This window comes from Dermacentor silvarum, chromosome 1, assembly GCF_013339745.2.
Source record: "Dermacentor silvarum isolate Dsil-2018 chromosome 1, BIME_Dsil_1.4, whole genome shotgun sequence".
Taxonomy (NCBI): domain Eukaryota; kingdom Metazoa; phylum Arthropoda; class Arachnida; order Ixodida; family Ixodidae; genus Dermacentor; species Dermacentor silvarum.
The window spans coordinates 232,827,704-232,899,792 of NC_051154.1; the positions used below are offsets into that span (position 1 = coordinate 232,827,704).

General features: G+C 46.8%; 3 protein-coding genes across 4 annotated transcripts in view; 1 reads left to right on the top strand and 2 right to left on the bottom strand.

Annotated features, from left to right (window-relative positions):
- Positions 1 to 7,941: 7,941 nt before the first annotated feature.
- On the top strand, positions 7,942 to 10,327 carry LOC119436908 (acanthoscurrin-1). Its single transcript, XM_049660098.1, has 3 exons — positions 7,942 to 8,087; positions 9,039 to 9,626; positions 10,107 to 10,327. Exons 1-2 carry the CDS (start codon positions 8,082 to 8,084, stop codon positions 9,621 to 9,623), a joined length of 591 nt encoding a protein of 196 aa, XP_049516055.1. The 5' UTR covers positions 7,942 to 8,081; the 3' UTR covers positions 9,624 to 9,626; positions 10,107 to 10,327.
- Positions 10,328 to 26,116: 15,789 nt separating this feature from the next.
- LOC119437748 (keratin, type I cytoskeletal 9-like) lies at positions 26,117 to 49,305 on the bottom strand. The gene is made up of 2 exons (XM_049660398.1): positions 49,215 to 49,305; positions 26,117 to 26,473 (listed from the first exon to the last, which is right to left on the bottom strand). Exons 1-2 carry the CDS (start codon positions 49,218 to 49,220, stop codon positions 26,117 to 26,119), a joined length of 363 nt encoding a protein of 120 aa, XP_049516355.1. The 5' UTR covers positions 49,221 to 49,305.
- Positions 49,306 to 60,685: 11,380 nt separating this feature from the next.
- Positions 60,686 to 72,089, bottom strand: part of LOC119436916 (keratin, type I cytoskeletal 9-like) — a 16,690-nt gene continuing 5,286 nt past the window's right edge. Inside the window, exons 1-2 of one of the 2 annotated variants that reach the window (XM_049660101.1) lie at positions 61,980 to 62,000; positions 60,686 to 61,042 (exon numbers count right to left, since the gene is read on the bottom strand). In XM_049660101.1, coding sequence (XP_049516058.1) covers positions 60,686 to 61,042; positions 61,980 to 61,985 — 363 coding nt within the window. In that variant the 5' untranslated portion in view covers positions 61,986 to 62,000. Of the gene's footprint in view, positions 61,043 to 61,979; positions 62,001 to 72,089 lie in introns of those variants that run through there. The other variant, XM_049660100.1, reaches the window with a different exon arrangement.

Below are 72,089 nucleotides of genomic sequence, written 5' to 3' on the forward strand. Positions count from 1 at the left end.
AGCGTTACATTCCGCTTTGGCTTGCTTCTGCTGCTGTTGCGGCTCTTTTGTACGCGTGTTATGGGTTTTGGACTTTTGCAACGTCCTCCTTGAACCACAGTCTATCACAGACGTAGCAGGACGTACCGAAGGCGACCTCGATAAAGTACTTCTTGAAGTACTTGTCACGTTCGGCCTCTGCTTGCTTCTGCTGATGGTACTGCTTGATGCGTGCTCGTTCTGCCCGTTTGTACCGCATCTTGAATGCGCAGAACTTCGGTTTCTTCCTCGGCAAGGCGTGCTCGTTCTTCCCGTTTGCGTGGCGCAACTTGATTGCGCAGAGCTTCCGCTTGATCTTCCGCAAGGCGTATTCGATGTTGACGTTCCTGTGCCGTCTTCCGCCGTCGCCTTTCGTCGTTCATCCGGTGCTGTTCCTCTTCATTGAGCGATGCTTTCTTAGGCTGACCCATACTTACTTCATATCCCTTTTCCTATACTTGATTGTGTCAAGGTTTAATTTCTGATTTTCAGACCCCTTCTACCTTCACTAATCGCCTCTTGCATATAGGGCTTCTTATACTGCCTGCTATTCCTATACCGACTGCGCATTGTCCCCCTGTATTGGGAAACGGTTCAATACAGGGCCACGGTCGGCCCATTATTGCACTATCTCGGGATCGGCCCACATTTTTTGCTTGAGGATGGAAGGACAATTTTCGTACCTACTCCCCCTGTAATGCTAAGCCTGAAAACCCTACCAAAATTACGGTCATGCGTCCGTCCACGGACTCTCACTTCATTTTACGAAAATAGCCAATATTTTAATGTTGTTCTTTCTACTGACCGAAAAGTTAAAAAGGCTCGTGTTACGATGTAGAGGAAAGCACATAGGCAGACTCGAAACCCTTTTGTTTCTTGTCGCGCGTTTAACAGATCCCACTCTCTAGTGGGAAAGCCTACATTAAGGCAGACTGTCAACTGCATAAATAAGCGTGTATACATGAGCACAACAATAGATTAAAAGGATGTACATTGCACCTCTCAGCACATTGTAACGAGTGTGGTTGCACACTTTTTTTTCCTCGAACTAAAATCATAATCAAGTTAAAAAAGCACCTGAGCTTGAAGAAGCTAGGCAAAGGCAGCATGATAATTGTCCATTTAAAACTTCTACTCATTGCTTGATTGTGAAACACAGCAGCATGCTGATATATTTCATGATGTCACATGCGCGTGGGTGATGTTTTCCATTCGTGTGTTGCTCTTAAGAGGAAGCTTTAGCTTGGGAGCTCCTATCTAAATACATTGAAACGGATAAATAGTTTCTCTTTCAGCAACCACTGCACCGATTTTGATTAGGTTTGTTGAATTGAAAATAAGAAGTAAGGAACCAGTGACTACGGAAGCAGATTTTTCATTTGGGCTGTGAATTTTAGACGTATTCTGGAAAACGTAATATTAAAATAAACTGAACTATATCAAGTTTACAACTTTCTAACTTATCAATGAAAAACGATATCACAATTCTGTAAACTGCACCTAAAATTTCATCTAAAGCGGCGACATTAATGCATTATACACAACTCTGAAATATACCACTTATTCTGACAATTTTACGTAAACTCCGAATTGATAACTTAAAAATTTTCCGGTTCAGATGTTCTAACGGATGCATTTTACAGAACTGCGATTTTTTTTGTACTACATTACATATTTGTCAACTTAATGCTTCAATTTTTTAGGCTTACTATTGTTGGGCGAATTTTTGTATAATATTCCAAGCCCTGAATCAAAACGACCCACCGCGGTGGCTTACCGGCTATGGTGTTACGCTGCTAAGCACGAGGTCGCGGGATCAAATCCCAGCCGCTGCGGCCGCATTTCGATGGGGGCGAAATGCAAAAACGCCCGTGTCCCGTGCATCGCGGGCACGTCAACGATCCCCTGGTGGTCAAAATTAATCCGGAATCCCCCACTACGGCTCACCTCATTATTAAATCGTGGTTTTGGTTAGTGAAACCCCAGAATTCAACTCCTGAATCAAAACCTTGCTTCTTGAGCCATTAAATTTAATTTTGTTCTTTCAAATGCAACAAGTTTCAATAGATGCAGCGGTTGTCTCATAAAATAATTTCTGCGTTTACTTGTATTTGAATATGGAAATTGGAGTGCACCTTGAGCTAAAGCTTCCTCTTAACTGTGAGACTGCGCTCGTCCTGTGTCCTTCTTTTGGTCTTGCCGTCGTTTACCGCGCTGATTTTAAGTGTGAAAAGAGAGAGTTGAATATCTATAAATCCAGGAATGCTATCGGCTTCAGTTTATCAACATACACAACATGCGATAAACGACACGGCTGAAGGAACAGCCTGCGTACGCGGAAACGATAACTGCTTCAGGGCATCTGGTCGATCACCGCCACAAATGTTGTCAAATCCAGCTTTTTGACGTCGCACCTGTTCTTGGAATTTGTATAGATGCTACACATATAGGCTCCGAATGCAGGGGTGCTCGGGGGCTCCGAGCTCCCCCCCCCCCCCTCCCCACTCCCCCATCCCAACCCGCGCTCCCCAATTTGTCATTGTCAGGCTTCTGTCACCCACATTTGAGGTTTCTTTTCAGTAAACCTTAACTTTTCACTTGTGAAATATTTCAATTGACTAAAAGCTTGTTTTCGTATAGCGGGGAAGACGTGCTTCGCTTTTTATGAAGTGATATTTTCGCTTAATTTCGGCGAATGCTGATAATAGAGGGAAAAGCGCAACATTGAAGAGAAATTTAGCAAAACAAACCGTCATTTCTAATGGTATGGACAGTTTCTGTCAATGAACAAAATGTTCACAGTGCTAAATGTTGCTAAATGTTCACATAGCTTACGCCTCTGAAAGCTTTTACAGCGAAGCTGTTACTCTAACTATAAGCGCGCGAAAATGTTGTACGCCTGCATTAACGGAGTCCCGGGATCTTAAATGGACAGTAAAAAGAAAAAAAAAACCTATTCGAATGGCGTTACTTTCTACAACTCCAAAAGAGCTACCCTTACCACGAGACGACGCTTGGTAAGCCAGAAAAGTCACAAAAACCAAACACAAGTGGCGACGCGGCCTTGGAGTTCCCGCACCAACTGGCCCGTTACGTCATGGATCTTAGCAGCCTCAGCTTGGCCCTAGTTTTCATAAAAGCTGAACAAGAAATGAACGGGCAGGCCTTTCGCACGCAAACTTTCAATGAATGATGTTCATAGAAGGCTGCGTAATGATACGAAGTCATTTTCCACGCCTTCTGCTCGTATACCACTGGGGCACCGTATTGCTGGGCGTATAAGCGAATCCATGCAGTGTGGGCTTTAGCTACGCTCAAACAAACGCATATTAAAAGCCGGGCTTGCTTACCAGGTTAAGCTCTCTTTCCCTTGAAGTAAGTCTACCGCGGTGGTCGTGAATCTATGAGCATCATGGATTTTTTTTATTTTAGTTTTGACCCTTGCCACTCACTCTTGACCACTGGCTTCCGCACCTAAATTTCACATGATTATTGTTGCTAACATGGCACAAGAAAGAGAGAGAATAATTAAAATTGGCAGGAAGGTTAACTGGAAAAGATGTTCGGTTGACTGCCATGCACATGGGACAGAAGAGAGGAGAATAAAAACATGTGAAAGTGAATAATAGAAGATTTTCCAACCAAATGCGAACACAAGAAAGTGTCATTTGAGCAAAAGCCGATCAAAAGGCCCGTTGATATTAAAAAAAAAAAAAAAAACTCTATAGTGTTCCACCAGCCTTGTGCGTCCTTGAACGGTGCGTTATGTGTTGCTTCAAAAATAACTTTTGCTGTTTAGCGGTCCGAAACTGCACGGTGTGTTTTAAGGGAGGTTGTAGGGAAGGGTTTCAGATTAAATATGACCATCTAGGGAACGTACATCTGAAGCGCGCTACACGAACGTTTTTGCATCCCGCCCCCATGGGAATGTGGCCGCCGTGGCCGGGAATCGAACTCACGACTTCACGCTCAGCAGCGAAACGCAATAGCCAATGAGCCACCACGGCAGTTTACCATATTTTACGTTCTTTTTTGTAGATGTAAGGCCGGTGGTTAAATTGTGCTAATTCGTAGACGAGCAATTGTCTCTCTGCGTCAAACTGACCACAGACAAGCAGCTGGTAGTCGATATAGTCTCAGAGCAACAACAAACAGAGCAGGCATCAGAGAAAGCTATTACTATGAGGCCGAAGTAGGCTTTCGTAAACGCAACCCCGAGGCACAGCTTACGCAGGAATGTTGCCACGCGAAGAGGGAGTCGACTGGAGGTCAGGGCTTTAGCGATGAGCAAAGATTGCAGTTTGGTGTGTGTGTGAAACCTGGGCGGTTCCACTTCTCTTATGTTAATAAATAAACGAGTTGGCAAAGTTGTTCAGCATGCAGCGTCAATCCTTGAAAGAGGGTTTGGAATACACGGACTCTGCATGCTTGCGTGATCTTCTGGCGGATTCACCAAGAGATACAAAATATTAAATACGGAGCAAATACAGTGAAAAAAAAAAACACTAACGCTCGTTTTTGCTACCTAACACGTGGGGTAAGGGGGAAGGATACTGAAAAGGAAAAAAAAAAAAGAGGAGAAAGCGAACATCGCGAGCCCACACAAAACGATGCGCATGAGGATTACAGGCCTGGTATTCAGGCTGGAACACTTAAAGAAAGTGCAGTAGAGCACCACTCGCTTTTTGCGAGACCGCCCACGGTCCTAAGCAAATCTCCTGAGCTCCCATTATATACCCTATACTAAAAAAAATGTAACCATTATTTGTCTAGAACTAAAAGAATCTTGTTATGTTGTTTCTTTTTTTCGTTGCCTACTAAAATAACTATAGGCGGAGGTATGAATCTCGGTGTTAAGGATGCCAACTGATGCCACAGTAACAGAATGCATACTGAACGATACTCTTCCGAGTAGGATGAATGAAGGGTACTGAGTTTCCAAATGCTGTAAAGAAAAAAAATACACTGGTCTATAACGTTTAGTTGCGGAACTTGGTGCAGCCCTGCAGGTGCAGCTTCATTGAGCAGCAATTTGAAGTTCATGCCCTTAATTTACCAAAAACCGTGATAAGGTGAATGAGTGAACAATTCCAGACGACCTCCATTATTTCTTTGCCAGTTAATAAAAGTTGATATTAAATTGAGGTTTGCATCTTCGTTTAGATATTTAAAATACAGTTTCGCATTTTTAGCGTTCGCACACCAAAATATTATGACGAGGATGCAGGACGTCAAAACGCTAGAAACACGCGACTCTTGGTTACGCCTTAGCGTTGTGTCATCAGGCTGTTTCATTCCTTTAGGTTAGTGAAATTTACGGGCTATAAAAATAAATATTTATTCGCTCTTGAACGCACTTATTAGAATGTCGGTCTCTTTTCTTTCTGAAGCCACCTTGTATCACTGTTTAGGTCTAAGCGTTGCCGTTGCATGTGTTCTGAGAGACAGCCCATTGAACCTTTGAACAAAACTGCTTTGAAATAGTCATTTCCTTTCTTTGCATACAATATTTGTTCGATGAGCATAGCGAGCGTGAAATACGAAGCTGTGAGTCGAGAGAGGTTCTTTATTTTTTTCGTTCAATTTCTTCAGGAAACTCGTTTGCTTCATAAAGCCACGAGAGCTATGACTGATTTGTTTTTTTTGCCCCAACCCCGCAGGCAGTCCTTCGAAAACACGTGGCGGAACTGCTTGGCAGATCCCGATTAATGTTTCGTAGATATATTTGGCTTACGTTCGTGTTCTTGGATTTGAACGTATTTCGCAGCCGGCATCATTCATTGCAGATTATGCAAGACTGTCTGTGCTTAGGTCGCGCGACCATCTTCCTTATTCGCTTGTTGACTTGCCGTAAAGGAAAGGTATTGGCGACGAACGTATATACCAGTACAACGTCCAAATGCTAAACAGTTCGGCTCCACAAAGCTTTATACAGGCTAACTCACTAAACACCGGTAAATTCGGCCCCAGTTCATTTCTCGAATAGATGCTTTAATGTTGCCGCTGGAAAATGGCTCACTTCCATATACATGCATTACCGGAACAGGCAGACATTGGTAGAACTAAAAAAAAAAACGCAATGCTTAGTTAGATAATGAACCGTTAAAAACCTTACAGATTATCCCGTTCACGGCACATTTTGCGGTTGCAGAAACGAAACTTCCTAATTATTATGCCCGAAGAACAGGAATCTTGAGAATAACTGCTTCCAGATATCCATTCCCAAAATTTACTAACCAATGCGTTGGCGTCCTAGTTAGTTTGCACTCACAGTGCGCGATGGCTGCTTTTATAAAATAATTACCTTGGTCATCGTTTACTTTCGAATATTTTTGGGACGGATATCTCGAAACTGCTGCTTGTATAATGATTTCCGATAAGCACATATATGACTTCAACACTGCCAGCTTTCATCACTTTCATCTATTCATGGATTGCGATGGATGCACTAAGGTAAATAATTAAAAGTGTCATTAGTGGAAATCTTTAAATGAACAATTTCAGCATTGACATCTAGGACAAATAATGCAATGATTCTGTTTCAATGCTATTCATTTTGGTACTTCGTCATTGGTTCGATCGGCGCTTCGTTCATGCTATTAATGGGATGGGTTGGCCGCGAACGGCAGGTGATCAAAAAAGGAATATATTCAAACAAAAGGAATTCTGGCACTGTGACTGGGCCGTAGCGCAAGTCGGGAAGGCGTGTTCAATAATCCACCTAAAAAAGACGAATTTTGTTTTGTTCATGTAAAACATTTTACAGATACATCTTCCAATTAAAGGAACGAAACATTATAGCTATTCTTCCGCAGGGTCAGTGGTAACGAAGAGTTCACCAAACGCGACGCATCAGAGCAAGACGAGGTTTACTACCTTGAATTTCTTCACCGTATTATCTGCGAAAGCACACGTTAGCGATGTCAGAGATAGCTAAATTTTGGGTCCAACATTGTGAGAAAACAGTTTTCCGTAATTTTCTTAGACATTTAGTAAAATATAGCAGTCAACTCCATTTTATTTCTGGATATCCCTCGTCTGATGTGCGCTTCAGAAACTGCATTCGTTCCGCTTCCTTGTCTCACATTCGTTCGACGTACTCTCGTAATGTGCACTGGTCCTGCATTGAATAATCGGGAAAAAGAAGGAAAGAAGAAAAAAAAGGCAGGAAGCTACGTCCTCAAGTGTTTCTTTTCTTGTTCACCGTCTGTACTCGTGCCCCAACAGCGTAACTGAGGTTTCCCGTTCTTAAAGCCGTTTCTTTCCGCCTTAGATTCCGGGATTCTAGGTTTTTTTTGCCCTTTATGTCTAGGTTCACGCGAATATCGGTTCCTTCCCTGGAAATGGAAACGATCCAGTCCTTATTGCCGTGAACTCTGCAACGGCTTGTGCGGACCGCACACAGTCGTCACAGGACAACGCTTCGTAACGTAGCATACATTATGCATGAGAGGCCATCACCTAATAGCTTATCTAGCCTTCCATCGTACTGTCTGGTTTGGATATCGCTGGGAAATGACCACTCGAGATTACCACATCGAGAACGAGTGAATAGAAGTGGGGAGGGGGAGGGGAGAGAGAAAAAAAGAAGATATAAGCAGGAAACAAGCGGCAAAGAAAGAAAAGTGAACGAATAATCACTCGGACGTCATGAGCCAGCCACGAAGTACGGGGGAAGGGCAACATGGGGGGAGTACCCACCGTTTCCGCGCCAATGCTCGTGCCCGTGCCACCGCGTGCTGCTGACAGCCCTTGCAAGGCCAAACGAGCCCTCCCCCCCCTTACAGCGGTGTCCGCTTGCCACTCCGATGAGTGAGTGGCAAAGAAAGGTGGTGGATGGTTGTTGCGTCCATCTTTGTGTGTTGCGCGCCTTTTTCTCGTGTCGCGACGTCATCCTGTGGCTCGGTTCCCAGATTTTCTTTCTTTTTCCTTTGGTACCTCTCTCCCCGCAATGTCCGCCTGTCTATAAAAGCTAGTGCGCTCTGCAAAAACTTTAGATCAGCTCCGAAAGACCGAGTCAATATTATTTCGCTGATCGCAGACGGCTGGCGCACTGTTTAAACATGAAGGTGAGATTTGTGGTTTATCTTCTTGTAGCTTTCGTCACAAATTTCTCTTTGAACGAAAGTGCTGGTGAAATCGGGTTATATCAGTAAACAGCAACGTGCTAGTATGACAACTGTGGTGACAACGTTGTGGTGCTCTTATCATTGATGATGATAGTTTCTAATGGCATCACCTTTGCACTTTCCAAACGAGGAGGCGACAAATAGTAGGCTGTGTGAGCTAACCAGGTTTTGCTGCATACAGTGCACTTGAGCGCTTTGCCTATTTCTACTTTATATTCCTTCTCTTCATGACAACTGTTATCTTTATCTGTCTTCCGCAACTGTCGCCATATTTTGTTCATTTTGCTATAGAGCTCTCTTGAATAACACTGCAGCCAGTTAGTCGTACACGCAAAAAGCTTAAAGTTGAGGACCGACATCACTGACTGCAATGTTTACAATTTTTTTTTCGTTTAGAGATTCGCGTGCACACACACAAATGTTGAAGTTGGGTCCTGGTTGTAAATGTGCATTGTAGATCTTGTTTTCACCCTCATGCAAAATCTATTGCAATTTAGAGCACCAATCGACCTCCTGGTACTCTCAGTTGCATTATCCGCAAACGATATTTTTTTTCTAGTGAAGTGAGCTCTGTGTTATCTGAAGCTTATTCATCTGAACTGAATTTATGTTCGTGTTGCCTTTCGCAAAGCTTCACACGAGCATCAGGATCTATTTTTACCATGCTGGGGCCTCTACTTTCGTAAACGTGCACGATCGAGAAAAAAATGCATTAGCACATGCACAAACACGCACAAAACGTCAACAACGTCCATCAAGCGAGTAAAAAAAATCTTTCCATGCTATGGACAACTAGAATGGACGAAGCAAAGATTGAGTTTACAGGGCAGCTTTGATTCATGAGTCAAATGAGGCACAGATATGAACTGTTCTCCCACTGTCCACCCGCAGCTCCTGTGTCTTGCTGTGTTCGCCGGCGTAGCGTGCCTTGCCCTTGCCGCTGAAGACAAAAAAGACGAGAAGGCTGCCGGCAAGGACGAGAAGGTCGAAGGCCGAGGAGGTCTCTACGGAGGCTTTGGTGGCCCTGGGGCTTACGGTGGAGGCATCGGACACGGAGTCGGAGGAATCGGAGGCGTCCCCATCGGAGGCGGTGGCTACGGTGGTGGCGTCGGCGGCTACGGCGGGGGCGTCGGCGGCTATGGCGGTGGCGTCGGCGGCTACGGGGGTGGTCTTGGTGGCGGCTATGGAGCCGGCTACGGGCAAAGTGCCGGAGGCTTCCAGGGTGGCTTCAAGCAAGGAGGCGCAGGATACAACCAGGGCTCGGCAGGCTTCGCTGGAGGTGACTCGTTTAGGAACGTCCAGGGCTACAACAACCAGCAGGGGTACAGCTCCAACACAGGCTTCTCTAAGACCGACTCGAACCGCTACGGAACCGGTTTTGGCCAGCATTCGGGTGGCTTTGCCGGCGGCTCCGCGGGTCACAAGGCTGGCTTCGGAAGCCAGCATCACGGCCACGTTGGCGGAGTTGGCTATTAGAAGGCAAGTAAACTATCCTTATCGTCATCGATTACTTTCTTTTGCCTTCTATGGGCGACAAAGTAAATTGGTGCCAGGCATGCGAAAGATTAGCACGCGCTTATTGATTGTTATTGGTATTAGGTTTTATACAGCGTTTTTATGTGTTTGTTCATCTTGAGCTTAGTTCTAAGTTGTGCGCTGGCTCAACCCAACAGATTGACTACGGAAAATTTCTTTTCGGATGGGTATAACGGGTAAAAACAGAGCCATTGGTGGACCTATTCATATCGTGGTTTACGTTCAGTTAAGCAAAAAGTAAACGATGCGGGTATCAGGAAGTAATTGAATTTGATAACAGTCCATGGAGCCTGCTACGGTATTGGAAAACCAGATATCTTAGATGTGGTGTAAGCAATCTTCTCCTCTTTGTACTCATGTAATTGACAAAAATTCCAAGGTCTTTCCCTTGCTGATTTGTATTTTTTTTGCCACTGTTTTCAGATCTGAAACATCACATCTAGTCCGCTTTTAAACATCACCTACTATCATGCTCTACTCGTGCTCTTCCATACTCCACCCCAAGACAAAAGAAAACCATGATGGCTGAGGAAGAAACTTCAGCTGAAGTTACCAAAAATGAAAATGCTACGCCACAGAACGTAAAATGGTTATTTTTAAAAAGGGAACGCATTTTCGTAATAAAAGTATGCATTTGTATTATACGTCGGCGTGATACGTTTTTCTTGCATAAATGCCAGCTTTGGCTTGACGCGCTGCTCAATATATGGCCCAACGTGTCATTGTGGGAGGACCGGAAGCGCACATGGGCGGAAGGGCGTAACTGGGGGCTTGTGGAAATACAACGCCCATATTTGCAACCTCCTGACGTACGACGGCCTGAATGAGAGATATTGTCGCCAAATGGTCGTGAGCAGGTGCCTGATAAGCGGCTGGCGCCATGGCTTCGAGCTCCTGGCGAACAATCCTGGCCAAGTTGTTAGGCGGCGAGAACGGAGGGGGCGTCACGGGATCATCGCACGAGGAGGTCGCAGCTGTATTTGGGAGTCTGTTAAAGCGCTGAGTAATCCGCCTGCTTTTTGCTTGTTCAAACCGCCGGCATTCTGTGATAATGGAGTCAACCGTGGCACAGTTCTTACACATGAGGATGTTGAAGGCATCGTCAGCTATGCCTTTCAACACGTGGCCAACCTTGTCCGTCTCTGGCATGTCTTTGTCAATGCTACGGCACAAGGCTAGTACGTCTTGAATGTATGCGACGTACGACTCCATGAACGTCTGAGCTCTGGCCGCCAGCTCGTGCCGGGCTGTCATTTGGCGCGCGGCCGATCGGCCAAACAGTGCACGCATCTTCTCCTTGCATAGGTCCCAACTTGTAAGTTCTTCTTCGTGCGTGTTAAACCACACCCGAGCCGTGCCCCGTAGGTAGAAAATGACGTTGGCAAGCATTAGAGCCTCATCCCACCTCTGGTGCTTGCTGACGCGCTCGTACAATAGGAGCCAATCGTCGACGTCTTTGTTGTCCATTGCCGCAAAACGTGCCGGGGTCGAGGGGCTGCGAAAGGACCACGGTTGCCGGCGCCGCGGGCGCGGGCTGCGATGACTGCGTACTGTCTTCGGCCATGGAGGCGGGAGAAACGTGGCGTCCGCTCCGAAGATCCAGGGCCGGGTGGAAGAGAGCCCGCAACCTCCACCAAAACTATGTTACGGGGAGTATTTAATTAACCGTGAACGGCTAGCGCTTGCCTAGTCAAGACTGCACAGAGCGCACAGGTTCCAGCAGGTTTTCAGTCCGACAAGACAGCATCTGACTCAGCTCCACTACAATGTATTTGTCTTTGCCATTGCTCGTGACAATATATTCGTTCCACTGCCACTCCATCGAATGAGTAGGCGCTCGTAAAGGAAACTGGTAGTAGTAGCTGCTAGTAAGTTCATATTTGTGTCTATGGCATATAGACGCCTGTTGGTGAGCGCTATTGTATTGTACTTTCTCAGTGCGCTGGTATTGGTAAGAACACTGAGTTACCATGCTGCAAGCGTTCTCGACAACACAATCGAGGTAATTTCACTTTCTCCATGTGCTTTATCCATGTTTTCCACGGGCAGCTTTGTCACAAGTGCATTGCCAATAATGTTGCAGTGACCCGGTAGCCGTTGAAATTTTATGCCGTGGCCTCTGTCAACTGTTTGGTGGTAGCGTAATCGGATCTCTCACACCAATCGTTCATGTAGACCCGCTGCGGTGGCTCAGTCAGCTAAGGCGTTGCGCTGCTGAGCACGAGATGGCGAATCCCGGCCACGGCCGCATTTCGATGGATGCGAAATGCAAAAACGCCCGTGTGCTTGCGTTGTAGTCCACGTTAAAGAACCCCAAGTGGTCAATATTAATCCGGAGCCCTCCACTACGGCATGCCTCATAATCGGAACAGGTTTGGCTCGTAAAACCACAGAAAGAAGAAGAAGAATCGTTCATGTAGGCCGTGACGCAGAGTTGATAGGAGACATTGCAGAGCTGCCTTTGAATTGCAGAATCCAGAGATTCGGTGAATATTGATGGCACATAAATGACGGTGCTATGGAGGGCGACAAGATCGGACCGTGTCAAAGTTGTGACATGGCTGACCTTGAACTTTTACTGTGACATCAGTTAAGTGTCCGAAGTTGGGCTTGCCTTGTCAGTCAGTTCCGTCCGTTCGTGCTGTCTGTTACTCTGACGATGACCTTTGTCGTCATCAATGACAAACAATGACGATTTCTACCGTCGGCAAGCCAGCTCGTCATCCTCAGCGTCGCTATTACCACAGCGTGAAGAAAAAGAAAAGTTCCTCCACAACCGCTTCCACTGGGATTTGAACACATGCCAGTGAAGCTATGCGTTTTTGGTAGCCTAGTGCGATAACCACTGAGCTACCGCGGCGCTAGTTTCTTTTTCTTTCTTTTTTTTTGCAGGGAAATATCAAGTAATGTCGAACGAACGTTATTTACATTGCATCTTGACACACACACGAAGTATAAACACACCCATTTATTTTTATTCATTTATTAAAATAGCTTGTAGCCCCGAAGGCATTACAGAAGGGAGTCCATCCATGAACAACACAGACATATCTGTGTTGGTTACGGCTGTTTAGAAACTTGCATGGTACGGAATAGTGGCGATGGAAGCACGCAAGCGGTTAAAATCCAGACTTGTTCTTGAAATAAAGCCGTCCTAACACAACTTTGTTGGATAAGACGGTACACCAAATTTGGTACAAACGTACTGAGTCGTTAGAGTAGGTCCTTCTGATCATTCATTGCCACATCTAAGCGTTGCACGTAAAGCGTGTAATTTATTATAAGATTTTAAAAAGGTACATCGTTACCGATCGCAGCACGCCAATTGGCTCAGTTTTCAGCCGCCCCTGACCAAGTGACGCGATTTGACCATATGACGTCAGTAGGGCGAGTTAGCCGATTGGCGGCCCAGGGCGCGTCGTCGATAATTTTTCCAACATTATGGTGAACAAATGTTGCTCCTAATAGTTTAGATGTTAGTTCATTTGTTTCTATAAAAAGAAAGTAACAGAAAGAGAATGCACGAGGACACGTATCACTACACTAAAAGCACTTCCGGCCCACAGCCGGAAGTGGTCTCGTTCTTTCTTTTCGCGAGCACCATGGTTCGCCCTTGCGTTGTAGGCAGCAAATGTAGCGATCGGCTACATGTTAAGCGGCGACATCGTGCCCCTCTGAAAGGCAGCAGACGAGCGGAGTGGCTGCAGCGCATCGGACTGTCGGTATCCAAACGGCACCAGCATCTACGCGTCTGCGGTCGTCACTTCACGCCGAAGGATTACTACCACAATAGAATTTAGCGTGTCGGGTATTTGGGTGAAGTCAGGCGCAACGGAGCCGCAAACGTGAACTGCTTGCACGGCGCAGTCACCTGGCGACACAAAGCTCAACAAAACACAGCGCTAACCTAGCAGTAACCAAGCGTATTCTACTTTGCTGCTGGCGCAAATTTTCGGCAGGAGCGTAATCTTGAACACGTTGTCTTTTTATATGTTTAAAATGTTTTACACTTGGCTACAGCAATAATAGCTCTGTATTTGGCTGGTTAAGCTCTGCGCCACCAGATGGCTGGACCGTGCATGCCGATCAGGCCGCTGACGTACGTCTACGAAGCTCCTTCATCGCAGCCGTATGGAGGGGCTTTAGTTTACGTAAAATCCGTCAAAATGCCCAGCTCGCCTGCCGCAATACCGGACACACTCGGCGCTGCGACATAACGCTCGCAACGCACGCTGCTTGACCGCTCTCGCTGGGGATCGACGGCCAGGCGGCTAGCGGAGAGGTTGGAGAGCCTTCGTGCGCTGGCTCTAAGACAACCGGAAGTAGACGACACACGTCACATCGTGACGTAGAGCCAGTGAAGGCGGAGCTTAGCCCCGATCACTCGGCGAACGATATGGGGAGAAAATGTATCGCTAGGGAGGAGAGGAACTTGTAATCGTCCATATCTCTCTTAATATGAGACGCTTCACCTTAAATGTGACGCGAATGTTTTACTGCAGCTGTATCCTACGCGTCTACAAAATTTGGCTGAACCGTTTCAGGGACCCTTTAAGCTTGTGATTACAACAGGATGATATGTATGACGGACGCGCTATGAGTTGTTCATTTAGAGTGGCGTTGAAATTATAGGTCCTATGAAAAAGACACGTGCTACACAGTCCAATGAAAGTTGAAAAATCGGGCAAACAAAGACAAGCCAATCAGGAACAGCATCGAAGGTTTCGAACAAGCTACGCACTTGAGTAGCCTGCTCCCGAAGGACAATCCTCGTTGAGCGAGGTGCCTTGGCGTGTCAACAACAGAGCTCGACAATTAGTGTAAGGCATTACGCTCCACACTGATTCTGAGAGCTGTGGCAGCTGTGCATGTATTTCGGAGGCCAGAACGAGAAGTACTGTAGTGTATGAGGATTGTGTGGGCATCGCATAGGAATTGTTCCTCGCATGACGGCGGTGTGTTTGCGTGCAGTTCTCCGTTGTCATGTTCATCGGCGGCAAAAGGGAGATGTACATGACCATGATGATGATAACCCTCAAAAATGGTCATCATCATCATCATCAGCCTATATTTTATGTCCACTGCAGGACGAAGGCCTCTCCCTGCGATCTCCAATTACCCCTGTCTTGCGCTAGCGTATTCCAACTTGCGCCTGCAAATTTCCGAACTTCATCATCCCATCTGGTTTTCTGCCGACCTCGACTGCGCTTCCCTTCTCTTGGTATCCATTCTGTAACTCTAATGGCCCACCGGTTATCTATCCTACGCATTAGATGGCCTGCCCAGCTCCATTTCTTCCGCCTAATGTCAACGAGAATATCGGCTATCCCCGTTTGTTCTCTGATCCACACCGCTCTCTTCCTGTCCCTTAATGTTAGGCCACTGTCGTTGAAAAGAAAAGTGTACAATCATTGCATTCTACCGTTTCTAACATATGGGGCAGAACCATGGAGGTTTACGCAGAAGCTCGAGAACAAGCTAAGGACTTTATAATCGATTACTGTCAAGACGGCCGTGCATGACGCAAGCCACAGAACTTTTTAAACGATCATGGGGAATGTCTAGCCACGGGAATAGACGAAAGGGAGGAGGCAATTCGCCTTTTCGTGCAGGGTTAATGGGAGCACTGCAGCGCCCTGCACGCGTACAATTGTATAAAGAGTCGGACCACATGAGTTAGAAGGACGAGTTAGACAAGAAGGCTGCGCATACGGGCGCTGAACTTTCAGCTACATTTATTATTGTTAAAGTAAGTTTACAGGTTCAATCCAGACGAATTTCTACCGTCGTCATCGCCGTCACTGCCGTTGTGATGCTTCGTATGAAGTCGAAGTGCAATAACATCCTATCGCATCCCGCAGCGGCGTATGTTGTAGACGCGAGGGAAATCGTGCGAGGGTGAGCCGAGAGGAATGGTGGCGGAATGGGCGCAGTCTTCCCGATCGCCCAGTGTTGTGCACGAAGGGGTTGGCTGAGCTAGTGAGCGCGCTTTAAGGGTTTGGGCTGTAAAGGGAGGCCGATGAGCGAGCTAGACCGCCCGTTGCTGTACGGGGCGTTACTGAGCGCTGAAGCACGCGCCCAGTCTTGGAAGTAATGTGCGGCAGGTACAAAGTCTACAAGAGCCGGGATCATCGTGTGTGCTGTGTTCTGGCGTGCCTAGCGTTGGAGGTCACGTAATCTCAAGTTTCGAAGAGGCATCGAAGCTAAAGGCCGCACGAAGCGTTCACTCATCGCGGCTGCAGCTCTTCGTTCTCACAGCGAGTGTCATTCTGACACCGTTCTGACATCGAGTGTCCGCGGTCATAGAGTGCGATGTGTTCATGTTTGCCTGTGCACGTGCGACACCATCCTTGTTTATTAATTAGTAAGCGAATGTTTACTGTAATTTATACAGCCGGTAAAACTACTAACCTTACTTCGTACAGCTGTGAAATAATTTCCTATTGAAATGGATGCTTGGTCTTTCGGAGGAAACTATGACTTTTTTTTCGGAAGTGCAGAACATGTAAAGCGTGAATTGAAAAAGAGAGAGAGAGAATCTGGACACAGAGCAGTTTTCTAATTGTTGACACATTGTCACCGCATGATCATAACTGTGCATCATGGCAAAAACAGATAGTTTAAGAAATTGCAACTGTTTTTCAAGTAACAACACTTCAGCCATACTCGCGCATGTGTACTTCCTTTTCCCAATTTCCCATGCCTCCATGATTTCGCGCCTCCATTAATCGAAATACCTGAGGAAAACAGCGGTACTTTCATAGTGGCCGTCACTATAGAGCAAAATTAGTCGGGCTGTGGTCTTCGAGATGCCACGGGCGCACTTTTGCTCCGGTCGCTTCATCGCCCGGAAAGACCGTAGTAGCCAGGGGAGGGCGCGTGGCCACCTCTCAACGACCCTTGGCTTCGAGCACCGCGGAGAGCCTGAATAAAGCTTCGTATCTGCGAAAATGTCGTGCGTCACACATTTCACATTGAAAAACAATCCCGGTGTCCTGTTGAACGGCATTTGACCTTTCGGCTCCCTTCGTGAAGAATTGCCTTGCAAGCGCCCATGTTGAAATTATCGAATATTCATTTTTCCCTGAGCTGATCCTACACGTACGATTTTCAAGCTAGAAAGAGTAATGATAAGACAGCCCCCCAAAAATATCTGTTCCTTCGGGGAGAACGCGCAACGGTAAAAAAACATGTGCACACCTACTTACGCACATAGAAGGCAGAAAGAGGGAACAGGGCAGAATGAGAAAAGGTATTTATTTAGAATTTCTTTCAAGGAAACTTTTTCGTTTTCTGAATTAAAAGGCAAATTCTCTCTCTCCTCTCTCTCTCTCCTCTCTTACGCTCCCCCCTTTCTCTCCTCTAGGAACCCTCTACTCTACGGAGCGGCGCCCGTGTCCCACACCCCCACAGCGCATGCGCGTCCCCTCCCCCTCTCTGTCCTCTCCTACGCTCCGCCCCCCATTCTATCCTCTAGGAATCCTCTACTCTACGGAGCGGCGCGCACGACAGGTGGTGCGACAGATGCATACTCCGCTGGGGGCGCCACGGTATAGTTCCGCGGCATGAAAATGACAGAGCGTGCGCGCCTCATTCTCTCTCCTGTGCAGCGCCGCGATGAGCGCTCGGGCCGCTGCCGCGAAACGGGAGCGGCGACGTGGCGATCCCGAACTTCGGGCTCGCGAAGCCGAAAGGAAACGTGAACGGCGGCAAGCGGACCCTGAACTCCGGGCTCGGGAAGCCGAATCGAAACATCAACGTCGAGCGGTGGATCCCGAGGCGGTGCGGCAACGCGAAGCCGAATCGAAACGTCAACGTCGAGCGGTAGATCCATTTCGCGCTCAAGCTAACCATCTCCCCACTGCTTCGCATCCACACATGGTTCCCTTTAGCGGGAGATGGAGTAATTTTTATGCACCCATAGGCCCACTACATTCACGTTTCAATGTAGAAGTGAAATACAAGAGTTTGTCATGTGCTGAAAACGCACTATACTTCACAATTTGCGAGTTATGTGTATGTTTATCGTTTTGTGACCTGGTTTCAAAGCTTTGGACGAGTCGCCTGTTGGTGTCAGCGCTTGCTTTTGTGTGTGCATTTCGCCATGGTTATAGGGCGTGAAGCAAGACGTAGCATGATGCTTCCACTGAAACGACCTGCAATCGCTCGCGTACTTAAATTTAGGTGCACGTTAGAGAACCCTAGCTGGTTAAAATCCTGTTCTTCTCATGTAGAACCCACATTTCTTTTTTTTTTTTTTTTGCTGCAGTCGCCACAGTAACGCTTTGTTGTGCTACTTAAGTCACCAACCGTAATAGGGCTCACTTGGCCACTTTATCCTGAACTTTCGAACCCTGTTTAGAGAGAGGAATAAGTGTTGCACCTATTTACATGCATCATCTTATAAGCGAGAGCATTGAATATTATTATACAAGAGTACAGAAAGAAAACATTTATGTTTGCCTACGCACTTATAGTGTTGGCTTTGTCAGGAAACGGCCAAACCTAACTCTCAGGCTTATGTATGCCAGTCCAAAAGAAAATATTCAATGTGATGTGTTACTGAAATGTGCAAACGCACAAAGAATATTTAATCTAAGGTGCAGCAAGCTTTAGGAAAGGTTTTTTTTTCGAAACAAAGAAAGCAATGTGTGTTCTGCTACGTGAGTTTGCGTGCCATTACCTGCTGCGTACCGCAGTTTCAAGGCTGGATGGAGCGAGGGATTGTGCACCAAACGTGAAATGGTTAATTATGCAATTATGTAGTGGTTTATTAGTATATGCAGTTGTCGTCCAACAAGACATTACCTTAACTGAAATATGTAAAGAATAAAGTTTTAATTACATCAAACACAAAAAATGCTAGTCGCTTTTCCGCATATGTCTGCTTACGGCAAGTCGTTAATATATATTTATTTATGAACACCTTACAAGCCTTCAAGAAGGCATAGAATAAAGGGGAAATACGGTTACATCAATATAAATAAAGCGTTTATCCAACAAGACAAAAAAAGCATCATGTAACAAAAGCACTATTCGCAAAACGCAAGTGGTTCGGAACATCAAATTAATAACAGAAAAAAGTACGCAAGGGAAGATACTAGTAAATACTACACGAACATCACTGCACTAAAGAGCAGGCGTAGAACGCGAAAATTGCCATATCACTTGATGAATATCCCCAATAAAATGCAAAACTAGGCAGACAACAATTGTACTGTGTCATATACGGTAAGCTACCCGCTCATATAGACAATGGATAGTGTGAGAACCCACAGATTATTTGTTTAGGAAAAAATCATAAAAATGTCACAGGCCTGCGCGGCACACGCAGCACAGTCACAGCGTAAGCTGGTGGAGCGGCTCAAGAGTAGCTCCGATTTCGGAACTACGCACACCAGGGTCTTCGCGACAAAGTCTCTTCGCCTCGTTTTGAGGAGAACGATCTGAACTGTCCGCCCGGCGTCGACGGCGAGCTGCGGCTTGTAATGCTCTCAGCATAGCAGTCTGCTGAGCCCGATGATGCCTGATTGTAGCCGCGCACGTAGCTCTACGATTCGCTTCTTCAGTAGCGGTTCGTACCTTGCGAGGAGACGCCATAACGTGTACCGAAGGGGTATCCAGAATACGTGGCGCACATCTCTCATCGGAATCGCGTTCATTGCGCGCCTCGGCTGAATCGCATCTCGTCATCTGCGCCTGCGCATGCTGCGTTTGCAGGCACCTTAACTAGATGGCGCCACCATACTGGCGGAGGCTGGGGATCGCGTTTTTTTTTATTGCGCGTCTCGTTTGAATCGCATCTCGTCGTCTGCGCCTGCGCACGCTGCCTTTGCAGGCGCCTTACCTAGATGGCGCCAACGTACTCGTGGAGGCTCGGGTCGTCTGCGCCTATAGGGAGCGTTTATAAGGCATTTTTCCCCTGCCTGATAGCAAGCGCTTGCGTGGCTCCGTGGTAGAGTATCTGGCTCCCATGCGGCGGGTGCGGGTTTGATTCCAGCAGGAACCGGGTGCTTTTTTCGCATTTCCGGCGAAAGTGGTTACGGTCCCCAACGGTGGCGGCGGCGGACGCCATCGCGAACCGAAACGGCTATTGGAATGAGCCCACAACAGCTTACGCTGCAATAAATGTGGTCTATAGAAACTACAAAATCAATGGATGAGGATATAAAAAGGTACAGGAGAAAATAAAGGCACAAAAGGAGTAAACGGTTGAGACGGCAAAATGTTCGAGGCACAGCACAAGGCAGAGGTGAAAAATTGCCTTGAATGTATCCTGTGAGAACCTCCCGCCGCACGTGACGAGAGAGGCAATGCGCAGGTTGACGTCTCACGTGGTTTGCCTTCTACGACCGACTCCGCGGCCGCCAGAGCCCTCGGCTAAGAGCGCCACCTCGGGGCAAATGAGCACGCGCACCGGATTACTCTTTTTGCTCGGGAGCACGGTGAATGGGTCGGCGGGAGCGAGAGGCTATAGACAAGGCAACCTAAAGTTTGCCCGCGCGGCACCAGCGCCAATACTCCACTGGCGGAAGGATGGAAGTGTAGAAGGTCGCCGCTGGGCCAGCGCGCGCCCGTGTTCTCTACGGCGCGAGCGATCCTGCGCGTTCTTTTCGCAACGGCGAGCGCGACCTCATCAACCAGGAAAGGTGGCACGCAATACTGCTGTGTTGTTGATTGCCACAAGAGCCTCGAAAGGTCGAAAGTCGCCCGTGAAGTCCTGCAGAATTCCGGGGAAGTGGTACGAGAAGGACAGACGACAAGCGTGGATAACTGCGGTGCGCCGAGTCAAGTAAGTCACGTACTTTCACGTACTCGATTCCCGGCCACGGCGGCCGCATTTCGATGGGGGCGAAATGCAAGAATACAGTTCTTGCCATGTACTTTGATTTTTGTGCACGTTAAAGAACCCCCGGTGATCAAATTTATTCCTGAGACCCTCCATTACAGTGTGCCTCCTAATCATTCGTGCTTTTGGCACGTAAAACCCGCGAATTTAATTGATTGTATACTGTTCGTTCACTCGCGATCGGCAAAGACGAGCTCAAGATAATTATATCCTTTTTGCAAACGCTGCAATTTAAATTCGTAGTTGTGCAGGGAACAAAAGGAGCCGTACGTTACTTGTCTTTTGTGTGGTGGCAATCCGTATTTAATGCAAGCTCCGGTCATCGCATGCGTCGGTAAGCGGCAGATCGCAAAGCAACTGCCCGAGGCGCGCGCGTTATGTTTGTTGCTTGGCCATGCTTTCTAAGTTCACAATATTGTGAACGTTGCGAGGGCGCATGGCAGAGGTGGACGAAGCGTAGTTAGGCCGATTAATGGAGCAGACGTTGGTCAAGCCAACGTTGGCCAATTCCTGGCGTACGACGGTCTGGATCAGGTAAACGGTGGACTGGCAATTGTCGGAGCCAAGTGTTGGAGCTTGGATAGGAGATGCGGCCTCGATTTCACGCCGGATGGTGTGGACGATGTCATCAGAGCGATTGGGCGTGGGCAGACTACGGAGGTCTTCGCAGGTTGACGTAGCAGCCGTGTTGGGGAGGCGGGGAAATGGGTGGGCAATGCGGCGGCTCTTGGCTTCTTCAAACCGTCGGCATTCGGTAATGATGGCTTGTACAGTAGAAGAATTCTTAAACACAAGGAGGTGAAATGCATCATCTGCTATGCCCTTAATGACATATGCGACCTTATCAGCTTCGGACAATCTCGGATCCACTTTGCGGCACAGAGCGAGCACGTCCTGGATGTATGTGAGGTAGGACTCAGTGCACGTCTGGACACGCGAAGCGAGGTCTTTTTGAGCGGCGCGCTGACGTCCAACAGGCTTGCCAAACAAATCCGTGAGCTTCTGTTTGCAAATGTCTCAGGTGGTAAGTTCCTCCTCGTGGGTCTGAAACCAGACGCGTGCCGTTCGCGCGAGATAGAATATCAAATTAGCCAGCATGGCGGTCTGGTTCCAGTGGTTGCTCTTGCTCACCCGCTCATAAATTTGAAGCCAATCTTCAACATCCGTGTTGTGAGTGCCGGAAAAGGTGCTGGGGTCGCGCGGTTGTGCCAGAATGACGGTTGGCGTGGGGGCTGACGAGCCTGAAGCATCCTCGCCTTGAGCTGGCATGGTAGATGCAGCCAAGGAGCGCCCGGTGCGTAAATCCGTCTTGCGCTTGAGCCCGCAAACTCCGCCAAAAATGTTACGGGGAAAAGAAGTAAGAAATATATTTAGACTGTATTTACAAGACTGGCAGCGGCTGACAAGACCATAGTAAGCACGCGAAGTCCCGAGCTTCGTCTTCTTCAAGTCCTCTCAAAACGTCTTCTTCATCGCTCTGTCACAATATCCAAGCATGTCTTAAAGTAATTGCCACCTTGCACATTCTTCCTGCTTCAGTCTTCACGCCAAGAATCTTCGTTTCATGTAGTAGCCGGCCATCGGTGTGAGCTTACTTTAGCTGCGGCGGGGCCATTCGCCCGACGAGAAACTAGATTTGCTTTGATGAGGCATGTATCGCTAATTCTTGCGCTCGTGCTGCTGGTCCCAAGGTAATCGCTGGTTACCATGATCTGGGTTCATTTCGCGGAGAAGTTTGTACGAGTGATTTCTCGTGACCAGTGAAAAGATACTTTGCTCAATAATGCAATGAGTTACCATGACTCTAACATCTGCATTGATTAAGGCATGATATTCATTAAATATTTATACAGCATGATTATGCACATATGTAGTACTTACAGCGTTAATTAATTTTATTGGGTTATTGGTGCCTAATGCATGTGCTCTTTCTGTTCCGACAGTGCTGATGCCACTCCCTGGGAGCCAAATTGAGAGCAGCCGTGTGTGCGCGCTCAACGACCAACGAAACCAACCGCAATCGTCACCGTCTCTGCACATCTCTGCAAGCATGCATGACTGCTTTGTGACTGCATCATAGAGAAATAAAAGTGACTAAATTACTGAACTCGGTGTGTACCTCTAACTCGGTGTCGTATACAATCTTGTTGGACACCTCCGACACGCACGTGGCTTTTACTGTCAGCTCACCGCCCACAATTTGTTCAACACCACACACGTGTGTAAGCAGACGCTCCCCTTGAAGTGGCCACAACAAAAAAAGCTGTTCCAAGTGTGCGCGTGGTATACAACAACGTCAGACTTAATCATGGAGAACGTTCGTTAAGTGCCTCTTCCTTTCTCCTGCAGACGTGTAAGGTGTATCAGTAAACACTAGCTATAGGGGGGTGTTTACCACTAACAGTTCTCCGAAACTGCGAGTCACGTCTCCATATTGTTCGATACCTAGATGCTTGATTTATATAGAGAGCCCTCGTAAAGTAAAACTGCGTGCTGCATCGGGAGGCCAGTGCCTTCGGTCACTGTACACCTTGATGCGTGCACGCGTTTGCTTAACTTACTACTTACGTGCCGCTCTGCTGTACGTCCGGTAATTAGAATGCGCTGAGGCGTCTGCAATTGAATAGGTTTGTCAGGTAGCCCTGTTATTACGTGAAATTATATGGCATTGCGCATCATGCCATAAAGACATATGTATATGCGCTGGGGCTACAGACTGCCATGGTAAAGCCGCCCGATCCTTATTGCGTCAAACTTGCAGCCAACTATAAACGAGCAATATTGCGTCCAATGTTCTGTTACGTAAGAAAGCAAACTTATCCGAAGCCCTGTTTGAAAAACGACAGATAAATATAAACTAACATGCGGGACACTGCGCATGCAGTATATCAAGGACGCTATAACATAAAATGATTCCAAACTGTTTTGATTCCAATTTCTGCAATCAGCCTCCACAATTGGTCAAAACATTTTCGGGCCGTTCCCAACTTCCCCCTGTCGGTCACGCGACGTCACAAAAACCGTGATAGTTCCCCATCTGATATACCGTGTACACACTGATTATGCATTATTAAACCGCACAAAAGAAAAATAGTTATCCCTGATTCGATGTCTTTTCACCATTAGCTCTCTGCCAATGTCCAATGTTTTCTGGCTACGCCCACTTAGCCTGTCTGTGCACGCGACCTTGCAAAACCGGGAAAACTCACCACGTCAAAGTGACGTGTACGCGAAAAAAAATACATTAATATGTCAAACAAAACTGAAAAATTTTCTGAATAGCCACAGACTGCCCCGTTCCGAAAGGAATCAAAGATGACTGTCCGCCGATCGCTCAGGCCCTCGCTACTCGCACCTGCTGGTGAGCATGTATTTTTTGCGCATGATAAACCTTTTTGCGTGGCAGTAAAACGTTATCGAGCCCTTTCGGCACGAATACGACATCGCTCTGCCAACTCTTCCTTGTTGAGGATCCGTTTTAGCGGCATTCTTAGCCTTCCGTTGCACGCCGCCGTGATGGTGACCTCCTATAAACGAGGAGAGTTTTGGATTCGGTTGTTGAGACAGCGCGGTGAGTTACCGCATGATGCTCGCGTCGGTGATTACGTAAATTTGGTGTCAGGGGTTTGGAATCAAAACAGTTTGGAATCATTTTACGTTATAGCGCCCCAAGTCAATCCCGTAGACCGACCGACTAAGCTATTGAAAGCTCATATCACGAAGTCAACGTGTGAGCGGATACACTCACATCGCGTTAAGTCTGTTAAATATGTTTTTCTGGCATTTGAGCTGGCAAAAAAGCTTTAGCACCAACAAATGACAATCGCTGTAATTGGATATGAAACTACACACTATATAACTAACATTTGTACGTTGACAGTGGACGGAAGATACGCAATCCACAGGAACTCGATCGGCCATATTACGGTGAGCTTCGTGCCCGAGCCTGCATTTATGCCAGGAAATGCAAAACAAAAGTACATATAATACAAATGCATATTTTTATTACAAAAATACGTACTCTTTTTTTAAAAAGAACAGTTTTGCGTTCTGTGGCATAAAACGTTGCAGTAAAACGTTAAAACGTTTTACTGCAACGTTTTGCGTTGCAGTAAAAAAGTTTTGCGTTCTGTGGCGTAAAACGTGGCAGTAAAACGTTATCGAGCCCTTTCGGCACGAATACGACATCGCTCTGCCAACTCTTCCTTGTTGAGGATCCGTTTTAGCGGCATTCTTAGCCTTCCGTTGCACGCCGCCGTGATTTTCGACCAGCCACCGCAAGCTAAGTAAGGCGAAGCGGACCAATCGGAGAAGCCGACGCCACCCTCTTCATGTGGTTATCTATTGTCACTGTGCTGTCTGGCCCCATCGAAACCCTCTCCACTAGAGCGTGCTCCTCGCCTCTTGTCAGCCAATTAGATAAGAAAAACCGCCGAGTGCAGACAATGTTATTGGTTTTGAAAGCGAACAATGGTGACCTCCTATAAACGAGGAGAGTTTTGGATTCGGTTGTTGAGACAGCGCGGCGAGTTACCGCATGATGCTCGCGTCGGTGATTACGTAAATTTGGTGTCAGGGGTTTGGAATCAAAACAGTTTGGAATCATTTTACGTTATATCGCCCCAAGTCAATCCCGTAGACCGACCAACTAAACTATTGAAAGCTCATATCACGAAGTCAACGTGTGAGCGGATACACTCACATCGCGTTAAGTCTGTTAAATATGTTTTTCTGGCATTTGAGCTGGCAAAAAAGCTTTAGCACCAACAAATGACAATCGCTGTAATTGGATATGAAACTACACACTATATAACTAACATTTGTACGTTGACAGTGGACGGAAGATACGCAATCCACAGGAACTCGATCGGCCATATTACGGTGAGCTTCGTGCCCGAGCCTGCATTTATGCCAGGAAATGCAAAACAAAAGTACATATAATACAAATGCATATTTTTATTACAAAAATACGTAATCTTTTTTTAAAAAGAACACTTTTGCGTTCTGTGGCGTTATATTTTCATTTTTGGATGGTTTTCATGGTTTTCTTCTGTCTTGTGGTGGAGTATCGAAGAGAACCAGAGTAGAGCATTATAGTAGGGGATGTTTAAAAGACGACTAGAGGTGATGCTGCAGACCTGAAAACAGTCGTAAAAAATACAAATCAGTGTAAGAACTTAAACTTTTCTGTCTGTCACACGAATACAAAGAACAGAAGATTGCTTGCAATATATACAAGATACCTGATTCGCCACTAACATGACATGCTCTAATGTTATAAAGATTCATTACTTCCTGTTGGCTTTTTCTTAACGAAACGCAAACGAGGATATGCATCGGTCCCCGGATGGCTACGTTTTTGCCCATTGTAGTAATCCGGGAAGAAAATCAATATAGTAAGATGTCGCGCTCAGCCAGCGCAAAGCTTAGAACTGGATAATAAAAGTGCTGGATAATACGCGATAACCATAACGATGCCGAAGCGCGTCCTAGCGTTTTGCATCACTAGCGCCAATTTTCTTTTTGTCGCCGATAGAAGCTAAATGAAAGTAGGCAATGCCGATAAGGATGATTTCCTTACCTTCTAGCGTCCGCCAACGTGGCCGTGGTGCTGGCTTCCGAAGCCTGACGTTTGACCCGCGGAGCCACCCGCGAAGCCACCCGACTGCTGGCCAGAACCGCTACCGTGGCTCTTCGAGTCGGTCTTAGAGAAGCCTGAACTGGAGCTGTACCCCTCCTTGTTGTTGTAGCCCTGAACATTACTAGACGAGGTGCCTCCAGAGAAGCCTGACGAGCCCTGGTGGTGTCCTACGGCTCCTTGCGTGAGGCTACCCTGGGAGCCTCCGGCACTTTGCCCAAACCCGCCTGCGATGACTCCTCCGTGCGCTCCACCGGCGAGGGCAAGGCATGCTACGCCGGCGAACACAGCAAGACACAGGAGCTGCGGGTGGATAGTGGAAAAAGACTTCATATCAGTGCCTCATTTCTCAGTGCCTCATTCAGCCATTTTATGTGTACAACTGGCTGCTGTGCAATAGAAGAGAGCTCCTCAGCAAGTGAATAAATTATGATGGCACTTTCATAGAATAGATAACGATGATAGTTTCAATGAAAAATAGGAATATAATGTAGAGATAGACAAATTCTCAAGGGCAATGGACGCAGTAAAACCTGATTACCTCAAGCAGGCTAGGTGACTATTCGTCGCCGCCCCGTTTCAAAGGGGATACCATCAGAAACAATCATCACCGATCGTCAAAACAAAAGAGTTGTCATATACGGGGACACGTGTCTCTTTGCTGAGATAAAACGATGTCAACAGCAATTTCGTTCAAAAAGAAACTCGCTACGGAAGATACAAACAGGTAAATCACAAGTCTCACCTTCATGTTTAAGCAGTGCGCCAGTCGTCTGCGATAAGCGAAACAGTTTTGACCGATCTTGCGGAGCGGATCTAAAGTTTTTGCAGAGTGCGCTAGCTTTTATAGACAGGCGGGCACTTTGTGGAGGGTGTTTCTCAACGGAAATTCAATAAACCGATAGAACAGAGCCACAGGATGACGTCGCGGGGGAGAAAAAGTTGGGTAACAAAGACAGATGGACCCCTAACTACAAGCCACCACTTTCTCTCCCACTTGTTCATCCGCGCGCCAAGCTCTGACAGCGTTAAAAAAGGAGGGGCGGGGGGGGATTTAAAGCTCGATGGCCTTGCAAATGCTGTCAGAAGAACGTGGTAGCACGTACAGAGGCACGAGCATTGACTATGAAACCATTCTCTCCCCGATTCCAACCAAGCTGCTTACCTTCCCCCGTCCTTTTTTCTGACTGGTTGCGTCCCATTGAGCGTTAGTTAGCTTTTCTTTCTTTGCTCCTGGTTACCTGCTTTTCATTTCTCTTTCTGCCTCGCCCCCTGTCTTGTATGCACTCGTTCATGGTGTGGAAATCTCGAGTGCTCCTTTCCTAGCGACATCAAAACCAGACAGAATGGGAGGAATACAGATCAACGATCAGGTTGATGGCCGCTCGATTATAATTTGTGCTACGTTTTGAAGCATTGTCCTGTGATCATTGTGTGCGATCCACACAAGCCGTTGGAGAGTTTACGGCACTAGATCATTTTCATTTACAGAGAAGGAACCGCTACGCGCGACACTAAGTATACAGGGGAAAAAGGAGGATCTGGAATTTATGAATTGATGAAAGTGATGAAACCTTGCAGTGGTGAAGTCATATATGTGGTTATGTATAACGGCGATGCTGTTCGCCTCTAGTTAGTCGGGGTTATCGGTCTGTGCTCACCAAAAACTCACGGCAGCTGGATGGCTTTGTCTTTGCGCTTAAAAAAATGTGTTTTCTCGTATATTCTGATTACAATCCGTCTGTCATGTGTGCAGGTTGTGTGTAATTCACACGTTATGAATTTTCTGACGCATTTTACTTTGAGAAATACAATTAGTTCCCTAATGCACTTGCACTAGGTGGTATGCCTACAAGAATGAGGCTGTGTGCTGCACTTCCCCAGACGTGCCTGCGCACTTGTTGAAAGTGTGCACACGATTAGTTGGTGTCTGAACGCAACCCACCACCCCTTTGAAACGGGATGGTGTGTTGCGCCACCAAGCTCTTGTTATTACTTTGCCTAATGTCCTAACTTTATTTTTGATAAGCACAAAAGCAAATATTTCCACGCATCAACCTTTTTGAACCATTACTGGGAACTCTGTTTCTTTACGTCTCCGTTATTAGCGGTCTTCCTACTTTTCTGCCACCAAACTGCCAACCGCCCCTTACTAACTTTACATCGGACATGTTTGCTTTGCCCCTTCTCTCCCTGAGCCCAAGGGCTTTAAGGAGGTCAGAGAAACGTAGACTTGCAGCTGGATAGATTTCTTCACATTTCAATAAAACATGTTTCACCGTTTCTCTAGCTTTACCACAGCAAGCACATGCGTCTTCGTCCGTGGTGTACCTCGCTTAATAACGACGAGTTCTAAGGCATCTTGATTTCGCTTCGAAAAGTAAGGAACTTCCCTTTGAGTTATCAAGGATTCTTTCTGTCCTGATGTGTTTTTTTTTCCTTTAAGGTAAGTAGTCATAGCAGGTTTCTTTTCCATTGCCGCCACCCATAACCTTTTCTCAGCCTCCCTCACTTTGCGTTTGACGGTCTTTTTGCCGTGCTGCTGTCCATATCGGTCGCAAATTTGCTTGTAAGCTTCTAGTTCTTTTCCTCCACTGTGAGTCAATGTTTTGCTTGTACAAATAGCTGAACACTCTTGCACCCCTTCTACTTTCTTCCAGTTTCATCAGTCGTTCTTCAAAATAATTTTTACTCTGAGCCTCCCTCACTTCAAAATTTGCCCAGCCCATATCACCCTGCACGGCTTCATTAGTAGTCTTCCCGTGGGCGTTCAACGCGAGGCGTCCCACTGACCTTTGGTGGCCATCGAGTCTTGATTTTACCCCTGACTTCAAGCAAACAACCGCATTTCCAAATGTAAGCCCTGGAACCATGACACCTTTCCACATACCCCGGAGCACCTCGTACCTATTGTATCCCCATAGCGCACTGTGTTTCATTATGGCCGCGTTTCTCTTCCCGTTTGATATTATTGTTTTTTCCTGTGTCTCCAGATATCTGTCGCCTTCGTTTACCCATATACCAAGGTATTTGTATTATTTTCCCCGAGGTATTTCCTGGCCCTGTATCACTGTCTGTTCACTGTTTTCACTGAATATCATAAAACCAAATTTTTTTAAAGCCAAATCCTTACCGAAATTCTCACATTCTTCTCCACAGATATCAGCCAGATGTTGCATATCAGTTTGCTTGTTCGCAAGCAACACAATTTCGTCCGCATAAAATAAACCTGGAAGCTGCTGCTCAACTATTGTGCCAGCTTGTTTGTATGAGAGGTTAAACCCGACATTGATACCTTCTAGTGCCGTTTCTATCCTTGCCACGTACATCATAAACAGCAGCGGTGATAAAGGGCAACCCTGTCTCAGTCCCTTGTTGATATCAACTTTATCCTCGCTCAGTCATCCCTTCCCATTCAACACGAACGGTATTTATAGGTAAATCACCCTCAATAGCTGTATACTGTCGTTGCCTATACCTTCCTCTTTCCACAATATTCCACAAAATGCTGCGATCTACGTTGTCCTACGCTCCGTTTATGTCCAGAAAAGTCACATATAGCGGTTTCCTTTCTTCTATGGATATTTCAATTCACTGAGTAAGGACAAATAAGTTATCATTCAGACGCCTACCGATTCTGAAACCGATCTGAAGTTCTCCTAATATGCCATTATTTTCTGGCGATGCTTGCAGCTTCAATTTAATCGCCTGCTTTGCTAACCTGTATATACAGACCGGTCAACGGTCTATACAACTGAATTCTATCTTTTCCCTCCTTACTTTTATAAATTAAATTCATGCTACTTTGTCGCCAACTGTCTGGTATTCGCTTATGTTGAAAACATTTTTCTACTGCTTTCAACAGTGCTTCCTTACTCGTTGGTCCTAGCTCATTAATCAGTGTAACGGGTACCTCGTCTAAACCTGTGGCGGTGCGTTTAGTAATTTTTGCTTCAGCTTTGTGCCAGTTGAAATTACTCAGCACCACCTCCTTTTCCGTCTGGTTCTCGTTCATTCTAGCTGGTCCTCTGCATCATGAGGATTACGTTTCGTGCCAGCGCGATTGCAGTCATGATCACATGATCACAGCCAGCGCGATTGCAACCTGTTCGGCTACAAATGGCTTCGAAGTGCGTACAGTAGCGCAGCAAGTGATCTTGGAATTAGAGTCGACGATGGAGACGGCGAACGCCTCTTGTTGGACATAGGCCGCGGCATCCACGAAGCTTGCCTCAATGTGGTTGTTACGTACATGTTCGAGTAGAGCTCTACCCCTGGCCCGACGTCTGCCGACGTTGTGTGCGGGGTGCATATTGCGGGGAATGGGCGCGATGTGTAGTTGAGATCTGATGTCGCTGGGAATGCGCACGGCGTCGGGGCAATGGTCGACAGGGTAGAGGTCCATCTCATCGAGTATCTTGGGGCCCGCCGGGGTGCCGGATAGCCTGAGCAGCTGTGAACGCTCTTGCGCCTCTATTATTTCTTCGAGCGTGTTGTGCACTCCGAGCTTTAACAGGTATTCGGTGTGAGTGCTCACAGGTAAGCCGAGGGCATGCTTGAAGACCTTTCTGATGAGGGAATTTAACTTGTTTCTCTCTGCAACATGCCAATTATGCATGGCTGCCGAGTATGAAAGGTGGCAGAGCACAAAAGCATGTATAATGCGGATGAGATTGTCCTCCTTGATTCCCCGGTACGGCAAGGTTCTGGAAATTCATGAGCAATCCTTTAAAGGAAGACAGCATGTTTGTAAGAGCCTGTGGATGGCCCGCATTGAAAGGCTCAAGCCTGTACCGAGCTTCATGACAGTATACGGTCACCGAATAATGTGCGACTACAGGGTTGTCAACAAGGTGTGCTTCCCCGGTGCGCCCAAAAAAGCCACGTCGGAAAGGAATCCATCACGCCCCGGTGTGCCAGGTGTATAAGTGTTTGGCCATGAAACAACCGATTGCTCCGCACCATGCCGTCGTGGCGCAGATGAACACGTTACAGCAGATTGTCTGCCGTCCAGGTCATAGGCTTTTGCGGCTGGAACGGCGCCGGCAGAGCGGACGCAGGCCACCGCGGCTGTTGACGAACCACGTGCTGAGTTTACGCCCCCGTTGAAGGAGACAGAGGAGAGAGAACCTGGAAATTCCGACTGCCAACAAGCAACAACGCCCACCGAAGAAGGCAGTACTGGTCCCCACGGTTCAGCACCAAGTTTCACAGCGGAGGAGAACGTTCTAACCCCGGATTCAGCGTCACAGTCCAGTGTGAACCAGGATTCTTCAGGTGAGGCGGAGAGCACAGACGTTCCAGCAACTGAGTACGAGAACAGGCCGCGGGCGCCTTCCTACTCGGAAGCAGCTGCTATGCCACGGGAAGGTCTGGACGCGAAACAAACCCGCGGGCCCACTGGACGCGAACACAGGATGCAGACACTGGATACTAGGAAAAGACGGCCACCGCCGAAGCGCCTGGCGTGCAGGCGGGCCCGACGCCACTGAGCCCCATGTCCCTCGTTGCGGAATAGCGGGACCCCATTCTACTCAACCCCGTGAGCCAGGTTGCCGACCTTCTGGGACTGAGCGACGAAATGTTGGTTGACAAACCGTACTCGAAACGACCTCATCTTTCAATGTCTTCGAGTGCCGATGACTTGGCTATTTCAAGTAAGCAGTCGGTGACTAAGCAGTCGCGCGCCGCGGGCCATTCTGGGTCCGATACCTCGGCCCCGTAGCGGATGTTCTCGGTCCCGTCACTTGCCGACGGGGTAGTAAATTTTGTTTTTGCTATCACCCAGCTTTTCTTCATGTTTGGACATGGTTAATATACTTACCTTAAATGTGCAATGTTTTAGAAAACCCGACAAACAGAGAGAAAAGTGATTCACTTTGCCAGAGAAAAGTTTGCTGATTTGTTGTTGCTTCATGGAGTGAATGTTTTCTCGCCATCTGATGTTACGGATTTTCAGAAGTGCTTTAATTTCGCGCGTTTTTTTTTTCCTTTGGCATCTTGGCGTAACTGCGGATCGCTGTAGTCATTCTGCATCCCGCCCACATTTCGGTGTTCAACACGGTTGACTATGACGGTCACGTCCTAGTCTCAAGGTGCTCAGTTGGGAGTTTGCGCGTGCGCGTGATGTCTGTGCACCCCTCTACCCGGAAAAGATATACGAACACTTTCTTTCGCGCGCTGAGGCCATATCAGTTGGATGATTGTGCTACCATTTTCTGCGGAGATTTCAACTGCGTTATAGATAGTGTGAGGGACGTACAGGGCCCAGGTCGAAGCAGGCTGATGGACTACGCGCGTCAGCTGTTATATATACTTCATGACTTTAAACTATATGACGCTTGGGTGCTTAAGAATGGGGTCACGTTCCCTGCAACTTGGAAGCGAGGAAGGTCCGCAAGGAGACTATATAGGTTTTCCGCGAGTGAGGATTTATTACATGCCGTAGCAGCAGTCACAGTTGGTTCTTTTCCCGCAGACGCGGGTCACATTTCGGATCATTACCTTATAATGCTTTCTATGAGCCTGCCAGACCCCGTTTTGACGGCTAGCATCACTGGAGGTTAGATCGGGCCGTACTGATGGACCTGGAAGCCAAGGTCATTCTTCGAGCAAAGATTTCTAGTACACTGGCAAACAGTAATGACCCCGCTCTGGAGTGGGACGACTTAAGATCAGTGTGGCAACATTGGGCTAAAGAAGCAGGCCACAATATCAAAGTAAGCCTTGCGTGCGAGCTAAATGAAACACTTAGAAGAATCGGGATAGTAAACGCTGGTGTCCCCTTGACCTCAACTACAAGAGAATCTCGCAAAACACCGCGGGCTAGGTATGATCGTCTGTGGCTGAGATCAACTCAGAAAGGTAATTCCTACGAGTAGAACAATATACTTCGAGGCCGACCAGAATTGACACAGTTGCTGAGTTCGCGACACACACACAAGGCGAAACAGGTTGATTCGTGACATCCGTCTTTCTACCGGATGGTTTCGTCTCTGATAACGCCTCTGATATCGAGAGAGTATTCTTCAATTACTTCTCATACCTCGTTTCAGAAAGCCACACACCTGACCCAAGCTTACTAAGAAGGACGTTAGAGACTTTCTGTCTGAAGGTTCCGCAGTTACCAATTTCGGTTAGCAAAGACCTCCTAATGCTCACTACACTTTCAGAAGTGCATTCTGTGCTAGGAGCGATAAAATTAGGGTCGGCTCCCGGTCCCGATGGTCTACCAACCGAATTCTAGAAAGAATTTTGGCGCTAGTCAGGCCCAGGTTTGGTAGCAACGCTCAACAAAATTTGGAATACTAAAGTGCTCCCGAATTCCTTTGCAGAGCGCAGGCTCATTATACTTCCCAAAGACGGCAAAGATTGCCACCACCCTGCTTCTTGGTGCCCGATCACGGTATTGAACTCCGCTTACAAGATATTCGCTACAGTATTAGTGAAGAGGCTGAAAAAATACTGACCCGATGTAATTTTCTGTGAGCAAACCGGTTCGATTGTCGGCAGAAACGTATTCAGTGCGTTGTCGCTAACCCGCGATCTGACCCGCCGTGGTTGCTTAGTGGCTATGGTGTTGGGCTGCTAAGCACGAGGTAGCGCGATCGAATCCCGGAAACGGCGGCCGCATTTCGATGGGGCGAAATGCGAAAGCAGCCTTGTACTTAGATTTAGGTGCGCGTTAAAGAACCCCAGGTAGCCGAAATTTTCCCGAGTCTCCCACTACGGCGTGCCTCATAATCAGATCATGGTTTTGGCACGTGCAACCCCATAATGTAATTTTTTTAACCCGCGATCTTTTAGCTTATACTGAACATATCAGTACGCCAGGTTTGTGCGTGTCATTGGACGAAGAGCGCGCCATTGACAGAGTCAGGCACGAGTGGCTTTTTGGGGTACTGAGCACGTATGGCTTTGAACCAGAAGTTATCGATTTGTTCCGGGAAATATACCGGGACATGTGGAGCACCTTGATCCTAAACGGAGTGGCAAAGGGAAAGATAAGACTTAGGCCCGTATTCACAAACGGAACTTAAGTACGGCGTCAATAATAAGTGCGCGAAAAGTACAAGGGTTAGGATTGCGCACATGTTCAGGATGAATATGCAGTCTCCCCAGAACAGCTTGGGGCGCGGTGGAAAGCCGCGCTGATCGGCTCAGATCTGCAAGATCAACTGTGGGCCATCCAGCGAGCTCGAGAGGCGGCCGGGAGACGGTCTATCTACGCCTCTGGCACGGCCTAGGCCCTGGCCCCAATCCGCTGGTCTAAATAAAGTTGTTTCACTCACTCACTCACTCACTCACTCACTCACTCACTCACTCACTCACTCACTCACTCACTCACTCACTCACTCACTCACTCACTCACTCACTCACTCACTCACTCACTCACTCACTCACTCACTCACTCACTCACTCACTCACTCACTCACTCACTCACTCACTCACTCACTCACTCACTCACTCACTCACTCACTCACTCACTCACTCACTCACTCACTCACTCACTCACTCACTCACTCACTCACTCACTCACTCACTCACTCACTCACTCACTCACTCACTCACAGGAATGTTTTGGGAGAGCACTTCAAAAACAGCACTTAAGTATCACTTTCGAAAGTAACACTTTTCGGGTCAAGTATGTCATCTGGTGTCGAGGGTACGTAAATAATTTACGTGTACGATTAGTTCACTCGTATTTTTTTTTTTTTTGCGGCTGATTACGCAGAATATAAATGTAGCAGTGCTAGCACGCGCATTTAGGCCGTTTCACATGGCGCGATTTTCACACAGCGGCACCGCGAATTCCGTCGCTCAGCGACTGCCGCGACGTCGCAGGCTCTCCGCAACGGGATTCCAACATGTTGGAATTTCCGTCGCTGAGTCGCAGCGATCGGCGCGATGTGGGCGGAGCAACGTGACGTAACAGCAAGCGCCGTCGAAATAGGCACTTTCCTGTTTTACCACGTGTTGGAAGCTCAGCGGAGCAATGTCGCGCACCAGTTTCAATGATGTTTTAACAGAGCGTACCCACCAGCGCCTGTGACTCAGGAGCTTCATCAACAATTTTTTTTTCTCCAGCTCGCACAATTCATTTAAAAGGAGAAGCTGCATGCTATCCAGGTCGGGAGCTGACGCCGCTTTCAACATACGGCACGTACCCTCACGATCGTCGCGTCGTCAACGTCTTCATTGCTACAAATGTGTGCCAGGCACTTGCACACTTATTAGTAGCTTCTTCTTTTGAAGAGGCAAATACTCCTGCAGGAGAAGAGTTGTGGCTTCCATAGTACCGCAACAACACAACTAGAGTGTACAAAACAAAACCACCCACCACGCCGCACGCTTATGCGGTTTGTGCAGCATTTTCACTAGCCGTAACTGCGGACTGAGCGATCGCAGTCTCAACGCGTTTAAAGGCTGAAAAATTCTGTACTATTCTATTTTCAAAAAAATAATATGAAATTGTAATATTTGACTAGTTTCCATGTTGTTTTTATTTAACGATGCAGGCATGGATACTTTGTGAGCAGGGAGCAACCTGGGTGTCGCTGCGACGGAAATCGCGCGGTCAAAGACGCATGTGAAAGCTGCCAGCGAAAATCGCTCTGCGACGTGCGCGACAGAACGATTTTTTTCGCTCCAATCGCGTCATGTGAAACGGCCTTTTTGCTGAGTAAATTGGAAAGAACTATTTGGTTTTAGCGCTTTACTCAAACTCGTCTGGCCACAAGTTCACATTGATTCGCCGTACCGATTTTTTTTTTTTGCTAAAAACGTGCGGTGTTTGAACGTAGAGAGAGTGTGCGTATTGTGCGTTTTCAATCCGCGTGAACGACGGAAAAAAATAAGCAAGCTTTTCCGAAGAAGAACGCGCCGCGCCCCTGGAGCTCGTTTCACGCAAGAATTAAATTACTGAAATAATTAAACATTGATTGATCGATTAATGCGGTGTATTTGCGCAAGGGACAGATGTGGCCAACGAGCGTCAATGCTAATTATTTATTATTAAATATTTAATTTTTAAACATTAACGAGGTCCCCGGTGACAACCTGAAAGGTTCCAGAGCAGTACATATTGCGCAGTACATATTGTACGCAGTACATATTGTACGCAGTACATATTGAACAGTACGCAGTGCATAGTGTACGTAGTACATATTGAACAGTACGCAGTACATATTGCGGCAATCAACTTCTTCCTTAGGTGTTTGTAGTCCTAAACATTAAGGGCTATTGTATTTGATTCTCCTAGTTCAACGGTTTTCAATGATTTCAAAGAGGCGAATGACTCCTGCATATTGCAAATATGGTGAGGCTCTAAAGAGGACTAATTCTTATTTATTGTACCCTTTCTCTTGCGGCGCCTATAGTGGAAGTAGGGCCAGTAATTGGCCTGTCAAGGTGAATAGTCAAACGTCTCTCTAGAAGATAGCGCCGTGTTGTCGCTCATCCTCTGTTTCCTAAACCAGGTCGCACAAAGTAAAATCCAACGCCGAGGTTTATCAAGATTAACCAGCTATACAGCTCATGCACGATGACTAGATGTTCTGAAAGGTACTCCACGAGCTACGAAGCACATCGCGAAGTTCCTCATATTTCACTGGCCATCGTAGCGACTTCTCACATGTGCGCAGCTCCTTTAAGCAGCCCGAAAATTTTCATAAAGAGCGACGCCAAATTCCGCTTTTCAGGGTACCTTACTGTCACCATAACTGCAGTGTGGTACCAGAGATTATTTTTTTTGACTTAAAGTCATGACCTTCACACTAAACGCATTCTTCATATCGTAACCTTACTTGAAAAAGCCTTTGTGCAGAGTTACAAGAAAAGTTAAAATACTATTACGGCATTGAAGGTTGCGCAATGGTGTACGTGTGTATACGTACAGCTGCAGCACAAGAAAAAAGTTTAGCACAAGGCTGATGACCGGAGCAGAGAAATTGGGGTACCCGCCGGGGTAGCTCAGTCAGCTAAGGCGTTGCGCTGCTGAGCACGAGGTCGCGGGATCGAATCCCGGCCCCGGCGGCCGCATTTCGATGGAGGCGAAATGCAAAAACGCCCGTGTGCTTGCGTTGTAGTGCACGTTAAAGAACCCCAGGTGGTCAAAATTAATTTGGAGCCCTCCACTACGGCGTGCCTCATAATCAGAACTGGTTTTGGCACGTAAAACCCCAGAAAGAAGAAGAAGAAGAAATTGGGGTACGCGGCGCTCTGGTTCTCGTGCACACTAGAACCACTAGAACACACGATTGAACCACTAGATGCACACTAGAACACATGATTCCTGTTTCAAAGAGGGGCTGCTTGCACTCTCGTTTTCGGCGTCCTTGGGAACAACAGCATCGCGTGCTTCCATTTATCTGCTCAGGTGATCGGTCACTTGTGCTAATATTTTTCGCTGCAGCTACATGGTTGCGTCCATCTGCGTATACGGTGAACTCGGGTGCGTTCACATGCATGTGCGTATTCTCTTTTTATGTTCACAAACCTACACGTACATAAGTCAGCCGGTCCGAAATACGAAGCGGTCAATGCTTATACGACATTCAGTTGCTCACAAAGTATCCATAAACACGTGACATTGCTACAAAACATAGACCCGTTAGCAACCTCGTCAAATGGTTTGGTGCCAAAAAGGGGACGAAACCGAAACCATCCTTAGCTTTGATGGAGCATCCGGTTGGGTTAGATCTGGTGGAGTTCCAAGTCTGCGCGTGGTATACAACAACGTCAGACTTAATCATGGAGAACGTTCGTTAAGTGCCTCTTCCTTTCTCCTGCAGACGTGTGAGGTGTATCAGTAAACACCAGCTATAGACGGGTGTTTACCACTAACAGTTCTCCGAAACTGCCAGTCACATCTCCTTATTGTTCGAAACATAGATGCTTGATTTGTATAGAGAGCCGTCGCAAAGTAAAACTGTGTGCTGCATCGGGAACCCTGTGTCTTTGGTGACTGTACACCTTGATGCGTGAACGCGTTTGCTTAACTTACTACCTACGTGCCGCTCTGCTGTACGTCAGGTGATTAGACTACGTTGAGGCGGCTGCAATTGAATAGATTTGTCAGATAGCCCTGTTATTCCATAAATTATATGGAATTGCACGCCATGCTATAAGAACATATAGGCATACGCGCTGGTGCTACAGACTGCTATGGTAAAGCCGCCCGATCCGTATCGCTTCAAACTTGCAGCCAACTATAAACGCGCAATATTGCGTCCATATTTCGTTACGTAAGAAAGCAAACTTATTCGAAACCCTGTTTGAATACCGACAGAGAAATATAAACTAACATACGGGACAGTGGCCATGCAGTATATCAAGTGAATCCAGTAGACCGACCACCTAAAGTATTGAAAGCTCATATCATGAAGTTAACGTGTCAGCGGATACACTCACATCGCGGTAAGTCTGTTAAATATGTTTTTCTGGCATTTGAGTTGGCAAAAAAGCCTTAGCACCAACAAATGACACTCACTGTAATTGGATATGAAACTATGCACTATATTACTAACATGCGTACGTTGACAGTGCACGGAAGATACGCAATCCACAAGAACTCCATCGGCCCTATTGCGGTGAGCTTCGTGCCCGAGCCTGCATTTATGCAAGGAAATACAAAACAAAAGTTCATATAACACAAATGCATACTTTTATTACAAAAACACGTACTCTTTTTTTTTAAAAAAAAGAACAGTTTTGCGTTATGTGGCGTTATATTTTCATTTTTGGATGGTTTTCATGGTTTTCTTCTGTCTTGTGGTGGAGTATCGAAGAGCATTATAGTAGGGAATGTTTAAAAGACGACTAGAGGTGATGCGGCAGACCTGAAAACAATGTTAAAAAAACGAATCAGTGTAAAGACTTCGAATTTTCCGTGTATCACATGAATACAAAGAAAAGAAGATTTCTTGCGCTATATATCTAAGATACCTGATTCTCCCCTATCATGACATGCTCTAATGTTATAAAAATTCATTACTTCCTGATACACGCACTGTTGACTTTTTGCTTAACGAAACGCAAACGAGGATATGCATAGGTCCCCCATTAACGACGTTTTTTGCCTATTGTAGCAATCCGGGAATACAGTCAATATAGTAAGATGTTGGGTTCAGCCAGCGCAAAGCTTACAACTGGATAATAAAAGTGCTGGATAATACGCGATAACCATAACGATGACGAAGCGCGTCCTAGAGTTTTGCATCACTAGCGCCAATTTTCTCTTTGTCATCGATAGAAGCTAAATGAAAGTAGGCAATGCCGATAAGGACGATTTCCTACCTTCTTCTAGCGTCCGCCAACGTGGCCGTGGTGCTGGCTTCCGAAGCCTGATGTTTGACCCGCGGAGCCACCCGCGGGTGAAGCCTGAGAGAAGCCTGAGCCTGAGCTGAACCCCTGCTTGTTGTTGTAGCCCTGAACATTACTAGACGAGGCGCCTCCAGAGAAGCCTGCTGAGCCCTGGTTGTAACCTGCGGCTCCTTGCTTGAAGCCACCCTGTGAGCCTCCGGCACTTTGCCCAAACCCGCCTCCGATGCATCCGTCGTGAGCACCAAGGCCACCATGGCCCCCGAAGGAACCTCCACGGCCTTCGACCTTCTCATCCTTCTTGGCAGCCTTCTCGTCTTTTTTAGCTTCACCGGCGTGGGCTAGGCACACTACGCCGGCGATCACAGCAAGACTAAGGACCTGCGGGCGGACAGGGAGAAGAGACTTCATACCAGTTCCTCATTTGACTCATTTGACCCAGTAAGCTCGTCTTGTCTAGTCCATTCCAGTCGTTCATAGCACGGAAAGATAGTTCTTTTTTCACTCCCTTGATGAGCGTTGTTGACTATTGGGGCATGTGTCAATACATTTTTCTCTTCGAGGGTGCTCGTGTGGAGCAGGCCGACAGACCACACGAAAGAAAGCCCGTCCAGAAGAACAAAATTTGATAACGCAGAGCTAACTTCAAAAGAAAAGATTATAGGGTTGTGCGAATGGTGATTTTCGAGACCGAATCGAATACGTATCGAATAGTGCCAGAAGCGAATCGAATCGAATATCGAATACTTTTCGTATAACTTTCGAATAATGAATACCCGTTATCGCAATTATTCTAAAATGATGTTCACATCCCTTATCCTTAAATTAAGCAAGTATCTGTCATTACATAGTACGTTACTAAGCGTTGTTTACTAAAAGCCCAAATGGAGCATTAGGAATAAGTTAGTAGTCTCTTCGCATACAGAAGGCTCTTCAGAGAGGGTGAATGATCGCTGTACGGCCTGTAAAGTGTGGCTATCTAAGTGACGTAGCCTGCTCCACTACGAAGGTTCTCATGTTTTATGTCTACACTATGCCCGCGGGGGTGAAAATGTACTGTACTCTTGCTCAAATTTTATGTTTATTTAGGCGCAGTTGACATTTTGAAATATTAGAAAAGTATTCGAAAATATTCTCAGTTAAGAATAGTTCCTATTCTACTCGAAGACCGAATCCAATAGGACACAATTCGCTTCGGTATTCGAAAGTGTCGAATATTCGCGCACCCCTAGAAAAAAATACAAATTGCGTGTAATGCAACCGAGAGTACCAGGGGTCGACTGGGGCTCTTAATTGCAGTAGGTGGCGCACGAGAGCGAAAAAAATATTTCAATGCCCATATAATACGTCCCCTACCAAACTTCAACACTTGTGTGTGTGTGCACGCAAATCTCGAAACAAAAAAAAAAGAAAGAAGGAAATCTGAAACATTCTAGTCAGTGATCTCTGAGTTAACCTTGAGCCCTTCTGTGTACAACTGGCTGCTGTGCGATTTAAGAGAGCCCCATAGCAAAGGAACAAACATTAGGCGACAGTTACGGACGACAGATAAAGATACCAATATTAATGAAGAGAAGGAATATAAAATAGACATAGGCATAATGCTCAAGTGCAATGAATGCAGTAAAACCTGATTACCTCAAGCAGGCTAGGTGCGACTATTCGTCGACGCCCCGTTTCTAATGGGATACCATCAGAAACAATCATCATCAGTCGTCAAAACAAAACAGTCAACATATACGGGGACACATGTCTCTTTGCTGAGATAAAACGATGTCAACAGCAATTTCCTTCAAAGAGAAATTCACTACGGAAGGTGGCACCAGGTAAATCACGAGTCTCACCTTCATGTTTAAGCAGCGCGCCAGTCGTCTGCGATAAGCGAAATAGTTTTGACTCGATCTTGCGGAGCGGATATAAAGCTTTTGCAGAGTGCGCTAGCTTTTATAGACAGGCGGACACTCTGTGGAGAGAGTTTCTAAAGCCAAATTCAATAAATCTAGACAATACAGCCACAGGATGACGTCGCGGCGCAAGAGAAAGGCGGGCAACAAAGAAAGATGGACCAGTAACTACAAGCCACAACTTTCTGCGCCCCTCGTTCCTCCGCGAGGGAAGAGCTCACAGCTGTAGTGAAGGAGGGGGGGGGGGGAGGGGGTTGAAAACCATCCCCTCCCCGACTCCAACCAAGCTGCTTACTTTCCCCGGCACTGTTTTTCTGACTGGTTGCGTGCGTGTGATCATTAGTTAACTTTTCTTTCTTTGGTCCTTGTTACATGCTTTTCCCTTCTCTTCCTCCCTAACCTCCTGACTTGTATTCACTAGTTCACGGTGTGGTAATCGTCTGCCTTTCCTAGCGACATCAAAACCAGACAGCATGGGAGGAATACAGATGAACGATAAGGTTGATGGCCTCTAGATCATAATTTGTGCTACATTATGAAGCATTTTCCTGTGATAATTGTGTGCGATCCGCACAAGCCGTTGGAGAGTTTACTGCACTAGATTGTTTTCATGTTCAGAGAAGAAACCGATACGCGCGAAACTAAGAATAAAAGGAAAAAAAGCGAGAATCCGGATTATTGGGCGAAAAAAGAAAGGAGGGGGGGGGGGGAGGGCTTTAAAAACGAGAAACATCCGTTACATTATTGAGGTACGATTCTATTTAGTGGTGAAAAAGTCTTCAGGACGTCGCTTCTTTTTTTTTCTGATTACATATTGCTCGCCCAGTCTACTACAAAAGTCGCGTGCATGGAACGAATGTGAGACGATATCTGTTTGTTATCAAGTGCACATAGGACGAAACAAATGCTGCAATAAAATGGGTAATTCAGTTCAATTCTATCTTTTACAAAAAGTCCTCAAAAACCCAAAGTCAGCCGCAAAATTTAGTTGACTCTGACATGGCTAACATGTGCCTTGCAAGAAAAAAACCCGTCAGAAATTGATCCATGGTGTGAAAACGCCTCTTATTCTGACGCGCCGCGTTCGGTGAAATCTTCATTGTGGGTCCCACATTATGAAGCATAGATAGCTATTGCGTTTCATTTGTTTATATTAAAGGACATTTCTCGAAAACTTTTCTTGAAAACAAATCGGAATTCGTCTTTTCTATTCGGACTGTGCAACACGTCTGGTGAGGGGTGGGAGTGGGAGTGGACTACGTTCCGCGTGCCCTCTAAACAGATTTCTTCAAACATGTGCACTTCAAATTGGGCGGAAGTGTATTTGGTAGTGTTGGGACGTTTTGCCTGTACAATTCGGATAATGTCATTGTATATGAGAAAATTGCCAGAGTTGTACCTAACAGTCCTCAAGTAAGAACATGTTAATTCCTTAATAAATCGTAGTCTCTCTTGCATTCATTATTTATCTGTTTTTGTTGTGTCTTACTTTAATTGCGTCAGGCAGACATAAAGTAGCGTTTTTTTAATCAGTATTCTCAACTTTCAAGTATTATTTTCATGCCTGTTTCACTATATGCGACGCTCGAGTACAGTGGCTGTTGAACATGAATACGAGCAGTGTGCTTGTAGAATTAAGCCAATTAAGCCATTAGTCCAGCAGTTTTATGGGGCAATTGCACGGCTATGTTCAACTGTTGGCGCCTTTGTGACATCATACGCAATAACATTTCTGGTTTTTTCTTTATTGTCGTTGATACAGGTCGCGCACCTCTTCGTTTGAAATATTTGGCATTTATGTAAAGATGTATTGTGCCTATATTTATGACGTTGGAGGCCTCAACCGTTGTTTTACCCACCTATTTTTGGCGCCTAAAACGCGCTTTATAATGCCTAAAGATCTGGCCTATAATGATGAGCAATCCTTCTTATGATGTGCTTGTTGATATGATATGATATGTTGTGGTGATATGTTTTATACGTTATGAACAATAATATTGTAGTTATTGTATTTGCATGGCCGTATCCCTACGCCATATGTGAATCACGAAATGCCATGGGCACATCAGCAGACACACGTAGCAGACACACAGCACACACACAGCAGACAGACGTATAGTAATCTCGCTGCCAGCCACAATGCCGAATAATACCACCACCCTGAATATTTTGTTGTAATTACTGCGCCCCATTTGAGGCTTCGTAGCAACGCCAACTATCTCTGGTATCTTGGCTGCAACTTCGTTCCAATGACTATCCATCGACCGGCCGTGCTCGACGCGGTGGTGTCTGATGCCGATGGGGCGCTATCGCTTTAATAGATTTAAGGTTAAGGTGACAGAATATATACAAGGCTAATGTGACAGAAGGGTAGCCCTTGGGTCAACTAAGCGCATATCCATTCTATGAGATCCGCCAAGAATGGGCACATTCCAATACCGCACATGCAGTACTGAAGTTTTCTGTTCGTGCGCATACCCAATGGCACACACAGAGTGACCTAAGTTGTCTACTTGGCCAGGCAACAGCCAGCACACACCTAGTGGCCCAAGCTAGTGTACAACTTCACTCACTGGGTATCTGAGGGAGTTACGCGCCTTTCTTATACCCCCCTCCTCTCGCGATCTCATCTTTATTTTCCCTCTTTCCCGTTCCCCCGAGTAGGGTAGTCAACCAGACGCATTTCTGTTTGACATCCCTGCCTTCTCTCTCTATTTGCCCCACCTCCTAAGATACATACTCAGAGAGCGAGAGAGTGAGGAACGGCAAGGATATTAACCAGACGCCAGTTTCCGGTTTGCTACCCTGCACGGGGGTAGCGGATATAGGGCCTGGAAAGAGGACAAACCGGGAGAGAAAATCAAAAGAAGAAAAAAGAACTGGAACAGGTAAGAAAAGGCGTTCCAATTACAGGCGTTCACACAGACCGGTCGATCTCAGGAATCGCAATAGCGCTTGCACGGCCTTCTGATGCGATTTCCCGTCGGTGTTGTAAAGAAATCCGTTCTTCCGACAAAGGATGGTCGTCCAACTGGTTCTGCATTACGGGAAGCGATTGTCTCTGCACACTGTACTGCGGGCACTGGCATAGCACGTGATGGATTGTTTCCTTGTGGCCGCAATCACCACATGGTGCGGTGTCGGCGATCCCCATGTGGAACGCGTAGGCATTAGTAAACGCGATGCCAAACCATAGCCTATACAAAATGGTCGCAACTCTTCGGGGAAGTCATCGTGACGGTAGAAGGCTTAAAATTGGATCCACGCTGTATAATCGGGCATGCATACCATCGGGTTCATTCCTCTCAAATTTGGTGATTTGGGAAAGTATTTTGTAGCGATGCCTTTCCGATTCTAATGCCTTTTCGCGCTTTTCGCGTTTGGCGAGTGGTCAGAGTGACGGTCCACTCACGTTACCAGCGGGATCAGCCGGCCGTGAGCGGTGGATGATAAGGCAATTATAGAATAACGCATAAAAAACGCATTGCTACAAAATACCGGACTCGGTGTGCAAATACGCGGAGCATCCTTTACATATTGAGGGTACGTACAGAACATCCGACGCTACATTCAAGGTCAATTGAAGGATGTGAAGGTTGCTTAAGGCCAAATATTAAGTGTGTTGAAACAAACTTCAGTCATATTCGTAAACTAAAAAAAAATATTCAAGGCTGCTTCACCCAAGCTGAACTTGTCTAGAGCGAAGTAGCGATAGAATTGCACAAAAGCTTTAAGAACTTCAGGTGACTTGTGAAAGCCGACTTTCCCATTGTAACGATGTCCATCCCTTTATGGCACATCACACACTTCGCTCGATGAGGGTTAGTAGTGTCCCGATTAACCCAGAGATAGTCGTCACGTTAAAGCCGCATGACTGAAACTTACTGCTCCAGGCATTTCTAAAGCCCTGGCCTCAACAATTTAGCCATGACGATGCAATGTAAACCAACTAGCCAAAAAAAATATTGGTATGGCTTGGTCGCTTGATCTGGCTTCGTCTAGTACAGCAGTAGCAATGGCGATTTAAACAAGCGTGTCATTAGTCTCTCTGGACATGAAGACTGATTCACTTAGGAAAACTCTCAGAACAGAATATATCTAGGACACTTTCCAAATAATATCCATGTAATTGCGCGGATGCAGAGTTTTTTACTTTGAAAGCTCAGAAGTCCCCCAAGCCGCAGGTCTGAAAGAAATGAGGAAGAACATTTATTTTAACTGAGGTTTAAGGTCCCTTCAAGTTCTTTCTCCAAATTCGATGATTTTCGTTGATTTTAAGGAAATGTGTGAACCCTCAAGAATGCAAATTGAGTCAGCCTCCGAAAACGTGTTAATCGCCTTAAAAGACTCCGTGTTTGAATTACGAAGTCATACTTACATGCCGCCTTTCTCTTTCTGCTACGGCAGTGGAAGTAGCGCCAGTTATTGGTCTGTCTGGACCGAGACTCAAACGTTTCTGTAAAATACAGCGCCGTGTTTTGGCTGATCATCGGTTGCCTAAACCAGGTTGTATAGAGAAAAACCCAATACCGAGGTTTGTAGAGAATAAACGAGCAAATCAGCGCATGAACGATGACTCGATGTTCTGAAAGGTACTCCTTGTGCTAGAAAGCACACCACTAAGTTACTCATATTTCACCGGCCTTCTTAGCGGCATCTCACATCTGTGTGCAGCTCCTTTAGGCATAACGCAAACTTTTAATAAAAGCGACACACAATTCCCCTCATCAGTATACCTAACGGTCACCATAGATGCATTCTGTTATGAACGGTTTGGCGTTTCATCTCAGCACTGCCATCCATTGTTGTGGGTCGGAGATTATTCCGCCGCTGCTGCCAGTTTTTTGAGACTCGGGTAGCGTTTAGGCCGGTGATCCTTCAGCCAGAGGGATGAGTACGTCCGGGAGTAAGAGCGAGAGAAAAAAAGGGTTTATTTTACACTATTTACAGTGGCTCCAAATAGGGAAGCCCACTCCATGGGGGAGCACTTTGAAAGTCTCAGCTCACTACATGTCTGAGCACATATCAGAACAGGTCAGGACACACCACTGCACGCAAGGTGTCTCCTTATAAAACATCGGTCTTCCCTAGTTGACCCGACTAGGGAATCAGATGACCTTGATGCGGCCAATCAGACGGGCCGTCTTGTTCGCTGAACTCCGCCTCTAATGTTGCACCTTCGAAGCAAGGACGAGGCAATCCGGAAACAGGGGGTTGACACTCCTTCCACGAAAGTCGGTGACCTGTTTCTTGCCCTCCGACGGTCATCTTGCCAGGGTCGGGAGAATGGCCTTTGCACTAATCCTCGCTTCTAACGAGGGGTGGCGGTTGTGGTCGGTTGCTTCAAAGTGAGCTTCTTTGTCCGAACGTCACTGCCGGTGTCTGGCCGCGTCACCAGGTAGGCGGCCGCTGATGAAGGGGGTGGAATCGGGGAAAGCACCCAAAGAATGCGCACCGCCGAGAAGGGGGCGCTTGTTTGCCCGTTTCGTCGGTGTCTGGCACTGTCGCCGCCTGGGCGACGCTCATGAAAGGGCCTGCCTCGATGGGAAACAATCAAAGAATGCGCCTGGCCGATTCGGGACGCAACAATTCCGGTACCACAGTTTCTTTTCTTGGCCTTGAAGTCATTACCTTCACACTAAACTCATTCTTTATATCGTAACTTTACTTCCAAAAGCCCTTGTGCAGAATTATAAGAAAAGTGAATATACTTTTATGGCACTGAAGTATCAGAATGGGTGTACGTGCATGTGTACGCAATCCACACGAGCTCCTTCGGCCATATTGCGATGAGCGTCGTGCCAGAGTCTGCATTTATGCAAGAAAACCGAGTCACGCAGAGATTCCGGTGCATAGTTTTATTAGAAAAATCCGCGCGCTTTATAAAAATCCGCGCAATTTTTTTAAAAGAAGAACCGCTTTACGTTCTGTGGCGTTACATATTCATTTTTGGATGGTTTTCATGGTTTTCTTCTGTTTTGTGGTGGAGTATAGAATAGCACGAGAGTAGAGGTGATGTTTCAAGGTTGTCTAGAGGTGATGCTGCAGACCTGAAAACAGTGGTAAAGAAAAATGCAAATCAGCATAAGAGAGCCCTTGGATTTTTCGATCTATCACATGAGTACAAAGAGCAGATAATTGCTTACACTACATCTAAGATACCTGATTCCCCAATACCATGGTAGGCTCTAACGTTATAAAAATCAATAACTTCCTGATACATGCAACGTTTACTTTTTCCTTAACGAAGTGTGGACGAGGATATGAAAGGTCCACCAATGGCTGCGTTTTTGCCATTTGTAGCAATCCGGGAAAAATTCAATATAATAAGATGTTGGGCTCGGCCAGCGCACAACTTAGAATTAAGTTTAAGATGAAGGAACGCCTAAAAACGCTGGATAACACACGATTCCAATAGCGATGACAAAGCGCATACTAGTGTTTTGCATGCCTAGCGCGAATTTTCTCTTTGTTGTCGATATAAGTTCAACGAAAGAAGGAAATGCCGAAAGGATGGTTTCCTTACCTTCTTTAGCGTCCGCCAACGACCAAATGGTGCTGGCTTCCGAAGCCAGACGTTTGACCTGCGGAGCCGCCTGCGATGCCACCCGACTGCTGGCCAAAACCACTACCATGGCTCTTCGAGTCGGTCTTAGAGAAGCCTGAGCTAGAGCTGTACCCCTCCTTGTTGTTGTAGCCCTGAACATTACTAGACGAGGTGCCTCCAGAGAAGCCTGACGAGCCCTGGTTGTGTCCTACGGCTCCTTGCGTGAAGCTACCCTGGGAGCCTCCGGCACTTTGCCCAAACCCGCCTCCAATGACTCCTCCGTGCGCTCCACCGGCGAGGGCAAGGCATGCTACGCCGGCGAACACAGCAAGACACAGGAGCTGCAGGTGGACAGTGGGAGAAAACTTCATATCACTGCCTCATTTGTCTTATCAACACTGCCCTGTGAACTCAATTTTTTTTTCGTCCATTCTAGTCGTTCGTAGCATAGAAAATCTGTTGTTTTTGACTCGCTTAATGAGCGTTGTTGCCTATTGGTGCATTTGTTGACACATGTTTATCTTCGAAGGTGCACTTTTACGAGTGCGGATGTCGTAGCACGGTAAAATTAGATCCTGCTGCTCGTGTGAAGCTACGCGAAAGACGACACGAACATGACGTCCGTCCAGAGGAACAAAGCTTGATAACGCAGAGCTAACTTCAAAATAAAAGAATATATCGTAAATTGTGGATAATGCAACTGAGAGTACCAATAGTCGACAGCGGCTCTCAATTGGAATAGGTGGCACACGAGGGCGTAAGCGAAATGTCCAATGCACATTTACGACCACGAGCTAACTTCCGCATTTTTATGTGTACGCGAATCTCGAAACGAAAAAAAAAAGAAATAAATCAGAACTATTCCAGTCAGCTTTCTGTGACTTGTCATTCAGCCATTTTATGTGTACAACTGGCTGCTGTGCAATAGAAGAGAGCTCCTCAGCAAGTGAATAAATTATGATGGCACTTTCGGAGAATAGATCACGATGATAGTTTGAATGACAAATTGGTATATAATGTAGAGATAGACAAATGCTCAAGGGCAATGGACGCAGTAAAACCTTATTACCTCAAGCAGGCTAGGTGACTATTTATCGTCACCCCGTTTCAAAGGCGATACCATCAGAAACAATCATCATCAATCGTCAAAACAAAACAGTTGTCATATACAGGGACACGTGTCTCTTTGCTGAGATAAAACGATGCCAACAGCAATTTCGTTCAAAGAGAAATTCGCTACGGAAGATACAAACAGGTAAATCAAAAGTCTCACCTTCATGTTTAAGCAGTGCGCCAGTCGTCTGCGACAAGCGAAATAGTTTTGACTCGATCTTGCGGAGCGGATATAAAGTTTTTGCAGAGTGCGCTAGCTTTTATAGACAGGCGGGCACTGTGTGGAGAGAGTTTCTAAACGGAAATTCAATAAACCCAGAGAACAGAGCCACAGGATGACGTCGCGGGGGAGAAAAAGGTGGGTAACAAAGAAAGATGGATCCGTAACGACAAGCCACCATTTTCTCTGCCACTTGTGCATCCGCGCGCCAAGCTCTCACAGCTTTAAGAAAGGAGGGGGGGGCTTAGAGCTCGATGGCCTTGCAAACGCTGAACGTGGTGGCACGTACACAGGCACGAGCATTGGCTCTGAAACCATTCTCTCCCCGATTCCAACCAAGCTGCTTACCTTCCCACGTATTCTTTTTCTGACTGGTTGCGTCCCAGTGAGCATTAGTTAACTTTTCTTTCCTTGCTCCTGGTTATCTGCTTTTCATTTCTCTTTCTGACTCGCCCCCTGTCTTGTATTCACTCATTCATGGTGTGGTAATCCCGAGTGCTCCTTTCCTAGCGACATCAAAACCAGACAGCTTGGGAGGAATACAGATCAACGATAAGGTTGATGGCCTGTGTATCATAATTTGTGCTACATTATGAAGCATTGTCCTGTGATGATTGGGTGCTATGCGCACAAGGCGTTGGAGAGTTTTCGGCACTAGATCATTGTCATGTACAGAGAAGAAGCCGACACGCGCGAAACTAGGAAAGCAGGGGAAAAAACGAGAATCTGGAATATAGGGCGAAAAATAAAAGGGGGGGGGGGGGCTTCAAGAACGAGGAACCTCAGTTACATCATTGCGGTACGATTCTATTCGGTGGCGAAAAAGAGAAGAAGTCTTCATGACGTCGATTCTTTTTATTTCTGATTGCATATTGCATATTGCTCGACCAGTCTACTACTAAAGACACATGGAACGAATGTGAGTTGATATCGGTTTGTTATCAAGTGCACATAGGACGAAAGAAATCCTGAAATAAACTGTGTAATTCAGTTGGCTCCTATCTTTTACAAACAGTCCTCAAAAACCCAAAGTCAGCCGCAAAATTTAGTTGACTCTGACATGGCTAACATGTGCATTATCAGAAAAAAACAGTCAGAAATTTGTCCACGGTGTGAAAACGCGTCTTATTCTGACGCGCCGCGTTTGCTGAAGTCTTCGTTATAAGTCCCACTAAGGAATCGTAGCTAGCTATAGTGTCTTGTTTGTTTAATTTGAGGACATTTCTCGAAAACGTTTCTTGAAAACAAATCGGAATTCGTCTTTTTTAGGCCGACTATGGAACAGGCCTTCCTATACTTGCGCTATAGGGGCGCGCGTCACAGTGGAAGGGTTCCTTCCGCTTGATTATATTCCTTTCTCATCCCCAACCGTTCACCGCCAGCCGATCTCGTTGATAACGTGGGTCGAGCTCCGATCAAAGCAATGACGAACTGCCAAAATGAATAGCATTGAAATAAAACCGTTGCATTACACTGATCCAGATATTGAAACCCAAATAGATCGCAAAATTTCCGCTAATGACAGTTCTAACTATTTGCCTATGCGCACCCGTCGCAATTGATGAATTGATGAAAGTGACGAAACCTTACAGTGGTTAAGTCATATACGTATGTCCTCATGTATAACGGCGACGCTGTTAGCCTCGAGTTGGTCGGGGTTATCGGTCTATGCTCACCAAAAACACACGGTAGCTGGAGAGCTTTGTCTTTGAGTTTCCACGTAACAGAAATGTGTTTTCTCGTATATTCTAATTACATTCCGGTGCTGTCATGTCTGCAGGTTGTGTGTAAGTAGCAGGTTATGAATTTTCGGACGCATTTTACCTTGAAAAATACAATTATTTCCATACTGCCCTTGCACTGGGCGGTGTGGCTACAAAAATGAGGTTGTGTGCCGCACTTCCCGCAACGCGCCTGCGCGCATCTCGAAAGCGTGCACACGATGCATCTGTCCTTGATGCGTGGACGCTCTGCCCGCTGCATCTGTCGCACTGCGTGTGCTGCGACCGTAATTGAAATTATGGAAACCAGCTAGCGGCTGTGCGCAATCAGACAGAGCTCAAACGGCAGCTGAAAAAGGACTTCGTTTTTCAGTTTCCGCGTAACATAGCTATGTTTCCTCGCATATTCGAATAAAAATCCGAAACCATCATATGTGGAGTTTGCGTTTAAGTTGTGCTTTGCGCATGTTTGTGACGCAATATACTTTAATACTATTGTTTAGTTCAATGAGGCACTTTCGCTTGGAGGAGAGCCTGGAATAATGAGGATGTATGCTGTACTTCAGCACACGTGCGTGACCACGTGACGTATACGTCACTTGTGGTGGGGGTGCTTGTCTAACGTCATCTAGCTTCATTTGTATTTGTACGTCGGCGACACCTTCGCATTACATGGACTTTGACAAGGGTAGAATGGCGGCGTAATTTGTCTTATTTTGTATGGATTCTTCTGTATTAGATTATGCCCACTCGCCTTATTTTGAAGCGAAGCTTGTTACAACTCACAGATTCGGTGGCGTGCACGTATGCACAAAATTATCATCGTCAGCATTGGCTCGAGCGTCGTCGTCTTCTTGTGCAGCTGGCTCGTTGGAGCCCTCTAGGTTTGCGCTCGTGCCAATGCTCCGGCGTTTGTCGTCGTCATCTGCTTCGACAGCTGGCTGCGTTGCCGCTAGTCATTGCCAGCGTAGAATTGCACTTTTCTTGTCTAGGCATAACGGGAAGGCAGCGTTTACGAGGGTATAAGCCATTCATTGTCTTACATAACGGACAGATTTAACCTGGAAGCAATATTATGGAAATCCATCTAGAATAATGCGCTCGGGAAAGGGCTCGTCGTCGACGTGCTGCTTCTAGCGTGAGGGCGTGCGAAGCCCAGGTGAAACCTCAGCGAAGACCCGCGGACCCCGAGTTGAGGAACTGCGATGATGAGGCTTAACGTCAGCGAAGAACCGCCGACGCCGAGTTTCGGGAGCTCGATGTTGAGGCCAAACTTCAGCGTCGTCTTACCCTCCAGGAACACGACAACGGTGATGCCCGCATCCGCAACTCTAGCGCCAACTTCCCCGGTGTGACGGCCAAATTTCAGCCCGATTTTCTCAACCAGAATTTTGGAGCCAGCTGCTGTGCGTGTGACTGGTTGTTGTTCAAGCACAACCTGGTAATCGGCAGTGCCATTGGTTCGGAGGAACACCAAAGAAACACACGACAAGCTTCGCTTACCCTCATTTCTTGGACGTGCGGGAGGGGCTACTGATTATTTTTTACTTGTTCGTTCCTGACATCATTGGCTTTACAATCTTTGATAAAGTTTGATGGTTGTTGACTGGTTGTTGTTCGAGCACAACCTGGTAATCGGCAGTGCCATTGGTTCGGAGGAACACCAAAGAAACACACGACAAGCTTCGCTTACCCTCATTTCTTGGACGTGCGGGAGGGGCTACTGATTATTTTTTACTTGTTCGTTCCTGACATCATTGGCTTTACAATCTTTGATGAAGCAATTAGAATCTTGTTTAGGGCGAGCTCTTTTTCCTTCCCCTCAATGTTAGTCATCACTGCCATCTCACCAATGCAGTTTTATTTCAGAATGAAAACCAGAACTAAACTGGAGGTTCATAGGATTACAGCGCGTCATTTCTGAGCCTCATGACGTACTTGACTGTTATCATTTCTCCACCAATGACCACTACGGTATGCCCAATGTGGTACCGCTCCGAACCATCATTGCAATGCTCCACAGTGCGGTAGTAAACAACTTATAGGTGAGATAGCGGGGCTACAACTCTCTTAAAAATATTGTAGGGAGGCTAATGCTCCGCAGTCGTTCTGCTTGGCATGCCCTGTTTGACGCTACCCCTTCTCTCGTCAATATAGAGTGTGTTAAACTCACGTACATATCATCTTCTATAACCTTATGCACGTATAATATTATTTGTCGAAAAACTAGTTTGTTCTGCCCTTTTAGCTGTCTCCTATAAGCCATTAAATATGCTGCTGTGATTGTAGTTTGTGCCTAGCTGTAGTTTGTGCCTTCCCAATACCTGCGCAGTCGAGTATTCAAGTGCGAGGTGACCAAGTTTTGATTGAATTGGTTCAATGTAGCTTTATTTTTGTTTTTATTTTTCAATGTGTTTCCTCAAATGGTGGGGTCGTCTAGCAAATATTTGCTGTGGGAGCACACATCCTTTTGTGGTGGTAGATCGAAGGCTGCGCTGGAGAACGGTTTCTCAGGAGCACAAAAATAACACCAGGCAGGTGCCGTAATAAGCATTGCGGTGGCGCCTCAATTCCCGCATAAAAATGAAAGAAAGAAAAAAAAAACTGGTGGCGCATCTATTCTTTGCGGATGTTTGGTGAGGTTAGACTGATTACAGACCAGATTTTAGGCAAATGCCTTTTTTGTTCCTTGCGCTCCTATCACCCCACTTTGATATATGAGCAGGAATGAGAGGTTAAGAAGGGGGTTTATTGTGTTTTTATAGTGCCTATAAGTGCCTTTTTTCAATATCGGCGCCTATATGAACACTAATACCCTGAAGTTTCGCTTTAGTGTGCAGTTAGAAAGCGTTATTCATGCTACGTGGCAACATTGACTGTTAGGAACTCTATGGGGTTTAACCTAGTCCTCTAGTTCAACCAACTCCTGAAAAACAGCCGCTAGCAGCAGTGAAATGGGAGGCGCCGGCCAGAATACGCCACCGCGCTGGCATGGCGCGAGCGGTTGGCGAATGCGAAACCGCGGAGAACCGTCACGGGAAAGGAGAGTGAAGAGCAAAAGAAGGAAGAAAACTGTGGTGCGCATGCGGCTTTTGTTTTCTTTGTAAATTACTTTTTAAGACGTTAACCGCCGTCAAGTGTTCCTTCTCAGCGTACAAGATCATTCTCAGTGACAAGAGGGACAATTTTAATCCAAAAATCTCGAGATGGTGGTAGTTTGCTATTGTTTCCGCAATAAATCAAACACCAGGTCATAAACAGCCCGACCAGGTCCACTAAGGCCATACTCGGCCTGGACCTGAAGAAGGCCTTTGACAACGTAACGCATGCAACCGTACTGGCCAAACTGCAGGAACTCGGCCTTGGCGAACGAACGTACAATTACGTTCGAGACCTTCTGACGAATACAAAGGCCAAGCTTACTCTCGGGGAGCTTACTACCGAACAAATAGAGTTGGGTAGCGCCGGCACCCCGCAGGGATCGGTGATATCGCCCATGCTTTTCAACCTAGCTCTCGTGGGGTTGCCGCCCAAGCTAAACGAAATGGAAGGGCTCAATCACAGCCTCTACGCAGACGGCATCACGTTGTGGGTTACCGAGGGGTGCGACGGCCAGGTAGAACACACGTTGCCACGTGCTATCGAGACGGTCGAACAATACTTGGAGAACACCGGACTGACCTGCTCCGCAGAAAAGTCCGAACTGTTAGTTTACAGACCTACGCGAAGAGGCCGCAAGCTGAACGGCGAGACGAACGACGAGGATCCCGGGAGGGACATACCACTAACGACGTCCGACGGGAGCCCCGTACCCAGGGTAGATAGCATGCGGGTTCTGGGCTTACACATCGCGGCCAACGGACATAATGGCGAGACCATCAGGTGACTGGAAGGCGCGGTTGCACAGACCGTCAGGTTACTCAGACGCATATCCAACAGACACAGCGGGATGAAAGAAGGTAGCATGATCAGACTAGTTCAGGCCTTCGTAATTAGCCGAATAACGTACATGGCACCATACCTCCCTCAATTGGCACGTTGCGGAGGAAGACAAAGATGGAACGCTTAATCAGAAAGGCTTACAAACAGGCAATAGGGCTACCGATCAACACAAGCACGAACAGGTTACTGGATCTAGGTCTATATAATACGCTGGGGGAATCGATAGAAGCACATAACATAGCGCAATACGAACGTCTTTCCAAGAGCAGGACGGGCAGATACATACTAGAAAAGTTAGGCATCGGGTATCACGCTCAACACGGCATCAAAGTCGACGTACCCAGCAGCCTCAGGGACAAGTTGGTCGTCCATCCGCTACCAAAGAACATGCACCCGGAATACCACAGGGGTAGAAGAGAAAAGAGAGCGCAGGACGTACAGAGGAAGTACGGCAAATGTGAAGACGCGGTGCTCGTGGACGCGGCCAGGTACGCGCGCAGGCGCGCCTTCACGGCCGCTGTGGTAGATCACGAGAACACTTGCAAAACCAGTGTCACGGTGCACACGGTGCACGCGGAAACAGCGGAGGAGGTAGCCATCGCGCTAGCGGTGGCCACCACCGAGGCCGAAGTGATCATCAGCGACTCCCAGACGGCAATTCGCAACTACGCCAACGGCCGCATCTCCCCCGAGGCGTTACGAATACTACTCGCGGGCAAAACCGGGAATAAAGAAGTTTACATCGTATGGGCACCCGCCCACACCACATCACTCGCCTGCAACGAGGCGGCGCACGGGGCGGCTCGAGGGCTTACGGACCGAGCCGCCAACCACACTAGCGCCGCCTCGGCCACGACGTCTGGTGAGGGGTGGGAGTGGGAGGATCGCCTGACGAGCTACAGAGAAATAACGCAACACTACAGACTGGCGAGGTGCAAATTTCCGCCACCACACCAGAAACTGAACAAGAGACAGGCGGTCGCATGGCGACAGCTGCAGACAAGAACGTTTGTAAACCCGGTGATCTTGAATCGCTGTTACCCCGAGCTTTATTCGTCCAACCAATGCAAGTTTTGTGAGGCCAGGGGAACCCTGGAACACATGTTATGGGAGCGCAAACAAGGGGGGGTTCCAGACGGGGACGCAGCCTCGAGCCGAACGCGCTGGGAGACTATACGCTGCTCAGCTCCGCCCTCGAAGACAAACTCTGGGCCGTCCAGCGGGCCGAAGAAGCTGCCAGAGCTCAAGGGCTCCTGGCCGACACCTAGGCAGGGGTATTCGCACAAATCCCCGAATAACTCTCCGGATTATAAATAAAGTTATCATTCATTATCTTCACAGCGATTCTTGGACTACGTTCCGCGTGCCATCTAAACAGATTTCTTCAAACATGTGCACTTCAAATTGGGCGGAAGTGTATTTGGTAGTGTTGGGACGTTTTGCCTGTACAATTCGGATAATGTCATTGTATATGCGAAAATTGCCGGAGTTGTACCTAACAGTCCTCAAGTAAGAACATGGTAATTCCTTAATAAATCGTAGTCTCTCTTGCATTCATTATTTATCTGCTTTTGTTGTGTCTTACTTTAATTGCATCAGGCAGACATAAAGTAGCGTTTTTTTAATCAGTATTCTTAACTTTCAAGTATTCTTTTTCATGCCTGTTTCACTATATGCGACGCTCGAGTACAGTGGCTGTTGAACATGAATATGAGCAGTGTGCTTGCAGAATTATCGAATGGATCGTCATTAGTCCAGCAGTTTTATGGGGCAATTGCACGGCTATGTTCAACTGTTGGCGCCTTTGTGACATCATACGAATGACATTTCTTGTTTTTTTTTTGTCGTAGATACAGATCGCGCACGTCTTCGTTTGAAATAACTGGCATTTATGTAAATAATTATTGTGCCTTTATTTACAAATTTGGAGGCCTAAACCGTTGCTTTGCCCTCCTATTTTTGGCGCCTAAAACACGCTTTATTATTGCCTAAAGATCCGGCCTATAGTGATTAGCAATCCTTCTTATGATGTGCTTGTAGTTGGTGATATGTTTTATACGTTATGATTAATAATATGGTAGTTATTGTATTTGCATGGCCGTATCCCTACGCCATATGTGAATGACGAAATGTTATGGGCACATCAGCAGACACACGATGTCGTAATCTCGCTGCCAGTCACAATGCCGAATAATACCACCACCCTGAATACTTTGTTGTAATCACTGCGCCGCATTTGAGGCTTCGTAGCAACGCCAGCTATCTCTGGTATCTTGGCTGCAACTTCGTTCCAATGACTATCCATCGACCGGCCGTGCTCGACGCGGTGGTGTCTGATGCCGATGGGGCGCTATCGCCTTAATAGATTTAAGGTTAAGGTGACAGAATATATAGAAGGCTAATGTGTCAGAAGGGTAGCCCTTGGGTCAACTAAGCGCATATCCATTCTATGAGGTCCGCCAAGAATGGGCACATTCCAATACCGCACATGCAGTACTGAAGTTTTCTGTTCGTGCACATACCTAATGGCACATACAGAGTGACCTAAGTTGTCTACTTGGCCAGGCAACAGCCAGCACACACCTAGTGGCCCAAGCTAGTGTACAACTTCACTCACTGGGTACCTGTGGAGTTATGCGCCTTTCTTATACCACCCTCCTCTCTCTATCTCGTCCTTCTTTTCCCTCTTTCCCGAATCCCGAGTAGGGTAGTCAACCAGACGCATTTCTATTTGACATCCCTGCCTTCTCTCTCTATTTGCCCCACCTCCTAATATACATACTCAGAGAGCGAGAGAGTGAGGAACGGCAAGGATATTAGCCAGACGCGAGTTCCCGCTTTGCTACCCTGCACTGGAGTAGCGGATATAGGACTTGGAAAGAGGACAATCCGGGAGAGAAAATCAAAAGAAGAAAAAAGAACTGGAAGAGGTGACAAAAAGGCGTTCCAATTACAGGCGTTCACACAGACCGGTCGATCTCAAGAATCGCAATAGCGCTTGCACGGCCTTCTGATGCGATTTCCCGTCGCTGTTGTAAAGAAATCCGTTCTTCCGACAAAGGATGGTCGTCCAACTGGTTCTGCATTACGGAAAGCGATTGTCTCTGCACACTGTACTGCGGGCACTGGCATAGAACGTGATGGATTGTTTCCTTGTGGTCGCAATCTCCACATGGTGCGGTGTCGGCCATCCCCATGTGGAACGCGTAGGCATTAGTAAACGCGATGCCAAACCATAGCCTATACAAAATGGTCGCAACTCTTCGGGGAGGTCATCGTGACGGTAGAAGGCTTAAAATTGGATCCACGGTGTATAATCGGGCATCCATACCATCGAGTTCTTTCCTCTCTAATGTGGGGAATTGGGAAAATATTTTGTAGCGATGCCTTTCCGATGCTAATGCCTTTTCGCGCTTTTCGCGCTTTTCGCGCTTTTCGCGCTTTTCGCCTTTGGTGAGAGGTCAGAGCGGCGGTCCACTCACGTTATGAGCAGGATCAGCCGGCCGTGAGCGGTGGATGATAAGGCCAGTGTAGAATAAAGCATAAATAACGCATCGCTACAAAATACCGGCCTTGGTGTGGAAGTAGGTGGAGCATCCTTTACATACTCAGGGTTCGTACAGAACATCCGACGCTACATTCAAAGATTATTGAAGGATGTAATGGTTGCTAAAGGCCAAATATTAAGTGTGCTGAGACAAACTTCAGTCATATTCGTAAATTAAAAAAAATATTCAAGGCTGCTTCACCCAAGCTGAACTTGTCTAGAGCGAAGTAGTGATAGAATTGCACAAAAGCTTTAAGAACTTCAGGTGACTTGTGAAAGTCGACTTTCCCATTGTAACGATGTCCATCCCTTAATGGCACATCACACACTTTGCTCGACGAGGGTTATTAGTGTCCCGATTAACCCAGATATACTCGTCACGTTAAAGCCGCATGACTGAAACTTACTGCTCCAGGCATTTCTAAAGCCCAGGCCTCAACAAATTAGCCATGACGATGCAATGTAAACCAACTAGCCATAAAAATGTTGGTATGGCTTGGTCGCTTGATCTGGTTTCGTCTAGTACAGCAGTGGCAATGGCGATTTAAACAAACGTGTTGTTAGTGTCTCTGGACATGAAGACTGATTCACTTAGGAAAACTCTCAGAACAGAATATATCTAGGACCCTTTCCCAATAATGTCCATGTAATTGCGCGGATGCAGATTTTTTACTTTGAAAGTTCAGAAGTCCCCCAAACCCCAGTTCTGAAGGAAATGAGGAATAAAATTTATTTTAACTGAGGTTTAAGGTCCCTTCAAGTCCTTTCTTCAAATTTGACGATTTTCGTTGATTTTAAGGAAATGTGTGAACCCTCAGGAATGCAAATTGGGTCAGCCTCCGAAAACGTGTTAATCGACTTAAAAGACTCCGTGTTTGAATTACGAAGTCATACTTACATGCCGCCTTTCTCTTGCTGCTACGGCAGTGGAAGTAGCGCCAGTAATTGGTCTGTCTGGACCAAGACTCAAACGTTTCTGTAAAATACAGCGCCGTGTTTTGGCTGATCATCGGTTGCCTAAACCAGGTTGTATAGAGAAAAACCCAATACCGAGGTTTGTCGAGAATAAACGAGCAAATCAGCGCATGAACGATGACTCGATGTTCTGAAAGGTACTCCTTGTGCTAGAAAGCACACCACAAAGTTACTCATATTTCACTGGCCTTCTTAGCGGCTTCTCACATGAGTGTGCAGCTCCTTTAGGCATAACGCATACTTTTAATAAAAGCGACACACAATTCCCCTCATCAGTATACCTAACGGTCACCATAGATGCATTCCGGTACCCCAGTTTCTTTTCTTGGCCTTCAAGTCATTATCTTCACACTAAACTCATTCTTTATATCGTAAGTTTACTTCCAAAAGCCCTTGTGCAGAATTATAAGAAAAGTGAAAATACTTTTATGGCACTGAAGTAACAGAATGGGTGTACGTGCATGTGTACGCAATCCACAAGAGCTCCTTCAGCCATATTGTGATGAGCGTCGTGCCAGAGTCTGCATTTATGCAAGAAAACCGAGTCACGCAGAGATTCAGGTGCATAGTTTTATTACAAAAATCCGCGCTCTTTTTTTAAAGAAGAACCGCTTTACGTTCTGTGGCGTTACATATTCATTTTTGGATGGTTTTCATGGTTTTCTTTTGTTTTGTGGTGGAGTATAGAATAGCACGAGAGTAGAGGTGATGTTTCAAGGTCGACTAGAGGTGATGCTGCAGACCTGAAAACAGTAGTAAAGAAAAAGTGCAAAATTGCATAAGATAGCCCTTGGAATTTTCCATCTATCGCATGAGTACAAAGAGCAGAAGATTGCTTACACTTTGTCTAAGATACCTGATTCCCCAATACCATGTAAGGCTCTAACGTTATAAAAATCAACTTCCTGATACATTCAACGTTTACTTTTTTCTTAATGAAGTGTGGACGAGGATATGAATAGGTCCACGAATGGCTGCTTTTTTGCCATTTGTAGCAATCCGGGAAGAAATTCAATATAGTAAGATGTTGGGCTAGGCCAGCGCACAACTTAGAACTAAGTTTAAGATGAAGGAACGCCTAAAAACACTGGATAACACACGATTCCAATAGGGATGACAAAGCGCATACTAGTATTTTGCATGCCTAGCGCGAATTTTCTCTGTGTTGTCGATATAAGTTCCACGAAAGAAGGCAATGCCGACAAGGATGGTTTCCTTACCTTCTTCTAGCGTCGGCCAACGTGGCCATGGTGCTGGCTTCCGAAGCCAGACGTTTGACCTGCGGAGCCGCCTGCGATGCCACCCGACTGCTGGCCAAAACCACTACCGTGGCTCTTCGAGTCGGTCTTAGAGAAGCCTGAGCTAGAGCTGTACCCCTCCTTGTTGTTGTAGCCCTGAACATTACTAGACGAGGTGCCTCCGGAGAAGCCTGCCGAGCCCTGGTTGTGGCCTACGGCTCCTTGCGTGAAGCTACCCTGGGAGCCTCCGGCACTTTGCCCAAACCCGCCTCCAATGACTCCTCCGTGCGCTCCGCCGGCGAGGGCAAGGCATACTACGCCGGCGAACACAGCAAGACACAGGAGCTGCAGGTGGACAGTGGGAGAAAACTTCATATCACTGCCTCATTTGTCTTATCAACGCTGCCCTGTAAAGTCAATCTTTGTTTCGTCCATTCTAGTCGTTCATAGCATGGGAAATGTGTTGTTTTTTTGTTCTCGCTTAATGAGCGTTGTTAACTATTGGTGCATCTGTTGATACATGTTTATCTTCGAAGGTGCACTTTTACGAGTGCGGAGTTCGTAGCACGGCAAAATTAGATCCTGCTGCTCGTGTGAAGCTACGCGAAAGACGACACGAACATGACGTTAGTCCAGAGGAACGAAGCTTGATAACGCAGAACTAACTACAAAATAATAGAATATATCGTAAATGGTGGATACTGCAACTGACAGTACCAGGAGTCGACAGGGGCTCTCGATTGGAATAGGTGGCCCATGAGGGCGTAAACGAAATGTCCAATGCACATTGACGACCACAAGCTAACTTCAATATTTTTATATGTGTTCGTGAATCTCGAAACGAAAAAAAAAGAAATAAATCAGAACTATTCCAGTCAGCTTTCTGTGACATTTCATTGAGTCATTTTGCGTGTACGACTGACTGCTGTGTAATAGAATAGAGCTCCACAGCAAATGAATAAGTTGTGATGGCACTTTCTGAGAATAGATAACGATTATAGTTTCAATGAAAAGAAGGAATATAATGTAGAGAATGACAAAATTCTCAAGTGCAATGAATGCAGTAAAACCTGGTTACCTCAAGCAGGCTAGGTGACTAATCGTCGCCGCCCCGTTTCAAAGGGGATACGATGAGAAACAATCATCATCAATCGTCAAAACAAAACAGTTGTCTTATACGGGGACACGTGTCTCTTTGCTGAGATAAAACGATGTCAACAGCAATTTCGTTCAAACAGAAATTCGCTACGGAAGATACAAACAGGTAAATCACAAGTCTCACCTTCATGTTTAAGCAGTGCGCCAGTCGTCTGCGACAAGCGAAATAGTTTTGACTCGATCTTGCGGAGCTGGTCTTAAGTTTTTGCAGAGTGCGCTAGCTTTTATAGACAGGCGGGCACTTTTTGGAGAGAGTTTCTAAACGGAAATTCCTTAAACCAAGAGAACAGAGCCACAGGATGACGTTGCGGGGGAGAAAAAGGTGGGTAACAAAGAAAGATGGACCCGTAACTACAAGCCACCACTTTCTCTGCCACTTGTTCATCCGCGCCAAGCTCTCACAGCTTTAAGAAAGCAGGGGGGGGGGGGGGGGGGGGTTAGAGCTCGTTGGCCTTGCAAATGCTGTCAGGAGCACGTGGTGGCACGTACACAGGCACGAGCATTGACTATGGAACCACTCTCCCCGATTCCAGCCAAGCTGCTTACCTTCCCCGTCCTTTTTTCTGAATGGTTGCGTCCCAGTGAGCATTAGTTAACTTTTCTTTCCTTGCTCCTGGTTACCTGCTTTTCATTTCTCTTTCTGCCTCGCCCCGTGTCTTGTATTCACTCGTTTATGGTGTGGTAATCTCGAGTGCTCCTTTCCTAGCGACATTAAAAGTAGACAGCATGGGAGGAATACAAATCAACGAAAAGATTGATGGCCTTTTGGTCATAATTTGTGCTCCATTTTGAAGCATTGTCTTGTGATGATTGTGAGCGATCCACACAAGCCGTTTGATAGGTTACAGCACTAGATGATTTTCATTTACAGAGAACGAACCGATACGCGCGACACTAAGTATAAAGGGGGAAAAGGAGGATCTGGAATTGCTGAATTGATGAAAATGATGAAATCTTGCAGTGGTGAAGTCATATATGTGCTTATATATAACGGCGATGCTGTTCGCCTCTAGTTAGTCGGGGTTATCGGTCTGTGCTCACCGAAAACACACGGCAGCTGGATGGCTTTGTCTTCGAGTTTCCGCGTAACAGAAATGAGTTGTCTCGTATATTATAATTACAATCCGATGCTGTCTTGTCTGCAGGTTGTATGTAAGGCGCACGTTATAAATTTTCTGACGCATTTTTTTGAGAAATGCAATTAGTTCCATAATGGCCTTGCACTAGGCGGTGTGCCTAGAAAAATGAGGCTGTGTGCTGCATTTCCCCAGACGTGCCTGTGCACTTGTTGAAAGTGTGCACACGATCAGTTGGCGTCTGTTCTCTCGTCGAGTACGGATGGATGGATGGAAGCATGCTAGATATGAGCCTCCCCTTTGAAACGGGGTGGTGGGTTGCGCCACCAAGCTCTTGTTATTATTCTGTCTAATGTCCTAACTTTATTTTTGATAAACACAAATGCAAATAATTCCACGCATCAACCTTTTTGAACCATTACTGGGAACTCTGTTTCTTTACGTCTCCGTTATTAGCGGTCTTCCTACTTTTCTGCCACCAAACTGCCAACCGCCCCTTACTAATCTTTATAGCGGACATGTTTGCTTTGCCCCTTCTATCCCTGATTCCAAGGGCTTTAAGGAGGTCAGAGAAACGTAAGCTTGCAGCAAGATAGATTTCTTCACATTTCAATAAAACATGTTTCACCGTTTCTCTAGCTTTACCGCAGCAAGCACATGCGTCTTTGTCCTTGGTGCACCTCGCTTAATAACGACGAGTTCTAAGGCATCTTGATTTCGCTTCGAAAAGTAAGGAACTTCCCTTTGAGTTATCAAGGATTCTTTCTGTCCTAATGTGTTTTTTTTTCCTTTAAGGTAAGTAGTCATAGCAGGTTTCTTTTCCACTGCCGCCACCCATAACCTTTTCTCAGCGTTTTACGTTTGACGGTCTTTTTGCAGTGCTGCTGTCCATGCATATCGGTCGCATATCTGCTGGTAAGCTTCGTAGTTCTTTTCCTCCAGTGTGAGTCAATGTTTTGTCTGTACAAATACCTGAATACTCTTGCACCCCATCTACTTTCTTCCATTTTCCTCAGTCGTTCTTCAAAATCATTTTTACTCTGAGCCTCCCTTGCTTCAAAATTTGTCCAGCCCATATCACCCTGCACAGCTTCATTAGTAGTCTTCCCGTGGGCGCCCAACGAGAGGCGTCCCACTGACCTTTGGTTGCCATCGAGTCCTGATTCTACTCCTGACTTCAAGCAAACAACCGCATTTCCAAATGTAAGCCCTGGAACCATGACACCTTTCCACATACCCCGGAGCACCTTGTACCTATTGTATCCCCATAGCGCACTGTGTTTCATTATGGCCGCGTTTCTCTTCCCGTTTGATATTATTGTTTTTTCCTGTGTCTCCAGATATCTGTCGCCTTCGTTTACCCTTATACCAAGGTATTTGTATTATTTTCCCCGAGGTATATCCTGGCCCTGTATCACTGTCTGTTCACTGTTTTCACTGAATATCATAAAACCAGATTTTTTAAAGCCAAATTTTAATCTGAAATTCTCACATTCTGCTCCACAGATATCAGCCAGATGTTGCATATCAGTTTGCTTGTTCGCAAGCAACACAATTTCGTCCGCATAAAATAAACCTGGAAGCTGCTGCTCAACTATTGTGCCAGCTTGTTTGTGTGAGAGGTTAAACCCGACTTTGATACCTTCTAGTGCCGTTTCTATCCTTGCCACGTACATCATAAACAGCAGCGGTGATAAAGGGCAACCCTGTCTCAGTCCCTTGTTGATATCAACTTTATCCTCGCTCAGTCATCCCTTCCCATTCAACACGAACGGTATTAATGGGTAAATCACCCTCAATAGCTGTATACTGTCGTTGCCTATACCTTCCCTTTCCAGAATATTCCACAAAATGCTGCGATCTACGTTGTCCTACGCTCCGGTTATGTCCACAAAAAGTCACATATAGCGGTTTCCTTTCTTCTATGGATATTTCGATTCACTGAGTAAGGACAAATAAGTTATCATCCAGACGCCTACCGATGCTGAAACCGATCTGAAGTTCTCCTGATATGCCATTATTTTCTGGCGATGTTTGCAGCTTCAATTTAATCGCCTGCTTTGCTAACCTGTATATACAGACAGGTCAAAGGTCTATACGACTGAATTCTATCTTTTCCCCCCTTACCTTTATAAATTAAATTCATGCTACTTTGTCGCCAACTGTCTTGTATTCGCTGATGTTGAAAACATTTTTCTACTGCTTTCAACAGTGCTTCCTTATTCGTTGGTCCTAGCTCATTAATCAGTGTAACGGGTACCTCGTCTAAACCTGTGGCGGTGCGTTTAGTAATTTTTGCTTCAGCTTTGTGCCAGTTGAAATTACTCAGCACCACCGCCTTTTCCGTCTGGTTCTCGTTCATTCTAGCTGGTCCTCTGCATCGTGAGGATTACGTTCCGTGCCCGCTCCCCCCTCCAACGGTGCACTGCTTTTGCTTCAGTGTTCCCCCAAACGCTACCGCCGATGACATTATTGACGCCATTGAAGAGACCACAAGTCCGAAAAACTTGAAGTCCTTGCAGCATCAAAGTGGAACTAAGTCCTGCAGAGTGGTTGCCTCAGCGGCTGCTGCACCTAAGCTCTTAACAGACGGTAGCTTTGTCCTTTATGGAGAAGCAGTATCAGTAGTCCAAGGTTGCCCTCAATTTGTAGCGGTGACAGTCTTCAGAGGTCACTTTTTGTCGGGGACGCCCCTTTAGCCGTGGCATTTTCCATGTACGGCAAGGTTCTGGAAATTCATGAGCAATCCTTTAAAGGAAGACAGCATGTTTGTAAGAGCCTGCGGATGGTCCGCATTGAAAGACTCAGGCCTGTACCGAGCTTCATGACAGTATACGGTCACCGAATAATGTGCGACTACAGTGTTGTCAACAACGTGTGCTCCTGATGCGCCCAAAAAAGCCACGTCGGAAAGGAATACATCACGCCCCGGTGTGCCAGGTGTATAAGTGTTCGGCCATGAAACAACCGATTGCTCCGCACCTTGCCGTCGCTGCGCAGATGAACACGTTACCGCAGATTGTCTGCCGTCCAGGTCATAGGCTTTTGCGGCTGGAACGGCGCCGGCAGAGCGGACGCAGGCCACCGCGGCTGTTGACGAACCACGTGCTGAGTTTACGCCCCCGTTGAAGGAGACAGAGGAGAGAGAACCTGGAAATTCCGACTGCCAACAAGCAACAACGCCCACCCAAGAAGGCAGTACTGGTCCCCACGGTTCAGCACCAAGTTTCACAGCGGAGGAGAACGTTCTAACCCCGGATTCAGCGTCACAGTCCAGTGTGAAACACGATTCTTCAGGTGATGCGGAGAGCACAGACGTTCCAGCAACTGAGTACGAGAAGAGGCCGCGGGCGCCTTCCTACTCGGAAGCAACTGCTATGCCACGAGAAGTCCCTGACGCGAAAGAAACCCGCTGGTCCACTGGACGCGGACACAGGATGCAGACCCTGGATACTAGGAAAAGACAGCCACCGCAGAAGGGCCTGGCACGCAGGCGGGCCCGACGCCACTGAGCCCCATGTCCCTCGTTACGCAATGCCGGGACCCCAGTATATGCAACCCCGTGAGCCATGTTTCCGACCTTCTGGGACTGAGCGATGAAATGTTGGTTGATAAACCGGACTTGAAACGACCTCTTCTTTCAATGTCTTCGAGCGTCGATGAATCGGCTATTTCGTGAGGCTTATAGCGCATGAAAAGACAAGGACTAAGGAAGAGGTGACACACGCAGGCGCTAACTTGCAACAATATTTATTCCGAGCAAAGGGCCCACACACACATATATATATAACTTTTTCGCAGACATCATCATACATGTGCCGCTTAAAAACATACCTTACACACCATTACGCAGGTAAGCTAACTCCTTGCGGGAAAGGGCAATTGATGGTTCTGAAATACAGTTATCCCCGAACCTATCAATTATTTTTGCTTCAATAATTTCGCAAGTTAATCTTCCTCGTGGTTATCCCACGATGGAGCAGTCTCTGTATGCTGGAGCACACGTCAAGCGGTCACAATCATTCGCCCCGGCATCAGCGCACTTGCAATGCCTGCAGTGAGCGTCAAGGAATCCACCCCGTTTTTCTGCTACATTATACCTGTGTTCCTTTAAACGCTCGTTGAGGGACCAACCGCTTTGTCCCACGTAATTTTTCCCACACTTTAAAGGAAGGTTGTAAACAATAGCTCCCGCACATTCAGCAAACGGGTCCTGGTGTTTGTTTTTGCACATGCGCATCTGAGACAGGCCTGGTCTGGTTAGTCTGCACAGACATTGCAATTTTGTAGATGCTGAAAACACAACCCTAACATTCGCACGTTGACCTATCTTCGTTAAACGGTGTGAAAGGCCGTGGATATACGGGATGATAGCTACGTTCCTCTTATCTACCCAAGGCAGGCTGGAAAAATTGTAAATAACTCTGATGTGGTACTGGATCACTTCAGGTCATTAACATATAAGAATATTAAGGCCTTCCCTGCAGAGATAGCAGACCTCTTTTATTTCTTATCGCATTCAGGTCTGCTCTTCAGTGTTCAGTGTTCTATTGACACTTTTGGAAACGTTGCCTTCACGAACGCAACCGGGATGTCAAATGACGCTTTCTTAGAACTTCTTAGTTTTTATCTTCGGCCTGCTTTCATTCTGTGGAAAGGGTAGCCTTGCATAAAGAAGGAGGGAATTTGCATCGGATCGTGAAAACTCCGATTCTGATCGATATATATTTAGCAGAACTAGACAAGCACATGAGTGGTCGGCTTCCGGATTTTAATATTCTCAAAGTTTTTAGATACGTCGATGACTTTTTAGTTCTACTTGACTGCAGCTCGAACTGTTCTGATTTTTTAACCACTAATGCCCCGTCTTTTATACGCGAGGGTTTATCTCCTTTAAAATTAACGCATGAACTGCCGATTGACGGAAGTATTCGCTTTCTTGACATTAAGTTTTTATTTGCAACGACCATGTACTCTGGAAATACGAGCCTCGTGCGAACAAGCCACTGCTCCCATATTAGTCGGCGCACTCTAAGTTGGTTAAGAGGAGAATCGCAAAAACATGCTTGTCAAGCGCATTATGTAATAAGTCATGCCCTGAGCTGATGACCGAAAGCTTAAATGATCAGATCCTCCGCCTTCGTTTGGCAGGATAACTTACATATGTACTTGTTATCATTGCTGAGAGCCTGCTCAAGGCTCGTATTTTCAGCCTACATGGTCGTAGGCTGGAATACCTTCGTATACTGAGGATACGAAGGACCAAGAGCACGCCTTTGACAGAGTCAGGCACGAGTACCTTTTTGGGGTACTGCGCATGTATAGCTTTGCAACAGAAATCATCGATTTGTTCCGGGAAATATACCGGAACATGTCCAGCACCTTGGTCTTAAACGGAGTGGCAAAGAGAACGATAAGACTAAGTAGGGGCGTCCGACAGGGGCACGCCTTAAGCCCGATGCTTTATTCTATAAAGACCCCTTTATTCGATTGATATGCGCTGATACGAAAGTGCGCGGCCTTCCGCTCCCGGTAAAATGGGTCATAACGGTTTCAGCGTATGCCGATGACGTGACCGTGTTTATCAGAGACCCAGACAGTTTGCTTTAAGTGCTCAGGTGTTTAGACGAGTATAGAAGCATATCGGGGGCGAAACTGAACATGGCGAAAAGCTGTGCTTTAGCTCTTGGCGACCAGCTTAGACCAGGCATGCCACACAACCTTAAAGGGACATTAAAGAGAAACCGGAAGTTGAGCTTAAATGGTAGATTATCCTTTCACGATCACAGTCATACCATTCTTACTGCAAACAGATGTTTAATAAGCGAGAAAATAGCGAAAAACTGAACGATAGGTGCTGACGCTCCTTCGAATTTCCCGCACCACACGTTCATGACGTCGGAGATTACAAACGCAGGCCGGTCGCGATTATCGAGAGCGATTTATCGCTGTTAATAAAACGCAAAATGAAATACACCTTAAACGTACATAAACAGCATTTGCCAACTTTTTAAACCGTTTCAAGTGAGGAAGTACAAGTTTAGCGGAAAATTAAATAAATAAGAAAAAATGGCATGGCGCTATACATCCGGTCGTGATAGTTTCGTAGTTTCGTTTTTGCTCAATGCATCATCGCGCGCGCCTGTGTTGCACTACAGTGTTTAGTTGCGTGTTGCGTGACTCGAAAAACGTTGACTTCGCGGGAAACAGCCAGAAAATGCCTCGTGTGTAGTGTTGAGGGCTGTATAAGTGGCCCAAGGCGCTTGCTCAGTGGCAGCGGCAGTGTTGACCCGATTGTGTCCTTTCATGTGGTGCCGCGCGATGAGCCCCAGCTCCCCGGCGTTCTCAATGGCTCAGTGCTCTGCCGATGATAAAACGGCAAAAGAGCCAGAGAAACCGATGGTGTGCTCTCTGCATTTCTCGCCCTCGGATTATGTATATAATCCTGCCCTCGGAAAGTATCTTGGCGTGCCCCAGAGGCCAGCCCTTTCTCGAGCAGCTGTTCCCTCACTGCGGCCTTCATCAAACCCCCTACCGGTGTCCCTGCAGCAGCAAACTGGCGCCTCGGTGAGTACTGATTGTCAATAAATAAAGCCACGAAATAACCATACCGAGCACGTGCGCAACTTTCTACGCTTGTTCTGTAGGGAACATCGTCGCCTGACGGACCGCACGCCTTGCCTTCGGTCGACGAAAACGAAGCGCTGTTTTCCGCCGGGGCGGCCGGCGGCTCACCGCCATCGCACGCAGAAACACCTACCGCTCGAGAACGGAGGATCATTTCGCGCTCCGTTTCACTGAATATCGCTGAAATGCAGTCCTGCTTCCCTGGCGAGCTCTTCGTTGCAAGGTTCAGCGGCAGCAACAGTATCCATCGCGGCGAACGCAAACGCAGCGGCCATGCAACCATGACGCAGCCAGCGCCTCGGCCGTTTACGCAAGCGCTTCATTGCGCGTTCAGATTCGCTGAGAGCAATGAAATCTGTGACGACACTGCTTCAGCGCCAAATATGGGGTGAGAGAAATTGAGGAAGAGATATTTGGTCTTTGTTTACGAATTTCTGCGCTAATAACTCATATTTTTGCACCCAACAAAAACTGCATGCATTCCTGAAGGTCCCTCTTTTATTCCAGCTGAACTTCCTGTTTCTCTTTAGTGTCCCTTTAAAATAGTAGTAAGGATTAAGCTTTTGGGAGTAGAGTTCGATCGATCAGACTTCGCACCAGATGTATGGGAACCGTTCGTCCAAGAGGTTAAGAATGCTACTCAGAAGACAAGACTCTGCAATTTCTCTTTTGCAGAGAAAGCCTGTCTTGTTAAGTGTATTTTTCTGTCGCATTTCTTTTATGTTGCTCAGGTCGCACTTCCTCCAAGACCATTGCTGCAGGCCCTCAGCCACGCCGTTTTGTCTTTCTTCTGGGATGGCGGCACATAGCGTCTGCATACGGACGCCCTACGATTACCAAGGCGCCTCGGGGGCTTCAGCCTGCCCTGTATCGAAACGATGGCGCTACTGATTGGCCTTAAGACACTGGTGACAACCGTAGATGACGTAGGAGTAGCCGCAAGGCCGCTCGCCGTGTATTTCCTAGGTCCATTTCGGAGGGTACTAGTCCCCCGAGCGTTATAGGGAATCTATACCCGAGTGCTGAAGACACGCCACAGTATTACAGGGCAGTCATCTCGCTCTTCCGGAAACTCAGCGCCGTCGACTCCGAGGTAGAGCCAAGAGATGTAGCGCCGGCGCGGCTCTGCGAAATGGTCGTATCCGCCCGGTCCACCTTAAATAGCCCGCCGCCGACGTTTCCATGGTTGGAATTAACGTCAACTAGACTCCCCAAGAAAGTAGCGGACATGCAGTGGGAAAGGGCATGGAGAATTCTGCCTACACTAGAACGCCTACAGCACTGGGGGATGGTCCAGCAAGCGAGGTGCCCCAACTGCGGAAACACAGAGACAGCGGCACACGCTGTCGCAAGTTATGTGGTAGCCACGACCTACTGGCATCTCGTGCATCGATGCATGCAAAGTATAGGCTGGCCCTGTATTACACTAGGGGCTGGTGTCCCCGAGGCGCCTATACGGAAGGCTCGTCCTCGCCGCCGGGGAATATGTCCTTTGGCGAAATCGTTGCAGGGCGGTTAGCGGTCGCCGATGCCTGCGGCTGCAATGGCCTTTGCTTGCTCACCTTAGGAGGATTATACTAAGCTTCCTAGATACCAAATTGGTTACACACGGCGAAGTTGAGTTCCTGCGGCACTGGTCCTGCCCATTTGTATCTCTGGTGGATGGCAAGGCTAGACTTTATGTGGTCTTTCCTGATGTGGAAGTGTTCTAATTTGTTTGTGCTAAGGGGCCGAACAGCGGCAACCTTTTGTCGGCGGTGGTGGCAACCCCCGTGTCTCTTTGTGAACGGTTTGCGTGGAGCTAGTGCGGTTGTATATTTGTGTAAAGATTTTGATTGTTGGAGCGCAGAGTAGTCCTCCCAGTCTACTACCTTAACACCAGCGTCACTCTCACCAATGTATGAGTGCCCTGTGATGGCTTTGGTTTTTCGAAAATAAACTTTTCTTTCGAAGCCGAAGTCGAAGCACACGCACAGCGTGTGCTTCGACTGTAATCGTCATTATAGGAAACACTATTTAAGAACGCCTCTCACCCGCCGTGGTTGCCTAGCTATGGTGCTGGGCTGCTAAGCACGAGGTCGCGGGATCAAATCGCGGCCCCTGCGGCCGCATTTCGATGGGGGCGAAATGCAAAAACACCCGTGTACTTAGATTTAGGTGCACGCTAAAGAACCCCAGGTGGTCGAAATTTTCCGGAGCCCCCCACTATGGCGTGCCTCCTAATCAGATCCTGGTTCTGGCACGTAAAACCCCATAATATAATTTTTTTATTATGGGATGTTCAGTCGTTGTTGTAAAATCCTTTCTTCCGACAAAGGCCGGTTGTCCCACTTGTTCTGCACTAGAGAAAGCAATTGTCTCTGCACACTGTACTGCGGGCACTGGCATAGAACGTGATGGATTGTTTCCTTGTCGCCGCAGTCACCACCTGCTGCGGTGTCGGCCATCCCCATGCGGAACGCGTAGGCATTAGTAAATGCGACGCCCAACCATAGCCTATACAAAATGGTAGCGTCTCTTCGGGGAAGTCA